Source organism: Seriola aureovittata, chromosome 3 (genome assembly GCF_021018895.1).
Source record: "Seriola aureovittata isolate HTS-2021-v1 ecotype China chromosome 3, ASM2101889v1, whole genome shotgun sequence".
NCBI classification, from domain to species: Eukaryota; Metazoa; Chordata; class Actinopteri; order Carangiformes; family Carangidae; genus Seriola; species Seriola aureovittata.
The window spans coordinates 7,686,661-7,758,065 of record NC_079366.1 but is presented as its reverse complement, the minus strand read 5'-3'; the positions used below and the strand labels follow the sequence as shown (position 1 = coordinate 7,758,065).

Below are 71,405 nucleotides of genomic sequence, written 5' to 3'. Positions count from 1 at the left end.
TATTTATGTGAATTTAACTTGAAAAGCTGGGGGTCTAATCTCCACACGAACTAATCTCCACAGGTGTTATTCCTGCTGACCCCGGCCAGTAGCAGGCGTCGCCGTTCCCTTGGTGCTGGTTCCTTTGAAGACTACAAGGATCTGGCTGTAGCCTCTGGAGGCCTGGCCATCCAGGTGTCCAAAAAAGAGCTGCCTCAGGCAACAGACGTCATCCTTGACACCTCTACTTCAGCTCTGGTAGGACGCTGCAGTTCACCTGGTTCATCCTGTACAATCTAAAGCATGTAGCAGGCCTTTAGTGGTTGGACCAGTTTGAAGAATCAAAATCATTCAGTTTTCTCCTCTTGCTCTCCGTACTGCTTTAGGTTACAGTTCTTCAGCGAGCAAGGAACCCTGGGAAGCAGGAGACTTTCCCCTTCGTACTGGATGAATCTCTTCAAAACATCACCATCTACATCACAGGAACATCCATTACTTTCACACTGACCAACCCTGCAGGTAGCTCGCCAGTTTCAATGCAATGTTTCCACCAGTTGTAAGTCATGTGTATGAGACTTGTTGGATGTCCATCTGTTTCGCTGAGAACATTGTTATGATAGACTTGGACTAAGTATTCATGGCGAATAATACATGGTAAACATTTTCAGGTGTGAGTCAGAGCAACACTGAGGCCAGTGGTAAACTGGGGACCGTTCAGACAGTGGGCAACCTGAGAAGAATTCGTCTCAACGCTGACAAGCAGACAGGAAGATGGCAGATCAACATTAACTCCAACCAACCATACACACTCAAAGTCACAGGTAAGATACTCTATATTTGTTAATTACACTTGCACTTCCTGTTCAGACACGCTGGTGAAATTTTGTCCTCTTGCCCACAGATTGATCTCCTGATCAAAGTGTTTCTTATCAGTAGCATATGTATTCCCTCTGCTTTCAGTCCATGCAGTTTGAAGACTGATGCTCCTTCTATCACAGTTGTTAGGTTCACTGAGTTCTTAGTGTGTATCTGTATTTACTGTAAGTGTGTACTTGTGTTTCCAGGCCAGAGTACCATTATGTTTATCTATAACTTTGTGGAAAGCTTCAAGGGACCTCACCCAGGTTTTGCAGTACTCAGTGGGCGTCCACAAGCAGGTAACATACGTAATAAATTAATTTCATTGTTTCACAACAGTAATATATTTGTACATTGCGGCATTTTTTCCAATCATAGAGCATGTTCTGATGGTTTCACAACCATAATATCAAATGTGTTGTCCATGAATTATCATGTGATAGCTATAAAATATACACATGTATTGGTCAGTATGTAGTTAATTGCTGACCATGTTATCTTAGGCTACAACATCGTCATCTAGTGGTGAAAAGTAATTAGTGCACCAAAGTGACAGCTGCCTATGACAACCTTTCGACCACACATTTCAGCCCATGAAAAGGATGTGAAAATCGAGGCTCCTTTCCACTACCCATGCTAAAAATTACTCTTGAAACAATGAACCAGTTTTACCAATAAAAATGAATTTTCCTCTCATTCTTCTCCCTACTTTCCTTCTCTCCTCTGGAAACCAGGCCAGCCAGCCACCTTGATGCTCTCAGTAATGGGAAGGAAAGGTCCGTCCTCAATGAGTGTTGGAAACATTGGCCTATTAACTGTTTCTGGTCCTGAGGCTGTGAGCAATGGTACGATGACTGACATGGGTAGCGGAGACTTCCTGGTGACTGTTGACATGGTCCCTGAGGGGGAATTTGTTGTCTTTCTGAAAGGAACAGACAAAGTGTCAAACTCTGAATTTCAGAGGCAGTCTACCACCCAGATGTCTGTCTCCAAAGTGAACATCCAGGTCAGTCTCTTCACGTCCTCCTCACAATCTGTCTACCCATTCATGCAGCCTCTGATTGATGATCAATAACAGAAACCACGGGGGTAGCAAAGGAATAGGCTTACTGTATCTAAAAACTTATATAAATATAAACTACAAGAATGACATTGTTGTTCTTCACCTGCCTTTTTCCCTTGATCTTCCATTTTCTTTCCAGGCTGCGGTGGACAGCAGTGTGGAGCCAGGAGAAACCTTCAAGCTCCCCTTCAGTGTAATGACCCAGGGCTCTGGTGGTCAGTTTGAAATCAGCGCCAGAAATGACAGAAACTTCTCCATGTCCTACTCAAGCAGGTGAACTAAAAAGACTTCCTTTTTTAAATGTCCTTATCAACACTGAAAGGATACGTAAACATTTTGGGAAAATGCTACTCCCCTTCTCACAGAAGGTAGGTTGTGGAAAAGATACTGCACCATTGACTTCAGACCAGGTTTTGGTTGGTCAATCACGCAATCGCTTTCCACTACCTCAAGATAACAATGCATCTGACCACACCTCATTTTAAGCCCAACATGCACATGGGCACTCACATTGGTGCAATTGCTATGCAATGTGGGTACTGGATGGGGAAATGACAACTGCGTTGGTCTGAAACTAGAAAAAACACTTGTGTGTTGCGGCAAAGTAAAATCTGGGTGGAGTTACATGTGCAACCCTACCCACGATTTGGAGTTAAAGTAAGGTAGGTCACATGTTATTACTCCACACAAACAGATTACTTAATTTTTCTGTCTTCTCTTGACAGCCTCACCTTGACAACTGGTAAATATACTAATGATACGTTGACCATTACGCCACCTGTCAGCACACCATCAGGCACTGATGTCACTCTGACTGTGCAAGCCAAGTTGTCCAGTGGTGTTGACTCCAATTACGTCGTGTTGAGATTGTCTGTTGTCACCAAGGTATTCAGACACATCCTGGATCACACATAGTTGGAAGGAGTGAAATAAATAAATACAAAAGCTTTTGGACATAGCCAAAGAACACATGCACAGAACACATAAATTCCTCACCTTCCTTTTTCTGTTCTCTTTTCAGATTACAGATTTTGTTCGGCCTTTGTGTGAAGTGGTTAGTGTGCAGGCTGATGATTGCCCTCAAGATGTTTCTCAGTGTGGACCTTTCAGGTGGGAGCTCTCGGCCAATCTCACTGATGGAAACGGCACTGGGATCGAGAGAATCTCCCTGCAACAGGGTAATGGATCCCTCTCATATACCTCTCTGAGTGCTCCTGTTGTCCAGGCGAACTACAACGCCTCCTGCTGCTCGCAGATTGTGGAGTTCATAGCTGTAGATAAAGTTGGCAATGTGGGAAAATGCTACCATTCAATTGTTCGTTCGGATGGCCCTCCTGCTTTAACTCTGTCATTGCCATTGTGGTTGTGCCTGCTGGTGTCTGCTTTTGTAATCAGGCCTTGAAGGGCTTAGTTTAGGTTGTGTCTTATGTCTGTATGCTGCATCAGGTATTGGACTGTTGATGATTTTAAATTACTCAAATCAATTTGCTACCATGATGGACTGAAACATTGGTGACAGTCATCTTAATCCCAGATATTCTGCTAGCGCAAAGTGTGAGCACTGATTAAACAATGGATGATGAATGTATACTTAAATTGTCTGAAACAAAATGTTTACAATAAATACTGTTGTACTTAATGTTTGCACATTTTTCAGTTTCAGTTTTAGCAACAGAAATCATGTTTTGGTTAAAGATACCCATATTTTGAGAAAAATTAATAATAGGTTTTAATGTGAAAGGATAAAGGAAACTAACAATAACTTGCATAGTGAGTAGCTTTGAAGATTCCTGTTCTTTGGCGTGAGATTTGAGAGATTGGCACATCTTGGCAAGCCTGTATGTTAACCAAAAATATTAAATTATAGTGCATTTGTCATGGGTCGCCATGACGGACATTTTATGTTTGAGCTTTTGTGTTATGCTTGCACTTTTAGTTTGGTAATTTCTTGTTTTATTTTTTTTAGTTACTTTCCTTGTTTCATCTTGATGTTTTGACTTCCTGTCTTTGTCCTGTTTCCAGTCCTTGTTGATTGTCTGCCCCACCCTAATGTGTTTCATCTGTGTTTAATCACCCTTGCGTCTCTTGTGTCTATTTAGCCTCTGTGCTCCCCTTTTTTGTTTCAGATTGTCTGTTCTAGACCCAGTGCTTCTGTTTAAACCCCATTGTGTTTCCTCATGCTTCTGCTACCTGTTCAAGTTCCTTGTGTTACCTTGTGCTTCTGGTTCCTGTTTGAAGTGCCCTGTGTTTCAGATTTCTGTTCATGTGCCCTGTGTTACCTGTTAGGTTGGTTCACCAGTTTTGAAAATTCTCCTGTTTATAAACATTTTTCACCAACTCCCTTGTGTTGGCTGCATTTGGGTCCAGCCTTACCTTAATACATGACACTATGAACTGACCAAAAAATGGATCCAGCAGCCTATGCCAGCTGTCATTTGTGCAGTTGCCTAATGGGGAGCCAAACTTCCAGACCCCTTTGTACGTTGGCTGACCCGCTGTCAGATTGAGATCTGGAGGACCATGAGGCGTCTCCTTTTTGGGGATCCCAGCTAGCTTTTCCTGGGAGTATCTAGGGGTCGGAACCCCTGGAAAGAAATGCACATCAGAGATGCTGGTTCCCCAAGAAGCCTCAGCCCCAGAACTCCAGCTTAAAGCCCCAGTCACAGCCCTAGCTGCCCAGCTATCCAGAGCCTTTGCTGTCCTGTGAGTATGAGCCTTCGCCAACCACCCCAACACATCAGCTGTTTCAGTGTCAGGGGTCCCAGTTGACTCCTCCCTTATTCCCGAGTTGGTGGTTCTGGGCAACATGTCACCTGTCCCTGGCTGACGCATCACCAGTTCCAGCATCGTGGGTCCCGGTTGATATTACAACTGCTCCTCATGTACCATCAGCAGCCCAGCTGACTCCTGATTCTGTCGGCGGTCTGGCCGACTCCTGATTCTCTGTCGACGATCCAGCTGACTCCTGATTCCCAGTCGGCTGCCTGGCCAACTCCTGCTCGTGTCCCATTGGCGGCCCGCCCGACTCCTGCTCGTGTCCCATCGGCAGCCCAGCTGAGTTCTGATTCTGGTTCCCCAGTCAGTGGTATAATATGTGACAGCATTTTTCGATTTAATTTCAAATGGTGTCATTTGCGCAGTTAAAGATAGTATGTTCTTGATTTGTCCGATAGGACAGAGCACTCACCTCACTCCGTGCCCAACACATGCACACACGCCAAAACAATCAAAACGTGAGGGGAAAACCATAAATTGTGAAGGACGTGCAAAATTACCACCACACACACAGTTAAAGGGGTGTGAAGCTGGGGGTGAGAAACTCCGGACACCGATCCCTCCACCGTCCAAGCGGCCACACTATCACCGGCCCTGCAGTACTCACGCAATGAAAAAAAGAACACAGCAACAAGTTAAAAACCATACAAAAACAACTGCTGCAATAAATATATTAAAAACCCTTGGGGGAAAATTAAGGGAGTTAAATGCCACAGAGGGCTAATATAACAGAGGGACTAAAGAACTAACAGAAATCATTTAATGCAACAAAAAGCGAAATAATGCCAAAAGAATACAAAAGAAACTGTATAACGAGTGAAACAAAACTAGTTGAATTAGTTAAACAAATGAAACAAAACAATATAACAAAACAAAACAGCAGTGGCAGTCTGTCTATAATAAAAGAGAACACAAGCCAATTAAATAACAATTCTGCCAAACCAATAATAAAAATGCATGAACAAAGAAAGGTGGCGTATTACTTCTACACAATTCACTCTACATGTGGTTCAACATGCGGGATACCCAGGAAGCAGGACCTACAGCAGGACAAACCATGCAGAGGGTAAGCCACACAATCAGAAAACAAATGTCGCAGAAGGAAGGAATTAAAAAAAAAAAAAAAAAAAAAAAAACGTACCACACAATATGTGTGCCAAACAGTATACCAGGGACCATGAGGAGGCAGCAGCAGAGAGAAAGCCGGTCTGCCGGTTTAAATACACTGATAAATGAGGAAGTGGGTGGAGCTAGCCTGCTGTCTAATCCTACGGTGACCTGGGAGGGACATTCGCTACCGGTCACACATGCTTTATTAAGTATTGGGTTTACAGCTCAGTTAAAAAAGTAAGAGTACAACTGTTAAAAAAGCAAGGGCCTTAAAACTGTTGGGGTATTGTTAGTTTATAAGGTATGAAGTTTACAAGGCTATCAGAAATTAAGAAAGTATTCATGTTAAATAATAACTTTAAATTAACTAATGTTCCTTGAGGGCACCACCCTGAAACAGGATAGCCAGTATTGGTACAGTCTCGAATGGTACTATTACTTTGCAACTCTGATTAATAAAGTTGAAGGATCAAAGTTCTACTGAGTAGAGGTCAGAAATATTAATACTTGTGCAACATTAAACACATCAACCAATATACTCAAGGAGATTTATTAAATAAAAACTGTGTGTGTGTAGAAAAAGGCAAGGTGGCTGAATTAAAGTGGTCCCAGTGACCACATGGCCTAACAAGGACTACAAAAAAGATGGCGGTAAATTACACAGTAAGTTGAGACCACATGTCATGCCATGCAAGGTTAAGAGAGGGTTAGCTGCATCCTGCATCCTTGTACTGGGATGTGCTTGTGTGAAACATACAAGTATCAAGTCAACAGTGTGGTTAACCAACAACCTAAGCAGACATTACAACAACAAAGCTCAATGGATACTTTAACAACGTCCTGTGCTTAGCTGTGCTGTGCAATGCTGTGCTCGGTTAGGTTTGACCCGAGTCAATGTTATCCAGTCCTTGGAATAAAAAAAGTCGTTTCCAGTGTGCTTGTAAAAATCAAGGGAGTTTGTGTTGATTCCTAAAGTGAAGTCCTCTCTTGCTGCGTGGCTTTTTAGACTGTAAATAAAGATGGACGTTGCCTCTGTATTGTCACCCATAGGTTTCTTGAGAGCGACTTTAAGCCTTACTAAAATGCAAACAAGTGAGTTATATAAAAATTCACCCCCATACAGTTGGCAAGAAGGAGAAAATTAGCATTAGAGAGCAAAACTGTTTTTTGTACGAGCTTTTGGCTTTAAACATGTTTATTTCTGCTGTAAAGTTGGGCATTTTAACATGGGAGTCTATGGGGATTGACTCGCTTTTGGAGTCAGGCTCAAGCGGCCATTCGAAGAAGTGCAGTTTTTGGTACTTCTTTGTTGGCTTCATTTTTCAGTCTTGCAGGTTGCTGCTTGTGTGGCTTCTGAGGAGATCGCTGGTTGCTCCTAATTATTGTCCTTACAGAGGTAGCTGTTCCACGCTAACTCTGCTGTGGCTTCTGTTGCTTGTAAAATCAGCTAACTTTGTGTCATAGCTGCTAGCACTGAATTGAACTTGTTCACTGCTGCTGTTAGGGAAGAGTGAAGTGGAGCATTCTGCTGTGAGCAAGCCTGCAGAGGACAAAAAGCCTTGTTACTCCTGGAGAGGTTGAAGAGCAGAGAGAAGAGAAGGAACAACGGGGCACTGTTGGGTTTCATTAGCCTGGTGACACCTTGAATCACGTGTCACACAGTGACCAACATTAACTGGTTGTGAGGTTCCTGGGGGGAGGTCATACCCAGGGGTGAATGTGGAGGATTAGGGGGAATGGAGTTCAAATGTTCAAATTTCTTTTGTTCTGTGTTCTGTTTAATTCTATTTCATAAAATACATAAGTAAACCCCCCAGTTGTGACTTTTTTTTAATTCTGGTGATTGTATTTTGGCTTCAAAAATCACAAAAGTGATTTTCATTTGTGAAAATTATCAAGGTGGACAAAACATGTGAGTATCGAAACCTTTTGTTTGTCACAGAGTTTATTTTCAGCAGTAATCCAAAAGCTAATGGAAAATTCCCATTGACTATTTGTCAAGGGAACCAGACTGATGTGAACTTTCAGCTTTGCCTACAAAAATACATCATCCCGCAGCACTATAAAGCTTGTGTCACACCGCGGTGAGGTCAAGTTGGGTTTTTGTCCTGTCTCCATGTTTTGTCTTGTCATTTCCTGTTTTATTTTGAAAAAGTAACTCTCCTCTCGTTTCAGGTCACTTGCCCTTCCTCACGTGTCACCGGTCTGATTGTCTTCCCTGATTCCCGATTGTGTCCACCTGTTCCCCATTTCCCTCATCTGTTCAAATAGTCTGCGTCTCCCTTTGTCTTGTGCCAGTGTGTTCGTCTTCGTTCATGTGCGTTCACCCCAGCCTTTTTCACAGTTTGGACCATAGTCATTGTCACAGATTTTGTCGGTTTCCTCCAAGAGAGAGATTTTTTGTTGTAAGTTTTATATCTTAGTTTAGTCTCCATAGTTAATGCTTGCATAGCCTTTTGTTTCCTCCGTGTGGAGTGATTATTATTTACTTACCTTTTCATATAATAGTGCCTCCAGTTTTCAAGAGAGTTTTTGTTGTTTCTATTTCAGCTTTTTGTTACTTATTTTTTTCCTCTGTAGTGAGAGTGATTTTCTGTTAACGTTTTATGTCGTCTTTTCCTCCCTTATTGGAGCGATTATTATTTTGGTAATTTGTTAAACCACGCTTCTTCTTTAAGAAGCGCGTCAGAGGTAATATTCATAGCCTGCGTTTATTTCTCTGGAGTGGAGTGGTTAAGAACCTGAATTTCCCAATAAAGACTCTGATACCCTGCATCTGCGTCCTGCGTCTAAGCCTGGTCGTGACAGCTTGTTACCAGTTTGGGTTTGGGTGTAGACCTGCCTCAAATATCTCTTTGTATTCGAGAGAATTATACCCAGCAAGAACCATGCTATTACGTTTACAGGGAGATTAAAAAAATACAAGTGTGATATGACGATGTAATATTGAAGGAGACGGAGACAGAGCTCAGCTCAGGCAGAGTGCAAGTTGGACTCCGGTCCAATATAACTCCTGATTATATCAGTTTTATTTATAAAGGTCTCCTGCCAAAGCTGCCTCAGTGTAGCCTATGACTTCTTCATATATATAACCACTGCTCTCCAGACCAGATCTCAGGGCTGTTGAGCTTTGGTTTATGCTTTCGGGTAAGGCGTTCCACTTTTATACACATCTTACATGGAATGAATTTTAAAACTTGTCTCATTCCACTTCCAAATTTTAACATTGCAAGTGATGTTAGTCATTGTCTATGATGACAGGTAACAGAACTTTAAATTGTTTTGGGCTTACTGGAGAACTAAGACCAACTAACTGTCTGTTACTCAGTGTTGGGAGGTAGGAAAGTATCAGAGCACTTTCTCATCAACTAGGAAGTTTTCCTCACTCCAGATCTTGTGGAACAAATCTTTTCCTATATTTAGTGACTGGCATGGATTATAAAAGTTAACCAAAGTTATACCAAAAGTACAAATTTCAATAACTTGGTATTTATATGGACAAGTTTCTTGAATACCAGGCTTCCTTACTGAATACTGCACACACCCCACCTTGTTTCTGTCACATCTCACTGAAGTATCTTCTGGTATTATAAAGTCTAAGTGTGGTTTTAGTAGGTTTCTTCAACATTAATTGCATCAGGTAAAACATCTAGTTCATCAACGTACTTTTGAAACTCTTGCACACTTGATGCTACATTAATTGTAGGTCTACTGCTGGAGGACTTGTCTCAGATTTGAACCATTTAAGTATGTCATCAGAATCCTCACTTGAACCAGTGACTCTTTCAGAGTTAGCCTTTTTCCTCCTTTTCTGATAGTGGACCTGTTGCCAGTCCATTACACTATAATCCCAATCATGTTATAAATTTTCTGCCATGATTTCTACATTCACAACAGTTGTTGCAATTCTTCCAGACCTTTAAAACTCGCCCTGTTGATCAGTGTTCCTCCACTCAGCAAACAAAATACTGAAAAAACTGTTCTTTTTCTTCATGTTTTATGGAAGTTTGCAAACAACGTCATGATGCATTATTACCATCAAATGATAAACTCAGTGTGGATCATGAGTTTAACTCCTAAGCCATAAATGAATTAAAACTATCATATCCTGTCAAAAAATTTGTTCTAAGAAAATCTAACGAAATTAAAGTATTTTTCCCCTGAACGTCTTTGCAGAATACTCCACAAATTTAAATTTGACTTTATTTCTCTGTGTCTCCGAATTAAATTTCTTCAGTCATGTTAATGTCTTTGACAAAAAAGCACCTTGTATTTATACTACATTTTTTGTTGCAGAATACATTCACACTCAAAACACCATTGAAACCTATTCTGAGGATAATTCTGATACATTTTTATACTGACTGGTATTGTATGAATATCAGTCCTGGTTTGGGTATCATCAGATAATCCATAATTCATTTGGAATTTAAAAACAAAAAAACAAAAAAACAAAAACAAATGCAAATCTGCTACTTGTGTCAAAACCAAACACAGAAAAAAAGTTTTTTTTATTCCAGAATCAAAAAGCGAAAAATCGATCAAAAACGTCCGTGTTTGATTGATTTTTCATTTTGTTATCATGTTATAAACAACTTTATAAGTGCGTGATTGGCTTTGGAAATGTGTATAGTAAGAACAAAATCGAATTTTACTTACAAAAGCATTATATAGCTTGAATTTTATGTGATTTTATTGCAGATTTTTATCAAAGCACATACAAACACATGCTAATATGACACAAACTCACCACCCACACTCTGTTGCCAAAATCCTAAATTCAACTGCTGGATCCATCAACAACTCCATAATTACTCTGAATTGATCTGAATTGTTGGTTGTTTTTTGGAAAACTAGGGAATACTGGAAAAGAAACCACTCGCAAGCCCCCACATCTCTGGAGTAGCGTACAGTGGTCGGAGTCATGGGGAAGCACGGCTGAAGTGGCTTGCACTAAGGAAGCTAAAGGGGCTTCGACCGAGGCTGATGTTGTGCCCACAGTTGGCGAGACAGAGAGGTGGGTGACTAATTGGTCCATTTGTTCACTGAGTTGAGAATCACTGGTGGTGAGGATTCTTAATGTGTAATTTCGCGAAGTGCTTGGTCATGTTGTCCATTTACTGCACCTTGAGAGTCAAAAGGTTTGGCGGAGGGGGTTGAAGTCCATGTTGGCTCGAATGTTCTGTTACTGCTTTGATAATTTAGACCCGAAAACAGACACTCTTAAGACTCTTAAGCCCTAGGGATGCTGGGGGATGCTGACCCCGTGCTTGTGTTTCCTCGTGCCTCTGCTTCTGTTCAAGTTCCCCTGGGTTACTTTGTGCTTTGGCTTCCTGTTCGCCTACATTTTGGATTTTTGAGTTTTCACCAATTTTGTAAGTTCTTTTGTTTATTATTATTCATCATTTGTTTATTATTCACTCTTGATGCGGCCGACTCAGCCTCAGTCAGTCTGCATTGTTATTGTAGATGTTAAACGCGTTACCGTGAACTGATCGCGACCTGATCATGAAAGCAGCATAGCAAAGATATAAATGCTTAAACTTATGTCAGTGTTGACATGCTGTACCTCGTTAGCTCACATAAATTATCCACAGTTTAACTGCTGGGTTCATTTTTCAGTAACTATGCCCACTAACGTTAAATTCATTCAGATTTAGCAGCATTGTAAACCAGCAGGAGGTGAAGTGGTGGAGACTCCCTACCCTGAGCTCTAAAAGAGTGTTTCAGACAGAACGTTAAACAGAGACAGTATAAAATGTACAGCAGAAGAAAACTAATGTCTTTTCATACACTAAAGCATGTAAATCAACTTACTTCATATACATAAGGCAGAGGTGGGAGTAAGTCACACATGTGCAAGTCACAAGCAAGTCCCAAGTTACTGTGGCCAGAATCAAGCAAGTCAAGTCGAATCCCTGCTGCAAGTCAAACAAAAAACTGTTGCAGCTGCTTAAACCTTATACATCTTACTGATATTTTAACTTGATATATGAACTTGCATTGTGCTCTCCTCTCTTTCCTCCAACAACCCAAATTTTAGTAATTCTTGGACTTAGCCCCTCCCCATAATAGCTGCCTTGTGTGTTTTGGTCTACAGTGTCCTAGTAGGTTGCCAGGTTTGTGGGCTTTGCACCAGAAATCATCCAATCGTGTTTCTAAAACAAAGAGTAAGTTCTCAATATGTAGAAAAATGCAAACAGGGGTGTAGCACAAAACTCTGGGCCCTATACAAAAGCGGTCTCTGTGGGCGCCCTTCCTCTCTTGATCCATGTATCTCAGGCATCTTTAAAATAATTTTTTACAAATAATTGGGGAAACAATTGTTCACATGGATCTGTAGTGGTTATTAGGCTAGTCACTAATGAACTGTTCATACCACATTTAATCAAGTAATAATAATCTGTGATATGTCACTATTTGAGCTCACCTTGTTTCACATCCTCAGTAACATTAGGAGATGATGACTTGCAATTAGCTGCGCTACTGTTTTGGGGAATCCGCCTGCTGGAGTGGACTAAACCATTTTGTACCTTTTGTAAGCCTCCACTATGTTTTTTTGTATACAAAGTTCAGTCACACAAACGTTTTATTCAGCCAATTTAAAGTTACTTACGACATTAATTACTTAGAAATAAAAAAATTGCAAACAAAAAAAAACAACTTTTTATTCCAGGCTTTTTCAGGGCCCTCCCCCCATTGTGGCCCTGGGTACTCAGTCCCACTTTTCCCCCCACTATGACAACCCTGAATGCAAATATATCATGAAAAAAATCTCAAGTCCATTCAAGTCAACCATCTCAAGTCAAAGTTAACTCTTAAGTCATGAAACGTTAATTTCCCACCTCAGCAGTTGCTTGGTCCAGATGTTCTCAACCTAGGGATTTGGCCCCTCCAAAAGGTCACAAGCTGAGTGGGTAATAAATAAGAAAACACAAAATTCTTGGATACTTTAACATCTTGTAGCCAAATATTTAGATGAAACCATCAGAGACATTGGAACTGATAACAATTCATAGACAACTGAAAGATGAGAAGGGGACCTACCCAACACACTTCTTTAGTTAAGGAGCCACAAGCCAAAAAGGGTGGAAAGGTTGTCAAAGTAGCAAATAACTGCAGCTGTGAAATAAATGTAGTGGAGTAAAAAGTGTGGAAATAATTAAGGTGTTCAACTGTTCACTACTCAAGTAAATGTACTGAGTTATTCTCTATCTCTTATACAGAATAGAACTTTTTTTGTTTATAACAAATAAATATTCTTCTTCTTTGGTGTGTGTGTATGCACAAGTGTATATTATTGTACATGATGGTCAATAGAAAATCATTGACATGCGATTCTACATTAATTCTATAGCTAACATCTGTCAGCTATAAGTACTGTAGCAGTGCATTAAACCCCTTTAAAGCTTACATTCTTCCCTTGTCTCTTATCTGTGCAAACTGTTTCTCACAGTTGACGCCGCTTCCTCTGGCTCTATCATTTTCAACATCTTATGTTGTCAATATTCTAAATATTTATATATATATATATTCTAAATTGCATATATTGTAGTTAATCCCCATATATTTTTGCTTAAAAAATGTTGGATTGTGAATGTTGTGGGCGGACTTTAGTGCCTGACCAGCTGTACATGTTTACATTCATAGACGTGAACTTAATGTAGGAATTCATATTAAAATGTCAGTTGGCTCTTTATCTCAAACTGTGTTCAACTCAGTTTTAGCTGCTCTGCTGTTTGGGTGGTTTTGACATCTAGATGCAGTTGCTAGTTTATTATTGGTATAGCATGATAGGAGCTGATAAGAGGCAATATCTCTATCAGAAGCCATTCTTTCTACATTACAAACCAAAGAGGGACTAACCCTGCCAGCACTTTTTGAAAGTATCTAATGTATGACTGTATGACTGGGTCCAATATCACCATGTTTGAATAAGAAAACTGAATTGTCATTTAAATATAATAGAAAAATCACACTTGTATGAGTATTAGTGAAGCATGGAAAATTTAGGCCTGCAACAACAAAATATTCATAACATGAGATAACAAGCACTGATGTTCAGAGATAGTTACAGATGTGATCACAACCACAGTCAGTCATCAGGATGCTTTAAACTGAATTAATTCACTCACCTAGATGTAAGGTTGCACTCAGCGAGGAGAAGGAAACATCCAACTCAGACAGGTATAGACTAGAGGCAGAGCAAAGTGTCAGTGAAAAACAGAGAAGAACAGCCAAAAAGAAAAAAAAGATGCAGACTGAAATAAGGAACGTGTGAAATGCCTTTATCTACCCTACATCTTTCTGCCAAGGCCGGACTTGTATGAACCAGTTCCCATGACACTTCACGTGTCTCTGCCACCATCTGCTGGTGAACACTACTCAATATGAAACAATTATACAAATACTCTTCTATTGAATCAACACAGTACATGGGTTTTCAGTTAAGCGACCTGATGTCTGTCATTTTAGCAGGGGTGGACAAAGTAAAAATAGCCTACATAAGTATTCAAAATTACATTTTGTTTACGTCAACACATTGTTGTATTGAACATATAGAATAAAAACTCATAGACAGCCAACTTCAAGCAGTTTATCTGGAAATAAACAAACATTTAATACCTTGACATGTTTTCTAAAGTTGGACAGGAAATTTCTGTAGGTAATGATGAATTTTGGTCGTGTTAAACATAGCATACATTTAAAAAAAAAAGGAATCTTTATTTAATTAAAAAAACTTTAAACATGGACTTGAAGCATCTTCTGCCTCATCTTTATCTAACGAAGCCATCGTTAGGCCACTGCCAAGTTCAAACTGAGCTGTTGAAACATGCAGCAGCAGCACAACAGGACTGACAGCGCAGGAGTTGACTGTGATTGTTTGTTCTCCTGTGATCAACACAGCGTATCGTCTATCACACTTTCAGAAAATCTGCTTCAAAGTAACAAGCGCTTCACTTTAGGCTGGCAGATTCTTGGTACATGGGTGTCAACCTAACATGACCCACCTATGCAGTTTATGATTGTGGTTAACGCTGCACTTATCAACAGATTTTGAGGAACAACTGAAAAAATGACTATGTTTATGTGAGAAATATGACTCGAGATGAACCGACAGAGATTTATCACCCAAGTCCACAGTTCACCTCAGTTATATGGAGCATTTTAGCAACTTTCAGCTCATTGTTTTGGTTGTTCAGCCCTAAACTTTACAATATGCTTCTCTCATCAACCTCATTCCCCGCAGAAGGCAGCTGAACACTATCTGCTCAGCACCAAACAACTGACAGATTAAGTTATAGTTACATAGTGGAGAATTTAAAAGCTAAAGAACGTTGGTAGAGACCTCAACTTAAAATGAATGCTAATGTTGGTCTGGGCACTATAGCAACTTTATATAGTGACAATGTATTTACAGTTTAATGCACTGCCCCCAAGTGTCAAAATGTGCACTGCACTTTCTTTCCTCCCCCTGGTGCTCTTTGGACCTGCAGATCTGGGAGGAGATGGGATGAGGTTCAGCTGGGGTTCTGGTTACTGTGCATGTGAAAGGATTTTTAAGGTCAGGTACCAGGCTGTCGTCGACTGCAATAAAACACTCTACCCATTTACCATTTCCACATTTTGTGTTTACTATCTGTAATGAGCTAGAATTAAGATACTGTGGCTTAAAGGGAAAGTAATTTATTTTTAAAGTACACACATAAGTTTGAATTATATGTATAAATGTTATATGTAAGTTATACGCCAATAAATACTTAAATGAAAGACTGGGGAAATGAAGATAAGGACAAAACAGTATTGAGACAATGTCAAACTCTGACCTCAGAACAGTTAAGACTATAATCCATCCCAGCTCCCTGGCATCTAATAGGGAAATATATCACATGTAAATTTAATATCCAGCATGTTTACATAGTTAACAAATAATTAAACAAAAATTATATATAAAGGAAGTGAATATATAATGTATTACTACATGATGCTGTTGGAGTCATTATTATAATATAATAATAATCTTTATTTATCGAGCACTTTTCAAAATCCAGTCCTCCACCTCTAACTTGAGAGGTGGGAAGAACACATCAAGATGACTTGACCCACCTTTGCTGGAACTGGTTTCTGTATTAAAAACCTTTTTAAAGTGTAGTCACCCCTTGTATAAACTAATATAACACAAATCTACAGTAGGTGTAGCATTGCACAGTGTGTTCCTTAAGGTGTGACTTCAGTTATGACGATATTTACGCCACACTGAAGGGGTTCAGGATAATGATATCTAGCTGTTTATGATTGACTTTTTACTGCGAATCTGATTACAGCTGAGTGTGACTGATAGTGAAATGAAGAGGAAGCATGCACACACACACACACACACAAACACGAACACACACACACACACACACACACACTCAGACCTTTTGCTCAAGTCTCCACCCATCAGTATATACAAAGAACTGGTACTGTATATATTCAGCTGTTGAGGGCTGCATGTTACACTTCTGTAAGTCCCTGAAGTCATCACAGTTGAGAAACATCAAGGTATGATTGTATTTCAGTCTTTGATTTTGTTAATTTAATTATTTAATTAAGGGCTTACATTGCCTACATATTATTATTTTAAGCATTTCTTCTAAAAAAAAAATGAAAATATTTAATATTTTTCTAGGCTTTTAGGAATTGATATAAAAAAGAAAGGGAATCAAACATAAAATGTCAATATATTGATACACTTATACATGTAAAAAATAGACATTTAATATATATGATATACAACAACAAATATTACAAATGAAGTTTTCCTTTGAACTGCAGTCAACACCTTATTTTAATGTTTGTTGCAGTTTTATTTGATGAAACTCAGCACTTTGTTACAAATGCTGCTTTGTAAGAGTTGGAAAACCATTGTCCAGATGGCTTTTAGTTCACTAGTTACATAATCAGGTTTATTGAGAAAACTGTGAAAAGGACAAAGCAAAAAGCTCAATAATACATTTGGTTGGGCGTGACACATTCTTCTGTTGTGTGCTAAATGTAAATGTGTCTTGACCTATGGACCCACTGTCAGGTTCTGTCTTGGCTTAGAAAAGAAAATGTGCCTTTCTGTGAATAGCAAGAGGATATTTGAAAGGATGCTACAGACAAACCTTCTCAAAATCAGCACAAGTGGGATGTAATGAATTAGTTATCTCTCACCTTTTCATTTCCATATTTTATATTGTGGCTGATCATAAAAAATGTTCATATTTCCCCTAAAACAAACTGTCACAGGATTTAAACTCTCTGTTTCTTGTCTGTTTACTTGTATACAACATTTGACAAGTCAGAACATGGGTCAATTGAACCAAATTCATTAACAGTCATTTTCCAAGTATTTGTCAGTTAACCAACCTGATAACTGATAATGAGTCCTTTTTTCCCCTGTAGATTAATCATGACTTCAGTGTTGGGAATAGCACTGCTGGGCTGGGCCCTGATGGCAGGACACACCGTGGCCTTTGTCCCTATTGGGGGTGGGGTGTCCACTCATGTCAGCATTACTGGAACAGCCCTATTGGATAAGGTGAAAGAGACATGTCGGGCAGTGGCTGAGGCAGCAGGTCATGAGTTCAATCCCACGGTAGGTTGGAAACTAATAAATATACAAGACAGCACAAACCTAGTCATACAACATACAGAAACATGCACACTTAGAAATACACACTCATTCACCCACATTTTAATTCATTGTGTGTTTGGATTCATCCTGAGTGTCAGATCAGACACATAAATACACATAAAGGTTCACTCCGTGGTTTGTACATGCCACATTTTGAAAGGAATACTTCTACATTTTGGAAATTTGCTTATTGCCTTTCTTGGCTTTGAAGTGTCACCCAGAGAGATGCCCCCTTTTTGAGACCTTCACTGTCCTAAATGAGACTCTTTTTCCAGGGTGGCAGAGCTCTCAGGGTCTCTTTCCATGCTGAGAGCATCAGGTCTTGATGATGCAGTGGGCCCAATCCCAAAGGTTGATAGTCTCTTTTAAGTGTCAGTTGTGCAGGAGCTAAACCTATATGGGGTTAACCTTCCCAATCTTGCCTGACCCTGAGGTTGGCACTTTCCTCTTCTACCCCCTTTCTAGATACACCAGGGAGTGGCCTCACTGATGGGGACAGCCTGATAGTTAGTCACCCTATCATAAATTAAGTCTAACAGTTCCTTGCATACAGTTCCTTTTCCTAAGGGAACCTCAAAGAAGAATCTATTTTAGACCATAATACGAGTTAACCTCAAACCATCATGTGGAAGAGGCTTACCCTGAAGAGGTGTGGAGGACCAAGCTGAGTTGGTGTGTGATGTCTTCTCTCAACAAAGTTTACGCCTTTATTTAAGGACAAAAAGCAGTCTCTGTGTGGTACAGAGTGACTGAACCCTAATCTAAAAAATGAAGAAAACAAAAAGGTACAGAGTCGTCAGGAAAGTGAAAAAGAACAACGCTTTAGATTTTCCTGCCTTATGGTAATTTGAGGAACTAATTCATCCTGTTGTTCACAAACATGTACTTACATGGACAAAAGTAATGGTTGCTGTTATAAGGAAGAAATATGGTGTGCACAGGCTACAGGCACTACTATAAGGAAAAGTACAATCTGCACAAATCACCGTGGTAAGAGTTTGCTACTGAGACTTATGGATAGTTCCTTCTTGCTCTTACAGGAGTCCCTGAGCAAAATACACTTCCTCTTTGAATTTCAATTTTAAGTTACAGAAGGCCTAATATTCAAAGTAAAACATGACAATGTAGAAAAATAAAACGTAAAACTATAAGTAATGTAGAATGTAAAATAGGCTAAGTAATAAGAAATTCATGTAATGAATAATGAGAAGTAATACTGACAAATATGAATGTGAAACATAAAAACTCAAAACATGAAAATGAGTACATATGGATCACAATGAGTATAACTTGCTAAATACGTATGACTTAAGTATACAAGTTCATGAATATATGAGTATATGTAACACATAAGGTAAAACTTGACTTACTACATGACTTGGATATATGATGATATTAAGAAGAAGAAAACAAAGTGAAAGTACATAGTTAAACCATCTTCACTCCTGAATCAGTAAAGCAGTGATAGGGATTCGTTGGGCTGGTGGAGAGAGCTGAAAGTTCTGTTCTTTTTGCTTTCTTCAACACCTTCAACCAGCAGCTTACTTAGCTTAGCTTAGCTTAACATGAGGATTTTGTTATCAGTGGATAGAGCCAGGATAGCTGGTGGTGTCTTCGTATTTAGCAGACGGACGTATAAGAGCAGTATCAATCTTCTCATCTAAGGAAAGCAGTGGAGGATCCTTTGTACAGCAGCAGTGAAAGGTTCCATAGGCTCATTTTTAAAAACATTTCCCAATTGGCTCCATTGTTAAGGTAAACAGTCTCTTCTGTCTCCAGGGTTCCTCTCCTGAGGAGTTGGTTCAGGCCTGTCTTGGACCCACAGCAAAAGGAGAAGTGTCAGGTGCCAAGTTTCACTCTGCTCTTCAAGAAATCTACAACCAGAATGGACTGGTAGACCGTGACTTTGTCAACAGGTGGGAGAAAGATTGAAACAAATCAGTCATTAAAAGGCAGTACAATAATGGGACAGAGTGTGTTGCAAAGATTCAAGGATTTATGATTTTTACCCATACACTTACCAAGTTACTACTTGTGAAAAATTGTTTCAGTGATCCACACCACTTCAACTCAGAGGCATTCCTGCAGGGACGTGGCCTAATCACAGAGGGAATGGTGGCCATTAAAGCTAACATTCGCAAGGACAACTTCCAAGCTGCCAGAGAAACACTGGGCAGAGTTCTTCATACACTACAGGTGAGACAGCAACTAGGCATAGAGAAGTTTAGATGAAAAATGAGAAAGAAAGCGGAATAACCATCAGGCACAGACTGGAAGACAGAATGATGAAGGCTAAAGGAAGCAGAATAAGTGAAAATAGAAACAAAACAGAAGATTTAAACATTCACTTTACTGTGTGTACAAATACTGAATATGAAATGTGTATATATAAAAGAGTGGATGTGTGTGTTTCCATGTGTTGTCAGGACTTCTACAGCCACAGTAACTGGGTGGAGCTGGGAAACACAGAGCCATACATCAACCTCATTCGCCCAGATCGGCCACTGGAAAACCTGGCAGGTGTGTGTATGAGCATTAGTGTATTTGTCATCTTCACTGGAGGACTATGTTTATATTTCTGTGGGTTGAGTATAATGTCATAAAGTAGATAATATCCATTCATTGTAGTTTGGTAAAACATCTGGGAATATGCATAGACCAAAGAGCAGAGTGCATTGTTTTGTCTTTATGCCATGGCCATGGAGACTGCTCCATTCTGATTGGCTGGTGGGTGTGTATTATTTTCAAACCACTGCTATGAGTTAATAACAATTAAACTAAATTACTGGCTGGAACTAGTACATTGTTACCTGATTTTCTATTCATTTTAGTCATAAAAATTATTTCAAGGTTAACATTACACATATTTCACTGTTGACAAGAGACTGTAGTATATGTGGAATAATTCACTCCAAATCATGTTATTGAAAAATAAAGCACAACCAACCACACAGGTTTTTGTGGATTATCTTAACATGTACTCACAAACAGCAGCTGTCAAGTTATGAAGTGAAGCAATGGTCTGGACACAAATGTATTGTTTATCCTGTCTCTTGTTCACACTTTGCCTGCGTAGATGTCAACACTGCCACCTGCAGGGACTGTGCCAGTGGAACATGCCCCAATTCCATTCTCCCCAACATCCTGAATGAGAAGAAGCTCACATCAGGCTACATGGGAATCTACTCTTCCACCAAGCCTAAAGGTATCAGTGATAGATATATCTCCAAACCACATTCAGATACATAACCCCATATTAATTCAGAATCATAAGGAAAACAAAGGGAAAGTGAGAAACCTGTAGTCACTGACAACAGTTACCATGACAGCATGTGCAGATGCAGCCTCAAAATCCATCACGTTGAATACAAACAGTTTTAACTGACCTCAAGGAGGACATTAACTTCCCCAGCATGTCAACATTTTTATGAGATTATTACAAAACCATAAGGTAAATGACATACTGCGATTTAAAGAAGGTTAGACAAATAAGATTTTATGTTGTTAGAATGCTGATATGTACATTTAGAATTAAGTAATTCATTTAGATCAATTCCACTCGTATGTGGGCTTTTAATATGTAGCAGTCACTTCTTAAAATCACTTCCTGAGATCATCATCGTATTTATGATATTTTGGAGCTGTTTCCCTGTTTCCAGCCTTTATGCTAATCCAAGGTAACTGACTGCTGTCTGTAGCTTCATATTTATTGTACAGTTTGTGTATTTTCCAAAACGTCAAACTAATCCTTTCACACCGTATAGATTATCTATAACGGTTAACCAATAAATAACATACATCACCTCTACTCAGACATCCAAGTTGCCCCAGTATTTAATGGGCTGTAATAAAGCATTAAAATTAACATGCACCACTCATTAACCAGGTGTTCAAAATCATGTTTGTCTGACCTAGAGTACAAGACAAACAAAATTAAATTGTACCAGGAAGTTCAATCTACCCATAAAAGCATTAGATATCATTTTGGACCAACAACCAGTTTGACCTGTCCCTTCTGTCCTGTGCCAGGTAAATGTAGCCATGGAGGTGCAGCTGACCTGACTAGCACAACAGTTCCTCGTGGTGGCATCAACAAAGATGAGCGTCGCTCTGACAACGTGGCCTTCCACAATGCTGCTGTGAATGCAGCCACCGCTGCAAGTCTCCAGCTACTGGAAGACATCCGGTTAGCTGCTGGGGACAATGACTTTCTGAGGTATGACGGTCAGATATGAAAAATATCTACTTGTGCATTAATGAAAGAAAGCATATTGAAAATTGTACTATAGGATAAAAATAAACATTCTGTCTTTCTTTCTCACAGAATGATGGGGATTGCCCGCTCATCGGTCGTGTGCTTTGTTATTGACACCACTGGCAGTATGTCTGATGACATTGATGAAGCCAGGGAGGTTGTTTACGAAATAATTGACAGCAAAAAAGGAACACAGGATGAGCCCTCTGAGTACATCCTGGTGCCCTTCAATGACCCCAGTATGAACCCTTCTACCCTTCTGATCATGTTTAGGAAACCATTAGTAGTATTAGACCCCTAACCATGCCATAGCATGTTATACATGTAATGCTTGATTCTAAAGTTGTAATACTAGTTATATTTTAGTAAATAATCTCTATTAAAATAGATAAATCTGCATACAGCCACGGGGTTTCTGTAGGATTAAAAGTGAAAAAAAGTTTTTGGTTTTTTATGTAGGTTTTGGACCGATGATCAGGACAACAGACCCCGATAAGATGAAAAAAGAAATCTCTAAACTCAAAGCACAGGGAGGGGGAGATATCCCTGAGCTGTGTCTGTCAGGACTTCAGGTACTAAAGCTAATATATTATCATATCATATTGTAACTAGCATGGTTGTTGATTGGATATTTTTATGGTTCCCTGAAAGACCATGGTAATGTGGGAACTGACCAGGTTTTGTTTCTCCAGCTGGCTCTCACTGGTGCCCCAGCCTCCTCCCACATCTTTGTTTTCACTGATGCCACAGCCAAAGACATCGCCCTCAAGGACACGATTGTTGCTCTCATCAGGAGCACCAAGTCAACGGTAAATACTGACCAACACCAATGATGACAAATGTTTACTCAGTCTATTTATGTGAATTTTAATTTTAAAAGCTGGGGGTGTAATCTCCACATGAACTAATCTCCACAGGTGTCATTCTTCATGACCACGGCCAGTAGGAGGCGTCGCCGTTCCCTTGGTGCTGGTTCCTTTGAAGACTACAAGGATCTGGCTGTAGCCTCTGGAGGCCAGGCAATCCAGGTGTCCAAGAGACAGCTGCCTCAGGCAACAGACGTCATCCTTGACACCTCTACTTCAGCTCTGGTAGGACGCTGCAGCTCACCTGGTTCATCCTGTACGATCTAAAGCATGTAGCAGGCCTTTAGTGGTTGGACAAGTTTGAAGAATCAAAATCATTCAGTTTTCTCCTCTTGCTCTCCGTACTGCTTTAGGTTACAGTTCTTCAGCGAGCAAGGAACCCTGGGAAGCAGGAGACTTTCCCCTTCATACTGGATGAATCTCTTCAAAACATCACCATCTACATCACAGGAACATCCATTACTTTCACACTGACCAACCCTGCAGGTAGCTCGCCAGTCTCAATGCAATGTTTCCACCAGTTGTAAGTCATGTGTATGAGACTTGTTGGATGTCCATCTGTTTCGCTGAGAACATTGTTATGATAGACTTGGACTAAGTATTCATGGCGAATAATACATGGTAAACATTTTCAGGTGTGAGTCAGAGCAACACTGAGGCCAGTGGTAAACTGGGGACCGTTCAGACAGTGGGCAACCTGAGAAGAATTCGTCTCAATGCTGAGAAGCAGACAGGAAGATGGCAGATCAACATTAAGTCCAACCAACCATACACACTCAAAGTCACAGGTAAGATACTCTATATTTGTAATTACACTTGCACTTCCTGTTCAGACACGCTGTTGAAATTGTTTCTTCTTGCCCACAGATTGATCTCCTGATCAAAGTGTTTCTTATCAGTAGCATATGTATTCCCTCTGCTTTCAGTCCATGCAGTTTGAAGACTGATGCTCCTTCTATCACAGTTGTTAGGTTCACTGAGTTCTTAGTGTGTATCTGTATTTACTGTAAGTGTGTACTTGTGTTTCCAGGCCAGAGTACCATTACGTTTATCTATAACTTTGTGGAAAGCTTCAAGGGACCTCACCCAGGTTTTGCAGTACTCAGTGGGCGTCCACAAGCAGGTAACATACGTAATAAATTCATTTCATTGTTTCACAACAGTAATATATTTGTACATTGCGGGTATTTTTTCCAATCATACAGCATGTTCTGATGGTTTCACACCCATAATATCAAATGTATTGTCTATGAATTAACATGTGATGGCTATAAAATATACACATGTATTAGTCAGTATGTAGTTAATTGCTGAGCATGTTATCTTAGGCTACAACATCGTCATCTAGTGGTGAAAAGTAATTAGTGCACCAAAGTGACAGCTGCCTATGACAACCTTTCGATCACACATTTCAGCCCATGAAAAGGATGTGAAAATCGAGGCTTCTTTTCGCCACCCATGCTAAAAATGATCTAGGGTTTACTCTTGAAACAATGAACCACTTTTACCCATAAAATTGAATTTTCCTCTCATTCTTCTCCCTACTTTCCTTCTTTCCTCTGGAAACCAGGCCAGCCAACCACCTTGATGCTCTCAGTAATGGGAAGGAAAGGTCCGTCATCAATGAGTGTTGGACACATTGGCCTAGTAACTGTGTCTGGTCCTGAGGCTGTGAGCAATGGTACAATGACTGACATGGGTGGCGGAGACATCCTGGTGACTGTTGACATGATCCCTGAGGGGGAGTTTGTGGTCATTCTGAAAGGAACAGACAAAGTGTCAAACTCTGAATTTCAGAGGCAGTCTACCACCCAGATGTCTGTCTCCAAAGTGAACATCCAGGTCAGTCTCTTCACGTCCTCCTCACAATCTGTCTACCCATTCATGCAGCCTCTGTTTGATGATCAATAACAGAAACCATGGGGGTAGCAAAGGAATTGGCCTACTGCACAGGTTTTCCACTATTTTCTACAGATCGTTTCACAGGACATTTTCAGTGATGATCTACCTCATGTGACAGACAGGAATCACACCATCCACCAATATGTTCCTATCTGTCGAAGTATGTTTCAAAATAAATGCAGTCTATACTTGGATATACTTATATATGAAATCATCTCTCACATGCTTAATTAATTAGGAAATTAGGAAATAAATATTTATGATGAAAGGCAAGAGCCTTGTCACATAAATAAATTTTATCATTACTATTATCCTTATTAATTCATAACCTCACTCACTTTTTTAATGAATACAATTAACCATTGATGCCTGAACACCAATAACTTAAAAGCCTGTCCTGAAAACCAATAACACAAATAGCAGCCTACAATATGCCAACTGACAAATCTAGATTCAACTTTAGATAAGTAAATGTGGCATTCAAATATGCAGACTGCCGCTAGGTCTCATCAGTTTATCACACTTAGCCCCTTTACTAGTAATATAAAGTGAAGTCTTCACCAAGGTCACACCCACTGTCACACCTGGTTTGTTTTACCTGAACAATGCAGCAATGGGTTTGAAGTGATGCAAACAATTGGGAGGAACACATTAAACTATAAACCTAATAAAAAATACCAGAGTTAGTAACCAATGGTGACATTTAAAGGATAAAGACCTTTTATTCTTCAGAGTTTCGGCTACTTAAGTTGTAAATCATCCAACCTGCAGCATGTGATGTGACTTCAGGTTGCATTCACAGCATAGCCAAACAAAACCGATAGCAGCCCATTCAAAATACTGTCATCCATAAACTAGGCTACCATTTGAACGTCAACATGATCCTGACCAGAACGTTGCCCAAAAACAGGAGAATGTTGAAATGTTTTCACTTTTTCTTTCATTTTCCATGTGTTTTCAATGACTGGAAAACTGGCCAACTACTTTCCAGGATTTCCAGATTTTCCAGGATCCGTGGGAACCTTGCTATATCTAGCCACTGATATAAACCCAGTTTATTTGAGAGTTACACATGAAAAAATATTAACACGTTTCAAAAATGCTTTTTTTAAGTATATAAATGACGTTGCTCTTTTTCACCAGTTTTTTTCCCGTGTTCTTTTCTTCCATTTTCTCTCCAGGCTGCGGTGGACAGCAGTGTGGAGCCAGGAGAAGCCTTCAAGCTCCCCTTCAGTGTAATGACCCAGGGCTCTGGTGGTCAGTATCACATCAGCGCCAGAAATGACAGAAATTTCCCCATGTCCCACTCAAGCAGGTGAGGAGAAGAAACAAAAAAGAACTCCTTTATTAAATGTCCTTATAATCACTGAAGTGATACGGCAACATTTTGGGAAAATGCTTCTCACAGAAGGTAGGTTGTGGAAAAGATACTGCACCATTGACTTCAGACCAGCTTTTGGTTGGTCAATCATGCAATCGCTTTCTACTACCTCAAGATAACAATGCATCTGACCACACCTCATTTTAAGCCCGACGTGCACATGGGCACTCACATGGGTTAACAATTGCTATGCAATGTGGGCACTGGATGGGGAAATGACAACTGCGTTGGTCTGAAACTAGAAAAAACACTTGTGTGTTGCGGCAAAGTAACATCTGGGTGGAGTAACATGTGCAACCCTACCCACGATTTGGAGTTAAAGTAAGGTAGGTCACATGTTATTACTCCACACAAACAGATTACTTAATTTTTCTGTCTTCTCTTGACAGCCTCACCTTGACAACTGGTAAATATACTAATGATACGTTGACCATTACGCCACCTGTCAGCACACCATCAGGCACTGATGTCACTCTGACTGTGGAAGCCAAGTCGTCCAGTGGTGTTGACTCCAATTATGTCGTGTTGAGATTGTCTGTTGTCACCAAGGTATTGAGACACATCCTGGATCATCTCAACACATAGTTGGAAAGAGTGAAATAAATAAATACAAAAGCTTTTGGACATAGCCAAAGAACACATGCATGTCAAGTTATTGAAGTATCCCACAGATCCAATTTTCTATTTGCTGTGACGCATGCATAAACTTCTCACCTTCCTTTTTCTGTTCTCTTTTCAGATAACAGATTTTGTTCAGCCTTTGTGTGAAGTGGTTAGTGTGCAGGCTGATGATTGCCCTCAAGATGTTTCTCAGTGTGGACCTTTCAAGTGGGAGCTCTCGGCCAACCTTACTGATGGAAACGGCACTGGGATCGAGAGAATCTCCCTGCAACAGGGTAATGGATCCCTCTCATACACCTCTCTGAGTGCTCCTGTTGTCCAGGCGAACTACAACGCCTCCTGCTGCTCACAAACTGTGGAGTTCATAGCTGTAGATAAAGTTGGCAATGTGGGAAAATGCTACCAATCAATTGTTCGTTCGGATGGCCCTCCTGCTTTAACTCTGTCATTGCCACTGTGGTTGTGCCTGCTGGTGTCTGCTTTTGTAATCAGGCCTTGAAGGGCTTAGTTTAGGTTGTGTCTTATGTCTGTATGTTGCATCAGGTATTGGACTGTTGATGATTTTAAATTACTCAAAACAATTTGCTACCATGATGGACCGAAACATTGGTGACAGTCATCTTAATCCCAGATATCCTGCTAGCGCAAAGTGTGAGCACTGATTAAACAATGGATGATGAATGTATACTTAAATTGCCTGAATTAGAATGTTTACAATGAAAAACATTCAGATGTATGTAATGTATGTTTGAACATAATGTGTCTATAATACATTTCAGTTTTAGCAACAGAGATCTTGTTTAGGACAAGGATGAATATATTTTAAGAAAATGTTTTATTCTGAAAGAATAAAAGAAATGAGCAATTTGAGTCTTCGTCTTCGGTGGCTTTACTGATATTCTGGGTATAACTGCCAACTGAAGAACACAGCGCAAGGCTATGGTTTATATACCCACAGTTACTCTTGGACCTTTTACTCATGAGAAAAATAAATCAGTGCATAATCTGAGAGTGAAGCAAGATTATTCTCCCTTTTTAATCACATTTATCAGGTAAAAATACACATGTAAAGTAAATGATCTATGGACACATTTCACATTTTCACGAAATAGAAATTTTACTCAATGCTCAAAGGCAACCACAGGGTCCACAGGGTGTGTTGTACATGCAACAGTTGGTCTGCTGTGGTGGGTTTTGTGGTCGCAAAAGCAATGATTGCAGGAATAATACTTACTACAGTGGCCCTAAAAGCTTAACGCACTACAACTTAAGAAAACACAAGTGCAATTAGAGAAAACACAAGGAAATTCAGAAAATATCTTTATCAACACTTTTTATGTCCCCTGGAAACAATTGCATTGTATATCTGTGCTACTTGCAGCGCATTTCTGTATTTGGTTGTAATGTGTGTATTTGCAGCGCATGTGTTGTCAAATTGATGGTTTTCTAAATTAGCATTAGCATTCTCTTTGCATGTTTTCTTAACGTGCAGTGTGTTGAGCTCTCAGGACTACTGTAACTTATTCACTCTGTAGTTTTTTTTCATTATAGAAATGATCTGTAATCACACTGCTTATTGAAGAAAGTTGACCAACATTTGCCAAACTCATAAAAAAAATCCAAAGGTTCCCTCGCAAAAAAGTGCACAGATGGGGGTTAGTTGGACAACTCTACATTTATTACCTTTTTTCTCAAATGACAGGACCAAGAAAATATACATCTTTTTAATCAAGGTCAAATCAACATGAATTCAGAATATTTAGTTTCTTAAATGTCCAACAATTGCTTGAATGTAATTAAGTTTAAGAAAATGGGAAAAAAAAACTTCAAAACATCTTTCAGAGAAAAAGAAAAAGAAAGAATTAAAGACAAGCATCAAACTGTCTTTTGTGCAATTTGACATTACAAAATAATGTTTAATTAATTCCAACTTCAGTCAGACTTTCAATTTGCTGCACTTCAACACAGCTGGCTGCTGAAGCTGTGCCCTAATGCTACTTACAAGCCAGTGACCGATCCTCTAAAGGAGACCAAACATATACATTTATATTACAAAGCCAGATTTGCAAGCAACACAAATGCAGACAAACTCATGTAAACATAATCAGATGTGAGTTTGTTCAAGGCGACATGATTGTGGCATGAATTGAGAAGAATGTGTATCGGCTCAAAGTGAAATCAACTGGAGTGATATGAACTATAACCCTCCACTTCATGATTATACAGAGGGTGAGGAGAGAGATGAGCCCGGAGGTCAAATTAGAGTCTGGTCTGAGGTACAAACATACACAGCTGGACAGACAATGACTGCACAGTCACATTCACTGGCGTTTCAAGGATTACACAGACTGCAAATACATTCCAATGGTCAAATTCTTGCGAGGTGACAATTTGTCTCATGTTCAGTGTGAATGCACGTTAATAATCCTTGCTTAACGTGGCAAATTATTGCACAAGCATTACAATTAACAATTATTGCCATCTTTAACAACAGAAGAGAACAGCAATGTAATGAAAGAGACAGCAATATAAATTATCTAAATTACAAAAACAATTTAAACTATTGACATTTTTACAGTTAAATAACTAATAATAATTACAATTCAATACCTCAATATTTTTTTTAACTATTTACTATAAGTTCCAAAATAATACTGTAACAGCTGTCAAATATTACAATCAAAATTATCAAAACTTTTGCAATTTTTTTTAAATAAAAACTTTAAATTTTTTAAAATATCACAAGAGATTTTAACATATCAGCTGACAATATTGTGATGAACCAATTAGAAAACATATCAGTGTGATGGCTCTTATATGCAGATGTTGGCACTAAAGCCCATGACCAATCTCATGTGACTCGATCTCACATGTCATGTGATATCACCTGTTCAATAAAAAAAAAAACCGAAGGATTAATAGTTTAAATAACCAAGAGAAAATAAAGCTGTTTTTCTCACACATATTCTTAGCATCAACCTTGATTTAAAAAATGATTATAATGAGACTTCTGACATCGTCGTCATTCATGTCTCCACTTTTCTCTTTACTCTGTCAGGAGCACAGTGACTTCCCAGTATTGTCTTGACTGTGAGGTTGCCAGGCAATCAGTGGAGACGTGACCCTCGTTTTTTTTTTTTTACCATTTAAATAGACAAATTCAAGTTAATGTAATAGCTTTCAGTTTTTATGCTAAGCTAATCGCCTCCTGGCTCCAGCTCCATACTTCACACACTGACATGACAGTGATATTGATCCTCTTATCTACTTTCTGGCAAGAAAGCAATTAAGTATTATCTAAAATGTTGAACTATTCCTTTAAGCATTTCTAAAATAATAATAAAAAAGACATTATCCCCTGATAGATAAAAAAAAAAAAAAAATGGGACTGCAACTCCATATTTGCATTTGTTTTAGAAATCCACTGTGTCAAAGAAAGGAAAATATTCTCACATTACAAGACTAAATATCTCTCATTATAAAAATCTATACAATTCTCAGTGGAACACAGTGGCATCTATGCTCCTCTCTCATTCAATTTTATGTACATTTTTTACATGCTTTTTCAGATGGCCTGACTGTGTGAAGTGCTTGGGGCAATGTGGGCAGGAATGTGGTTTCTCTCCTGTGTGGATATACTTATGCCTTTTCAGGTTATTTAAATCTAAAAATCCTTTTCCACAGAATGGACACCAGTGTCTCTTCTCCCCGTTATGCCACCTCAAATGCACATTCAGTTCCACTCTCCTTGTGAATTTTTTGTCACAGAGGTTGCAGTGGAATGGTTTCTCCCCTGTGTGGATCCGTATGTGGGCTTCCACATCTCGCTTTGTGAAGAATCCTTTGTTGCAGATCTGGCAGACAAAAGGTTTAATCCTACTGTGCACCATCTGTAGGTGTTTGGTGAGGCCAAAACGATACACAAAGCCCTTGCCGCACTGCTGGCAGGTATGGATCCTACCATTGCGGTGCACCCGGCCATGCCGTTTAAGACCCTTGGAGTCTGGGAAGCTCTTCCCACAGAGTGTGCATGAAAAAGGTCGACGTCCTGTATGAAGACTTACATGGCTCTCAAGGGCAGCACTGCTACTGAGGACACGGCCGCACTCCCCACACTGATTTTTTAGCAGACGCCCACCAATGACTGACAAGGGCTGTAGTGGTGATATAATAGGTGGTGCTTTGACAGGTATGGGGTGGAGAGAAATACTGGGGGGGTAAACTACCGTAAGATTCTGGGATTTTGGGGATCTCTTCTCTTTCTTTACTGGTAACAGCGATGACCTCTTTCCACCTGCTGATGGTGTTTTACTGGCTGGAATCCTGGGAGGAATCCACACAGCTTTAGTTGTATATTTTCTCACAGCCTCACAGCCAGCCTTGTTCTCTGCTAACTGGCTTGTTTTAGCTCGATTCTGCAGTTTGGACTGATTGGAATTTTTAATTTTAGCAATGGTTTTGGCTTTTGCTGCTTTAGCTAACTTCTTAGCATTCAAAACTCTTGCATTCCTTTTAGGAGCAGTACCATCTTGAATTAATCTGGGTTTTTTAGAAGGAGTAGATTCCCTAGTCTTTCTAGAACTGACACCGTCTTTAACCAGTTTAGGCCACCTAACACTTGGCGAACAGGTTTCACTCTTTGTTGTAGCTAAAGCAGTACCTGTGGTTCTCCTCCTAGGAGTGAAAGAACTGGATTCCCTTTTAATCTGTTTAGTGCTAGAACTGTCTTGAGTGAAAGTAGACCTTCTTTGGATGACAGAAATCAATTCAGACATTTTAGGGCTTGTACCATTTTCACTCAAACTTGATGTCCCAGGACTAACAGCAGAGGATTCAGTCTTTTTAAGACTAGCACCTTCTCTAGTCAAACCAGTCCTCTTAGGGCTCACAGAAGTGGATTTTGCATTTTTAGGGCTAGCACCATTTTTAGTATTTTTGGGGCTTGCATCATCTTTTGATGAACTAGACCTTCGAGGACTAACAGAAGTGGGTTTAGCATTTTTAGAGCCTACACCATCTCTCCCTGAACTAAACCTCCTTGGTGTGGATTCACTAGTAGTCTTTGACTTAGTTGGTTCGCTAACACTCCTCTTGGGTCTAAAAGCATCTTTACAGGGTCCAGTTCTCCTTGGACTACTGGGAATGGGGTCATTAGTAGCCTTATTGAGAGATGTAACATCTTCAACCACACCTGGCCTTTTAAGGCTATTGGGAATACATTCACTGGTTGTGTTTTTATCATTTGGACTATCATCCTCTAATCTAAGTTTCTTAGAGCTTACAGTGGTGGCTTCTGTTTCTGTGCAAAGTTCTGAATTTGTTTTAGTTCCTCTAGTTTGCAAGTGAGTTTTGAGGTGACTTCGGAGTCGGGCCACAAGGGAGTTTTTCTGTAAGTGATTATTGCCACTGGTGGAGGTTTCTGCACTAGAAGCTCTGGCATCCGTACAGTCTTTAGTGGAGGCCTACAAAAAAGGCAAAAAGAAAAATACATTTAGCAAAAAGCATATGACAGAGCAACCATAATATTTTTTGCAGGAGTTCCAGTAAAAAATTAATAATACTTATTCACATGATGATCATCAATGCTATTTACAAAATTAATGCTGCCAGTATGGTCTACAAATTTTAAAATCGCATATTCCTAAATCTCTCGGTCAGTTTACTACATAATGTTTCATATTTACAACTTACAAAAAAATAAAATTTTTTGATTAGAATTTTTTTCCTTAAATGCCAATGAACAGCTTTGCTGCTGGGGTATACATTCCTGTCACATTCCTGAGTATTCATTTTCTATTAATTGCTTCACTCATTTATCAAGCTAAAATAGTGAAAAGACACACACAAACAAACAAACAAACAAACAAACAAACAAACAAACAAACAAACACACACACACACACACACACAACACACACACACACACACACACACACACACACACACACACACACACACACACTCTATCAGCCCTGCTGACGCGGCTGGTAAAAATAATTAAATAATTATTTGCTGCAGCCCCATTCTTCATTATGCCCACTACAGGCTGGCTGAATGTGTGGTAACCAGTGCAAATATTATTTTATCACAGTGTTAATAATATTCCTAATCAGACTGGGGATGGCTACTATTACATTACCTTTTCTGGGGCTTGAACTACAGGTAACACTGCCAGCTGTGCCAGGAACTGGGTTTTAGTAATCCGTATATCAGATTCAGATGTGTCCTTGGATGTGACAGAGGTTAGCTGTAAGAGGGCAGCTGATTGACTGTCTTCTGTGGGGGGGTCATTAGGTAGTGCACAGTCTTGAACTGCATTACTTATTATTTCCTCCACAAAATTAGAAGCTGAAGGTTCAGTCATGCCGATGGCTGCTTCTGACTTCTCCAAGACTGGTGCTGTCACCTTGGGTGGTGTAGATGGGTGCACATACTTGCTGACGTATGACTCTCCCAAAATGGAGCATGTTTCAGAGCATGACAATGCCATTTCTTGAATATCATTTTGCTCTTCTGATATCTGAGAGGTGTTTACAGATACAGAAATTTTCTTTGAACTGGGACAAATGTCTGTGAACACCATTGGCATCTCTGATGGCTGTGTTGATAAGACTACAGATGATAGATTCTCTTGTGTGGTATTCTCATTCAGAAGAGACTGAGTTTCAGAGCAACTATTTGGAAGCACTCTTGAGACCAGCACCGATTCTTTGATTGAAACTGAAAATGGCAGTTTGGTTAATCTGACCATTGGTGAGAGCTTCTGTTCCAGTGGAGACACATAAGCTGGCACTAGCCCAGTTGGAACTGACATTTTTAAACTGGAACAAGTTTGTTTGGGAGATTCCATGTGGTCAGTTGTATTAACCCTATTTTGAGACGATATCAAAGCCACTTCATTTGAAGCGGTTTGTGCATCCACAGAAACTGTTAACTCCTGCGACGAAGACATTAACTGTGACGATGATACTGTCACAGAAGCAGCTGGTCCTGCTGATCCCTTCTCCCTTGTAAGAACAACTGTCTGTGACTGATGTGTCCTTGAGGCCACAGCTGGCACATATCTCGGAACTGTAATTGTAATTTTTGGTTGTGGTAGAATTCCTGACTTCTGGTCTGTTGAGGTGCTGGTCGATTGTGACAGGACAACAGGAAACAACTTTCTGGAGGTAACATTTTTTTTTTCTTGAGGGACAGGGGAAAAGGAAGGTTTTCCAAGGGGTAAGCTTGCAGCTGGAGAAGGTGGAAGTAAACTAGTATTTGGTGCAGCCACAACTGTTGACACAAAAGTAGGAAGCTTTGTTGCAGAAAGGCATGTAATTTTATGATGTATTAATGAGGGTACTGATCTTGGCACAATAATTATTTTATGAGGTGCGGCGTTACTCTGTTGACTTGGTGCTGCAGATGTTTTGAGTGGATGGGGAAGGAGCTGCTGTGACTGCGCATTTGTTTGAGTTGCAGCAGTTGATGATGACATTGGCAGTGAAACAGTATTGAAAGGAAGAGTGACCACATGTTGTTGAGGTATGACAGCCTTAATGTGGGTTCGAGCTTCATTGGTTGGAGTGGAATTTGTAACCCGAGGACTGGCACTAAGTGTATTTGTCAATTGTGCTGCAGTCTCCGTTATGTGTTGACTGCCTGCAGCTTCAAAAGTTTGAATAAGAAGCGGTGGTGTCTGTGGCTCAGCTGGGACCTCATCCACAGTTTGTAAGGTACACACACTGGGAGCTTGCTGGCTTTGGGGTGGTGCTGCCAGTCTCTTTGGAGAGGAGAGTGTATTTTCCTCCGTTGACTGATTCATGGCTTCAACTAGTAGAATTGCATCCTGCAGAGTTACAGAGGTACGGCGTGCTCTAAGCTGAACTAATGGCGCTTGTCGTGACTCCGCTGGTGTAGAGTTTAATGATTCAGTTGCAGATGAAACTTCAATGGATGGAGCTTCCGTTTCCATGGCAAGCTGTTGAGATACAGATGGTTTTCGTATTTCAGAGGAACATCCTTTAGACAAAGATGCTACTGAAACAGACAACGATCCAACATTACTCTCACCTACATCTCCTGAAGCAGTGTGCACTCTCTCCTGGACTGATGAAGTGACAATGGATGAAGTGTTTGTAGGCTTAACTGGAAATGCTTGTGGATACTCAGATGCAGTTATATTCATTGTATCGACTGTAGAAGAGACCTCAACCTCTTCTTCACTTAATGAAGGGGAATTTGCCACATCTTGCTCGGTTCTAATATCAGAAGATAGCGACTCAAGTATTTTTTTCACTGGCTCCTGTGGACATTTTCCTTTCTTTGGTGGCCGTCCTCTTCTGCGGCGTACTGGCTGGGAATTAGACTCAGCTTCTCCTATTCCATTTTTTAGTTCCTGACATGCTACTTCTTTGTTTTGTGGTGTCGACTCTGCTAACTGTTCAGCATATTGTTGAAGAGTAACATCGGTTTGTTCATTTGCTGATGTTTCTCCCTCTCTTTGACATTGTTGGGGGACCACTGATGGCTGCTGTTTTTCAAGTGCTTCAACCACTGATTGTTGCTGAGCAGTCATCACTGGTTGTTCTTCAGATGTTACAAGTCCTACCTCTGTCTTGTCTTCCCCGTCATCTTTTATTGCAGTGAATGAGATAACTAATGAATGCTCTGGTCCAGATAATTGGTTCTGGACCCCTTGTAAACCTCTATCCATTCGTAAACAGGGTAGTTCCAGGGTTGCTTGGGTCTCCTCATCTTTTCCCAGCATTTCTCCAGTTAAATATTCCTGGTTAATGAGAGGTCCTTCGTTTTCAGTTCCACAAGCAGTGGCCTGTGGTAAATCTGATGGAGATATCATGGAGAATATATGAGACAAAGTAAAAAGGTGAGAATTGTGTGTGTTAAAACCTAACTTAATTTTATAGGATTTATTATATTCTTCAAATTATCAAAGTTAAATTGGAAAACTAAAGAAAGTTTTAATTTCTTACCTTCATTAGAGACTACAGTGGGCTCAACTTCCTCCTGCTTCAAGATAGACTGCAAAGAAGAATCATCATAAGATTCCTGTATAGGAGTGAAACATATTTCAATGTCAAGATGACATAAACAAGAGCATAAGTTTGTCTACTACTAAAAATATACTCACGCACCTCCTGTTTGACAAGTATAAATGCCATTTGAGAATTTCCCTCCTCATGGGTCCCATAGTTGTCCTCGTGCAAACCATACTCCATCTCCTCATAACTGCATTGTTGCTGTTGGTTTTGCAGTGATGAATTTCTCAGTGGTTGACACTGTTCCACCAGCATGGTGCGAAAAGGAACTAGGTCTGTAAATTAGACAAACACAAAACATGATAACTAGTTATTTTTTAAACTGATGTCCTGAATCGCCCAAAAAAAGTCATAATTCAAGCTGCACACGATGATTCCCCTATACACATTTTGCAGCAGGCCATGCACTGCGAACATCATCGCAAAATGTTGTTTGCTCTGGCTCCTGGTAAATACATTGAACAGAAACCTGCTAATCTACAAAGAACTAGCTTGCATGAACTTCCCTGCCAGCTCATTACAGAGTTTAAGAATCTATAAAAACAAAGCGCGGTGAGATAGTATGAATAATGTACATAACTGCATATTATCATTGGAATCAAAAGATAAATAAATACGTGTCATCTGTACATAGGAACAGAGGTTGCCCTATTAATCCTAGGCAGTTTTTTGCTTGATTTTCCCTTCATAATTTCACATGTAAGTGTTGGTGCTTCTATGACTTTCTTCCGGAAGATGAAGGGTTTTCAACCCAGCAAATATTTGTTCATGGGTGGAAATTGGTGATTGGCAATGTTGCTGTGGCTTGTCCATAGACCTGACTGCCACTTAATTCTTTGCTCATGCTTTACTCATCTTATTGTATGTAAAGTCTAAATCCGAAAGAATTTACTCATGGGTTGATTGACAGCACGGGGACAGTGCTCGGGCCCTAATAATGATAATAATAAAAAGAAATAGTCAGCATTTTTACCAATAATAAATCTTCCAATTTACGCTTATAACTACATGTAAATATATCAAGCTGAAAGCACTGTTAAAACATGATGCAGAGGAGGTACTCGTGACAACGCACATAGACAAACAGTGCACATGGTTTCCTTAGTGATGCAAAATAAATTAAACATTTTTGACTTGTTGCTGCTTGACTGCAACATCACATTATCTGCCAAGAAGCGCACAATAATGGCAGAAAAAAGAATGGTATATTTCTACTGTTAACTTTGAAATTATCATTACTGAAGATAAAATGATTAAATGGTCATGACGTTCAACGCTGCTTATGATATAGAAAAAGAGGAACACTCGTTCACAAAATTCGAATCCCAGGTCACACTGATGAAGACCAGATTGAATGTGACTCCGATCTATGCAGACAACATGGCCTCTGCCCAGTTTAGTAGAAGTGATATCAGACAACCTCTGGGAGAAGACTAGTGACAAAACTGCCTCCGCCCCCTGCCCTATCATTTATGATATATGGTGCCACCAACAGCTCCACCGAAGAATGTGAGATTGTCTAGTCCTGTGTCATTGATAATAGATGACTTCCAATATCCTAATTGGCCATATTGAGGTTGAGCACACCCATGCAGAAGATAAGGGGTGTCTGTGTGTATGAGTCTGTTGCTCATGTCTGTTTCCATATAATGATAATGAAAAAATGTACTATAGGTTTATTATAAGAGCGTAATATTTAGAGGTAGGTAAACTTAAAAACAAATAGACAGAGAAATCCAAAGGAAAATTTCAGTGTTACAGCAGTGTTACAAAAATGATAAAAGATACACGTAGCTTAATAAACACATACACAATGATGTTTGAATTACCAAATATATACATGATGAAATATATTTAATATGATAAAAACAGAATTTGAAACTTATCGCAAGATATTGCTTTTAATTCTCTAATTAAATGTAAAATTTACATTGTGCATAGCAAATTGCTGCTATTGCTATTAATATGCAAATTAAATGTAAAGATGTCCAAATAATAAAATATGATAATAATGATAAAAAATACTCAATGATATGTGCCCCTGTGCATATATGCAGAAGGACCACCTAGCAGGTGCCTTGGCCAATGCAGACATAGCTGGCAGAGCAAGGCAGGTATCATCTCACTGTTTTCGGTTGGACAGTATTTCATTATTGAAATCACTTCAACTTTGGTGTTGTATGAGGGTTGAGAATGAGAACTACAATTATTTATTTGCAGATCAAAGCCACGATAGAGGACAGGACATTTGTGGCATTCTGCCACTTCCTGTCACTTCCAGCAGCCAGTTCAGCCTGCTGCTCCAGAAAAATTGTGTAACCCCACCTCAGGTAAGGCAGACAGAGAGAAAAGGGGGCTAGGGGGTGAAAATCTTTTTGCATCTTCCCCTTAACAATTTCAAACAGTTATGTCTTCCCAGGCTGTTAGAGGCATCGTCAGTCCCCTCGCTACCAGACAGACCCGAACCTGATGGTAAGATGTCTGAAGGAGGAACACCAACAGAAAGGAGGAGAAGCTGTGAGACAAGGCTTAAAATATCAGGTACATATTTGTACTGTGTACTTTATATAAAATCTGAAATTTAAATCTTAAGTTAATTTTTTATCATTTCTAAAGGTGAAGCTGCAAAGCTGGCAGAGGGTCAATCAGTCAGCCAGTGTGCCCCCAGACTACAAAGAGCCATTGAACTGGCCTGTGGGTCCACAGTGAAACACATCAAAAACAGATTTAGCAGCCTACTTGGCGAGTTGTGGTATTTTGCCATTATATCATAAGCACACTGACATATTTACAGCGCTGTTGACAGGCCTATGTATTTTCAACTTTTTCTATCTCTGTCATTTACTGAAGAGAACATAAAGGATGTACCAACAGTTAAGGCAGTGAGGTATTTCAACCATGACTCTTGGCCACATGACAAGCTAGAGGTCCTGGACCATGGTGTGGAGCAGGTGAAGTTTCTCCTAGAGCCGTTTTTCAATGTCCTGGGCAAGTAAGTTTTCATAATTCTGTTGACATTATGACTGAAATTATGTTGTTAAGGAATTTGTTTTCCTTCTCATTCTTCCATTTCATGTCAGGAACGAGTGCAACAGGTAAAAGAGGTGCTCCAAGAGATGAAAATGACAATAAACACATCATTCAAAGATAAAAGCTTTCTTGGACTGTGGGAATTCATGATGACAAAAGAGCCCTGCTGCTCAGACTTTGCGGTAGGCCCTATTATTTTTAGCACATAAACATGACATGATCATTGTCACTGATGATTTGGTCAATTGGTTTGACCAGTATACTTGTGGATACTTGAGGCTTCTCATCAGAAAACAGAAACAAGCCAGATGTTAGAGCAAGTCTGTGTACTGATACTGTAGCGGACCTCATCAGAATTACTGCTGAGTAGGGTTGGACTGGTGTAAAAATTTTCAAACATGTTTGATATTAAGGGTATAACACTGGACTGGACTAGTGTCGTGAATTTTCCCAGTCTTATGTTCCCAAGTGGAACATGTTCCCAAGTGAACATAAGACTGAAGGACTCCATGAATGAGAGTGTAGTGACTCCAGTCCAATTAGTGGCAGTTATGCACCTCTAATCTGGTTTGCCAACCACCAAAATCTGCTTCATGTTATGGCTCGTTACACACATTAATAAAAGATTCCCTCTTTTGTCAGTGCTCGAGGCAGAGAAATTCACAAATATCAAGTCTCCAGTCACCGTCAGTCTTTACGTTGATGCAAAACTAGGGTATACAAGTTAAGATAACTATTCATCAGCAGGCAATGTCTTTGATCTATACCATGCTATATCAAAACAAAAAAAAGGATGAAGAATATTACAAGAGAGTAATGTAGAGCCTATTTATGGAAACGCTGGATAGAAAAATTGCAACTTTTACTTTGTCCTTATCATCAGCCCAGGTCAACACACCAGTATTAACACTTGTTTTAATACTTGTGGGAAGTTTAGTTCCTTTCATGATTAAACTATTAACATTTTTTCTTTTGGGTGTGACCAACTGCCTCAGAAAAATGAGTCCAAATGTCATTAAAAATGCATACGTAAGATTTCCCCGTTATTCCCACATATTAAATTGCTTCTTTGGAAGAAGGAAGAATACCACTCATGACAAAATTATTTGTGTAACACATTGCAGGCAAGTCTTTGATACGTGATAAACTGTTTGATATATAAATGTCCCAAAATCAGTTTTACTTGAGAAAACCCTCACTTAATGCTATGGAGGATGAAATGTAACAATTTGTAACAATTTTTAAGTCTTAACACAAACAGCTAAATTGTATGACCCAGTTTAATTATTATATAACTATTTTTTTGACAAAGCATTCTTGAAAATAGTTCACACTCACTTCATTCAGACTTTCAATTTAACCAATTTCTACTATACATCCTCTATTCCATGTCATCTTCCTATTACAGACATAGATCTGAAATTACTGTAGTAAATATAAAGCATAATAACAAAGCAAGCCAAACTGGTAAAAAGGGTACAATGTATTTTCTTCAAGTGATCTTGTTTGGAAATAAAATTGTCAACGGTTTAGTCCTGTTAACAACCATTAGACCACAACCTGACCTCTTCCGCTAGCACAGTATGGTTTCCCTCCTATTTTGGATCCCACGCTTTAGATATGACAAGCCTAGGCTAAGATACTGTTATATCAATAGACAGGAGCTGCTTTATGAATTCCATATAACACAAATACATTCCCAAATATCGTCTAAAAACATAACATAGTAGCAACAGGCAATAACATTGCTATTTTGTACAATTATTTATACGAGGGATCACAACTCACCACATTGGACAGCTGTGTCACGTTTCTCGGAGCAGTGGTTTGGCCATGGAAAGGGCTCACTTTCTTTCGTGTAAACAGTCGTTTGGCTTTTCCCATTCTCAAACTGGCTGCATCTTGTTTTAAGGTCCTCGTTCTCCTTCTTGATTCTGGATATTTCTGCCTTCAGGTCGTCGACCATAGTTTCGAAAAGTTTGGTGGTCTCTTCGATAGCGCTCTTGAGCATACTCTCCATGACAGAGGCGTACTTGGTCTGAAAATCGTCCGCTGACATTTTTCATATGGTTTACCGTTCGTCCGAGTCACTGAGAGTCCAGGTTTGACAGTAGATTTAGTGTAGCGTTATTAAAACCATGGTATTAGGAGCTGGTTCAACATGGCTCCTTCCTATGTTCAGACGCGGTCTCTGCTTTGTGTGACGCACATCGACTGAAAAGGAGGAGGGGGTTGAGCAAAATATCCGGTAAACCACTTAAATCTTAATGTGTGTGTTTTAGAAATATGTTAAGTTGGTAAGAAAACAATAAAGTGGTACTAATGTCAGTGACTAATTACCATCAATACACCATGCACCATTCTCGACTGACAAGCTCATTCTTTAACAGACACCCATAAGGCTGAAAAGATTAAGATTGTCCCAACTCACGACCCGTATTTTAAATCTCGGAAGTGCTGTTGTTTACGGAATCAGGAGGAAATGCGATAGCTCAACGGAAACCAATTGTAACGTTATATTATAGCTAAACCATTGTCTTTCTTGTGTTTCAAACCCCATCTTGCACTACACATAAAATCTATGCATGTTGAATGTGTCAATTCTATGTTTCCGATAATTATTTATCAGATGGTGTTCGTAATCAAAACTAGTGCAGCAGGCTAGTTAGCTAACGCTGACGTTAGAAACGACTCTCCAGTTTGTTTAACATTAGGTTTGGTCTGATGGAAATAGCCACGCGGTAAATTTGGACCAACAAATGTACGTCTAAAGCCTGTTTAGCACTAAGAGCCGAGTTTAAGAAACTGGCACATCCAGTGAAGGGAAATTGACATTGGCTGTAGCCAACAAATCTCACCCCACGTCGAAAGTTCCCTTCTTTTTAGTTTACTAGAAATAAACTGTTCAGTGTTATCACACATTGTAATCATGGCTGTGAGTATAGTGACGTTTCAGTCCCAACTTTCTGGTGTAATGGAGACGGTCTTTAAGGCCGCCATGTATGAGATCACCCGGCTGGTGGAGGATAGCTTTTTGGAAGAGGTAACACGGTGCAGGGAGCAGGTCGAGTCCCTGAAGAGGCGACTGAAGTGGTCTGAGGGTCGGCGCAAGGAAAGAGAGGGAGACAGACGGGGGAGGTGCATTGATTGCGGGAGAGTAGCGGGGTCCGGTGAAGAGAAATCCAGAGCTACAGGTGAGTCTGTCTGGTGTTATTGATCCATATCCAGCAATCACTCATTATGTCTTAAGGGGTGACTAAGTGCACACTTGCTTTCTTATGAATGACTTTCGAATTCACTTGATAGTCTAATGTGGCTGAGCACCTTCTGCATGGGAGAAGGCTTTAATATATTGTAATTATAATATATCGTCATCAGGAGTTGGGGACAAAAACAACTACAAGGAGCATGAATACTTAACTTAAATTTGCTATGCTGCCAAAAAAATGACTCCAAATGTAAAAGTCAAGACAGAATTGTGAGATGTATATTTTTCTAGATGTAATTAGCCTTAAAGGATAGGTTCAGATTTTGTGTCTTAAAACTACTGTTAAAACGTAATGATAATGTTACTATGTTTATGCTGGATTGTAAATATGTAATTGATCAGTAACACATTGGCTATAAAATAAATGAAACGATTGTGTTCATAGGTATTCCAGCTAGCCAAAAGTAGCAAAACAAAAAACAAAAAAACAGTGCTGCTTTAAATATCTAAAGTGATATTCGACCAAAATCTCTCTGATGATTGGTATAAAACACCCCCCATACAGATGTTATAGCATTCACAAACCAGATGCAAGCAGTATATTAAATTAGTCATATTTTGGCATAAATGTGACAGTTTGGAACATATCATACGCCATTATTAGTCCTTCAAATGCAAAATACATCAGTCACATTTTCCAATTTAATAACATCCTCCTTTTCTGTCACAGAGAAAAGCCTGAAACAAGAGAGTTTGCTGCAGGAAGAAATAAATAGCTCCCATGGAACTGATGTGGAGACACCTGATCATGAAGTGGAAGAGGCGAAACCAGAGGCCCACAGTGCCATAATGGCAACACAGGTAGATGGCAATTTATCACATTAAATGAGCTTCATTGATTTAGGTTACAGTGTGCAGGATCAAAGGCCTTGGGGTTGCTGTCTTTTTAACATTATATATGTAAATTTCTTCTTTTAATGATCAAATGTTGATCAATTGCCAAGCTTATCGTTTCTCTTGAGGTGTGTAGAGTTCAACACCCTGTATTAATGCTGTCATTCTCCTTGTCTGCCAGTCTCCAGGTGTACAAGGTGAAAAGTTGGATAGGCTGCTCAAGGAGGAAGCCCTTCACATCACACCAGAAACCAATGAGTCCCAAGGGAGATGGGGAGTCAATTTAGATGGTCAGTCTAAAAAGCTGTTTTTCAAAGGAAATTTTAATTAGCTTATCACTGAAATTATTTTAATAGCTTTTTAATTTCAGTCACATGTAAGTGTTGTGGGTCTTACTCTGCATTATGTTTTATAGTGGACAGTTACCACACTTCATAGGATAGTCTTGCTACACTTTAAAGCAAGATACCACAAATGACACCAACACTACTTCTCTGCTATTGTACAGAAACACGGCAATAACCAGGGAAAAGTAAAGAACAAAAAAAGGCAAAATATCCACTCTAACATTACAAAAATTTGATTAAGTTCCTACTACATAAAAACAACCAAAATGACATTCTTTCAGAAAAATATTGTGATAATCAAAATAGCCATGTGAAAATACACACACTTGCATTTCAAGAGTCAAAGCATTCACACGGTCCCTCTTGTATAAATACTCTCTGTGTCTGTGTAATATTGCAAGCCAAGTCACAATATACTCCAATCAAACCAACACGGTCTTAATAGTACATTCTAGCATTACAAGTTACACGGCAGTCCTGCCACACATATGCCTTGAAAGATTTATTTTCTAATTAGCAGACTTATAAAATGAAATTGGAGACAATGTTTAGTTCCAAAATGTAAAATTATCAGTACTTTCACCTAATACTGGTTTAAAGTAACTTCATGTCAAACATTTAGCAAAAGCACAGAATGTGAATAGAGCCAATAAAATGCATGTCTTCGGAGAAGAAAGTCCAGAGTGAAAAGAAGAAGAAAGATTAGCAGAACTGCAACTTTTATGCACACTTTATAGGAAAGTTGACAAATTCTACATACCCATAACTCTTTTCTCTTCCTTTCATTGGTCAGAAACAGACACATCAGGTCTGCCGGGGACCAGTAAACGTGACCAGAAGATCCCAAAGTGCCATGTGAACTGGGAAACGGGTTTTGACCAGAGGCCGGAATCAGGCCATCATGGACACTCAGGTGACCCATCTGAACCACTTTTCCAGAACAGATATGGCATGGAAGACTTGAGCGGCTTTGACAAGACTGGCTATGGCGATGCCAGCATGATAGAAATGGATAACTTAGATGGGTTACAAGGATCACCATCCCACCTGGGTGAGGATCTGAGTTACATAGGCCACTATGAGGGGAACATGGAAGCACCTGAAGGATCTGAGCATCAAGCATACCAAGCAGATGCCAGAGGGAATAGAAGAGGTCTGGTCAGTCCTCCTGCAGGCTCACCCTCGAGGACTAACATTGATGTAAGTGGAGAGTTCAGCTGTTTATTGATTAATGAGGAAGGGTATTTACAGGACCCGAGTATCCTGTACCCTGGACATGTGTCTGGTGATTCAGGTGGCAGATTGAGCTTCAGGGGCCAGGGCACTCGAATTGACCCTTCTTTAGACAGCACAGAGGATATATATAGTGCCTCAGATACATACAGTGACACCTTAAACTTGGGAGAGAGGTTGCAGCATCAGGCACTAGGAAGAGGAGGGAGGAGACACACTTGTAACCAGTGCTCCATGTCCTTCCCTGATTCTGCCTCTCTCAAGGCTCACAAACAGACGCATAAAGGCACCGGACAAGGGCCACCATACTCCTGCACCCAGTGTGGAAAGACCTTCACTCAAGCCTGTAATCTCAAAGTCCACCAGAGGATTCACTCTGGGCAGGGGCTTCACCTCTGCAGCCATTGCGGAAAAGGTTTCCCTTCTTTCTCTGAGCTAAAGACACATAAATGTGGCCAAACAGGTGACAAACCGTACTGCTGCACTGTCTGTGGGAACAAGTTCAGCCGCCTCTGGAATCTGAAGTTGCACCGGAGAATTCACACACAGGAAAAACCTCATCGCTGCACCATGTGTGATAAGAGCTTCACACGAGCGGACATACTGAAGGTTCACCAGCGTACCCACACAGGGGAAAGACCATACTGCTGCGCTGTCTGCGGCCTCAGCTTCAAACGCCTGGATCACCTGAAATCACATCAGCGCAAACACATGACAGACCTATAAAACTAGGGAAGTTTGGGGAAAGATCATCAGATAATTTAAAATTCTTTGTGGTATTAGGAGGTTTAAAAATTAATGTTTTTGTTTGTAACTCAGGGTTGTTTTTCATCAACATTGCAACAACCCAGTCATATTTCTGGTCAGATCAGTTTTTTTCTTTTCCATGTCCTCTGGGTTTCATTCAAGAACTTTTTTGTTGGTATGAAAAATGTAGGACAAAAAAAACATCAAATATATATAAATATATTTTGTTACTGAAAAAATTACTCACCTTAAATAAATTTCCCAAAAAGGCTGAGTACGTCATACTTGTGATTACATTACAAATTCACAATTAAACTAAAAATGCATTACTGCTGGATTTTTTTCTCTCATTGTTTTGTCATTGTTTAGTTTACCATGTCTGTAAATGCTTTCTGTAAATAAAACAAATGAGGCCAAATTAATGAGTTTTAATTTCTAGCACATTGTTGTTCTAACTGTGTTTTAATTTTTTTAATGAACTTAGCAGAGAACACTTAATTGTTTCTCTTGGAATTAACTTTGTTAGAAATTTTTATTTTGGTCATTAAACCAATTAGACAGACAGAATTTTCTTTTGTCACTGTAAGATATAGAAAATGTCACCCACAGTGTCTACATGCCCATATAGTGCTGAGATGTGGTTTAATTTGAAGTGAGATTTAGAGACTAAAAGGAACATTTCTGTAGTTTGAAAATACTGTTATCAATAATCATTTGGAATAACAAACATAATTCAACAAACAACAGCCGTAAGTAACATATGTGAGTGTGTGTGTTGTTGATTCACAGCGAAAGGATCCTGGGTTTGAACCTCTGTATTACCAGCTGGGGTCTATCTGTGTTGAGTTTGAATGTTCCACCCACAGTTTTATGAAGTTTTTTTGTGGGTTGTTCTGGATTCCTACAAAATATGTAAAGCTGTGACTGTACACTGCTCCTAAATACAGTTAGCAAAGGTCAAAACCCCATTTGTGCAATTTGGCCAACTACACTGGATAGAAAAAATTATTTTCACAGGAAGTTAATTTCCTCATTTAGTTTTTGTATCGAACATTGGGTACTATCCCTAACAAACAACTCAACTGGTAATCTAAATGCATCTGATAAATTTCCCCAAGCGGGGTAATAAAGTATAGCCTAAGTTAACATACTTACATATATTGGTAACATAACATCAAGAAAAAAGGTGCCAGTTTTGATGTAGAAAGTATCACATACTTTTAGTATAAAAACCTCAGAGGAAATGATGAAGAATAATATTTCATTTCTATGTCATCATAGGCATGGATTAAAAATAAATATATAATAAATTTCATTGTAAGACATATTGGTCGTATGGGACCATAATGCGTTGCAAAATAGCTAAAATATTTCCCTGTGACGAAATGACCTACAATGTGCTTGGCGCAGCCTTTGGGTTTCACTTTATTGAAACGCGTTTTCTTATTCTCGCACTTCAGGTAAGGCCACCGTACTGCGTCGTGTATGACGTCACGAGCAAAAACAAGGACCACAAGCGATTGTTGCACAGCTAGCTAGCTCGGTTAAATGATAAGTACCACATGAATTTGCTTTGCTTAGCAGTCCTTACTTGTGGAGACCACACACCCACGCTGAAATAGATCGACGCGTTAGGTTCGACTAGTTGTGTACGACTTGTTGACGGTTTGATGCCGTTAACGGTAGATCGCATACGAATTCTACCGTTAAGCTCAAGCTAAGTAGTTACATTATATGGCTGGCTGACAGTTGGAGTTTACATGAAGGTAATTCATGTCAGTAAACATAAGGCGAGGTTCCATTAGGTCAACGTTTATAATTTTATGAATATCTGTTTCTTGCTCATTACATGAAATACCCACAACAACAACATGTATACTCTGATAGAGACTGCTCTGCAATAATGGCGTACAACCTAAACAACATGTGGTAGAATTTCCCAAGAAGAAAACTTTCTCTCTCTCTCTTTTATTGTCGTACTCAAACACGCGGAATTCCGTTGTGTAACAGTCATCAGACACGGGACACTTGCAGAGTCTGTCATGTCGGACCTGGATACTCTCATAGTCACCTTTCAGACCCAGCTCTCGGATGTGATGGAGACTGTGGTAAAGACAGCCATGTATGAGGTTACCAGGCTGGTGGAGGACGGCTTCTTGGAGGAGGTGAAGCGCAGGAGCCAGGAGGCGGAGTCTCTGAGGATGCAGCTGCTGTGGGCTGAAAAGAAATTAAGTGACCAAGGGGGGAAAGACGGAGGGAAGACTGGAAGGTGTGTTGACTGTACTAAGAAGGATGTGGACGACGCTGCCGAAGAAAGGTCTAAAGACCAGCACAACAGTAAGAACAAACACACACCAGATGAGTGTTGAAATAGCTCAGAGGATGTCTTATCTTATTACAGTACAGTGTTTTTTTTTTTTTATAGATGTGTTGAGGAGCTGTGGTGTGAAGAAAGAGAGCAGTCCTGTTGGAAGATGGACAAGAAGCCCCAGACAAGAAGTCTTATCAGAGTTACCACAGGAGGCAGACGATTCTACAGCCACCCACAGCCCTGAGAGGGAATCACAGGTGGGTCACATCATGTGACTATGTTAGAACAGGTGTATGAATGAATGCTTTCACATATTCAAGAATGTGATGCCATATTAAAAGATGCAAGATTACTTTTGTAGTAAAGGACATTGATGGTATCAGCTGTGAAAACTAATTGGACTGAAACTACTATATATCCTCAGTATTCTATGATATGCTCCATGCCCTGTTCAGGCCACAGAAGAAGAGGATGCGATGGAGGAGAAGGATGAGGTTAATAGGCTGCCTTGTTCATCCTCGCATTTGGGAGAGTGGAGCATTACTCTTGATGGTGAGTGTTGTGAAGCATGTATATATGTCTGTGTGTGTGTGTGTGTGTTTGTGTGTGTACTGAGTGGGACTTTTTACAGTATCCGTCTCTGTGCTCTAGTTTCTTGTTAGTTATCAGCCAACATAAATACACAGATCAGTGTTGTTCATTATGAATCGTTTAAACATTAATTGACGATATCAGTTAAAACTATCAGTTAAACAGTTAAAATATCCTGGTACATCAGAACTGTGGGGGTTAACAGACTGTGCCCCAGACTACCCTCACTGCTTGTCGACATGTTGCTATTTTTCAATAAAAAGCGGTAGACAAGCTGTCCGCTATGCTGAGGACTGAGATAGGTGTAGACCTGTTCATTTTATTTTGAGGTTTGAAAAATGCAACTGCAAGTTTCCATTTTATTAACCTGTTGGCTGTCTCTGATCATTTATCAGCTGAGAGTGGAGGAGGAGGAGGTTTTCGTTACAGTTCTCCTGGCACTTGAGGATTCAATGTGTGTTGTCGTTCTGTTAATCTGTGTATACATTAGAATGTTTGGGTACTATTTGCTATTTATTTTAATAAGTTATTTAATATTTTCCTACAAGGGAGAGGCTATTATGCTGGTTATACACAGAGTGCTCAGCGCCAGAGGATAAAATACGTGTTTTCATTTTTATTATTCTCTTTGTTCATTAGAAAGTCTGGTTGCTATTTGTTATTGAAACATTTACGTGGGTTAAATATTCTTCGTGTAGGCCTCTTGGTCAATTCTGCTTTACTGTGTTCACAGCAGCGCTGCCGGTGTGGTGATTTTAATGGGTTACAGACACTTTCTATTCTAAATTGTACATTTTAATCTTGTCATTTAATGGTCTGTCAACTGTTGGTCAGAAAAAGAAAATTCAAAATGAGCATCTCTAACACATATATGACATACAGTATCTGCAGTGAGCCAATGTCAGCTGAGAAATTGGCCAGGCCAAGTGGCCGGTCTAGCTCTATTACACATAGATTGTGCACATGGAGAATGTATCTTCCAGCGCTATATATTGAACAAAGTTTGAATATAGAAAAATCAATTGATATGTTGGAGGTGGGTTAGTAGTGTATTGGACCTCCATTGAATGTCAGTTTCTTACGATAGTGGCTACTTACCTGCAGTTTATCTATTTAGCTGTATATCTGTCTCTGCATCTGTGGTGAAGGGACATGAAGCATAATAAGTTCCACTTTTGATACAACTACTACCACTAATAATAATTATATTGGGACCTAGAAAAAGTGTAAAGGAAACTGTACTATATACCAATTTCATAAATATATCAGAACAAAAACATTAAAAGAAAACAAAAGAAAAAAAACAACAAGCAAAAATCCAATTCAAACCAAGATTAATGAGATTTAATTAGCTTTGAATTTAAAACGTCCTTCAGTTAGCCCTTCATTTTGCCTTAAGGTAACATAGAATTAATATACAATAATGAAAAGCACATTTTTTCACTTTGTATCTATTTACTACATAATATTTTCACTTTTCTCCCTGTAGCCAGTAAACCTTAGAATGCATTTGCCTCTGTGGCTTGTCGGTGGAAAGGTTAATATCTTCTCATGCAGTTAGTTTCTCAAATTTATGTATGTGTATTTACACCAATACACTAACACGTAGTTGTAATATACACAGTTAGCTCATCAATCCTCTTGCACAGGAAGCCTTATTTAGTTCAAAAACTACTTCAGTGCATGTTCAGATGTTTATTGGGCTGACCTTGACAGCAACCAACTTTCTTTTTTGGTAACAGTCTACCTTTTGAAAAAGGCTGTTGAAATCATCAGTATAACCCCCGTTTCCACTCATTCTCTAGGTGAAGCAGGTCGTGAATCACACAGCGCTGCTGAGTTGACGGAGACACAACCAAAACAGACTCACGAAAACGGTGAGGAATTACTGAGGAATATCATCAAGCAAGGCCCACTGATGTCTGCTGCATATGCCCTTCCCGAAGAACAGGAAGAAACACACATGTGTATAGATCCATGTCATGTCTCATCTTTGGAAATTGACACTGGTTGGGCTGGACTTTTGCAGAATCACAGACTTGGGACTGTGAAGGATCACGATCCGGCCAAAACTAGAGGTTCTCTTAAGTGTACAGAACATGAGCTGTCCGACTCTGTCGCAGCGGATGTTCACACTCAGGGCAGAGATCAGATTTCAACCTCAGGATCCCCTAAGACGAGACTGCAAAACAGCGAGGCGTTGGGTGTGACAATAAAGCAGGAGGTTATTGTTGATTCTGATGGGTGTGAGGAAATTGAGCATATGGAAAAGAAAGAAATGACAAAGTCTGGGATGACATCTTTCTCATGCTCAGTAAAACAGCACAGGCTGAGTTCAGAAGCACGCAAACAGAACCACATTTCCCATAAAGCCACAGTGCAGGAGATTATGAAGCTGCATTCCAAAGTGGGTACAGGTCTCAGATTGCAAGCCGCTATACAGCACCTCCATAGACCGATGAAAAAAAACCCTCACGCCCTCTCGAACAGCACCACAGCAGCACTGTCTATAGCTCATACTCAGGTTGTGAATTTAAATCCCCTCAGCAGAATTCCCTCCACATCCAAAGCCGCTCCACCTCCTCCGCTCTCAGTACAGCGAGTTCACCTGGGTGACAAACAAGCTGCAGCACTTAACCGAACTGGTGCCCCGTGGGTCAGCATCAGATCCCAACATCAGTCTGCAAACTCCCATCATGCCAACCCCGTTCCCCATTCCGACTCTCACGCTGGCCCCAGGCACCTCCTGCGTTGTGGCCAGTGCGGGAAGTGCTTTCCCCACCCCAGCAACCTGAAGGCTCACCTGCAGACTCACACAGGTGAGCGGCCTTTCTGCTGCTCCCTCTGTGGTCGCAGCTTCACTAAACTGAGCAACCTCAAAGCCCACCGCCGGGTCCACACCGGAGAGAGACCGTATTGCTGCTTGGCTTGTGGCAAACGCTTCACCCAGAAATGTAACCTGAAACGTCACCAGAGGATCCATCTGGACGTATGATGATGGACAGCCGGTGACAAAAAAGACACATTTGGTCTATTTATTTCTTTTAGATTAAGATACTACAGTGTTTGTTTTTGCAACGCCATACAAACGCTGTAATGCATTGCAAAAATGCTTCGTGTGTACTCGTCTCTTGAAGTGATTGTCCCACGTTCTTCTGTGCATTCCAGAAAGGTTCATCTAGTAACTTCTGAAGATGTTTTAATGTTATTAAAGGACAACAGGCATTGTGTTGTGAAATGTATCATGCGCAAAAAGATAGGTCAATTGTCCATTGGTCAATAAAATACTATTTATTCTGTGAACACTAATATTCTTTCATTTTATCAGTTACGTCATGCCTGTGAGCACAAAAGCACTTACTAATCATGCATCAAGCCCTGTGTTTTGGACGTATGTGAAAAAAATTAAAGAAGCTATTAAATAGATTCAGCATCATGAACGAAACTTCTCTTAAGTTGGTTAAGAATTGATCGCACATGTCTAAAATGCAGGCCAGAGGTGAGCACACACCGTCTGAGAGATATTCATTATTGGTCATGATGAATAATGGAAACATTATAATTCAGATTTAGTTTTAGTTTTTCTGTTTGTATGTGTTTATAACTTTTTGTTCTCTTTTGGTTGTCTTTTTGTTGTATAACTGACAATTTTTATATTATTTTATTCCTATTTATGTATTTATAAATATATGAGATTGTTTTTAATTACACATGATAATAGCTGTTGGAGGCACAGAGGATTAAAAAAACACCTGAAATAAACTTTAAAATGCTGTTTTATTCCTTTTTTTTTCAAATAGATTTTGTAATATAGGCAAATTATTCAATAAGCAAATCACATGAAAAGAAACGATTGTTGATTCCTGCCCTTAGCATTCATATGATTATTCTTGTGAACTCTTACACTTCACTGCAAGTAGGAGTCCATAGCTTGATCACTGTCTCTTGTTCTTCACACTCAGCAAGGAGCTGTTTTACTCTTAAACTGGCTCTTTGGAGTTCTCTTTATTATAATTCTCAAAAGTTACGGGTCATATGTCTAGCAATTTAGCAAAGGTTAGAAAACATAATTGTGATTTCAGTTTTTTTTTTTTTTTTTCATGTTTTTGCACAATTAATGGTCTTGTTATAACTTGAGCATGATTTGTTTCTTCAAAGACTATAAGATCCTGAAAATGTTGCCAATCACTTTGAACAATTGAAAGTACTTAGATTATGTATCATCAGTGAAGACTTAATTTGTCCTTTGATTAAAATAATATTAAAATACAGCTATTAAGAAAAAAAAAAAAAACCCTTTATCAAATTTTACAACAATATTGTAGTATCTTAACTGAGCAGTTGGTGTCAGCCTTCCACCTAACTTTGTGCAAAGATCCGGACCTCAGCAGAGATTTAAAGATGATTTGTCTTCTCGCCAGGCTGCTAATGTATTAATGGAATAGAGGAGTACTTGTAAAGACAACCACTCCATTAGAGTAACAGTTCCAATTTTACAGTGTCTGTAGACACTGTTTTAGTCGATCTGTGTGCCTGAACCTGTGTGTGTTACATAACTCACCTCCGGGATTAAGCCTGATGTGTTGTAGTTATAGTTAGAGTCAGAGCTCTTATTCTCAAGGTATTAAAGAAAAAGCTATCTCTTGCTCTCTCTCTCTCTCTGAATCTGAAGATGTTTAATTACTTAAAAAACTACCCACAAAGCACTTTTATTTCCCATTCCCTCTCTCTTTAGCCTTCTCATTTGGCCGCATTTTCTGTCCTACGTACAGACACTCTGTTGCCCTCCAGAGAACAGTAAATCACCCGGAGATGGCAATATTGTGTTGAACAAGACTGTGTTTCTGTGAGAAGGGTAGGTGTGCTTGGCTTTTCTTTTGGGCATATCTAAAAGCTGCTTCGCATTGAGCTGCAGTTAAATTGGATATGTTAAGAAAAAAAAAAAAAGACTACATACTGGAAAATGTTACACACAGAAACAGAGTTAATGGGTCTGGTCAGGGAACACAGATATTGTTACAGGCTCATAGAAATTGGCAACTCTTATTAAACTATCCCTAAGCAAGATACTGAACCTCTGCCTCCTTCCTTAGTGTCGTGCTGCACATTACATCAACTACGAGGCTGTAAGAAAATGACTGGGATGGGGAGGAGTGCAGAATGTAATATGTTGTTTTATAACAAAACAAGAGCTTATATGAATTTACAGTGTATATGGCAAACATGACAAAATGGCAAGAAGAAGAAGATGTTGAAGTGACAAAAAGGAAGTCAGGTGACCAGAATAGGTTGAGGTGGATGGATGGGTCTGTTTGTTTCCCAACTATGAGTCAAATATATATATATATATATATATATATACATATATATATATATATTAAATGACACAATATATATATATATATATATATATATATATATATATATATATATATTTATTTGTGATTTGTAAAGGTTTTGAAAGGCACTGACATCATTCTGCTGATAGGGGCATCAGATGAGAAAATGCTTCTGTCTGACATTCTGGAGGGCATCTTCAAACAGAGTATTTTGTCATTTAATTGGGAAGACTTATGGGAGATTCCACTCACTCTTTCTTTCAGCTGCTAAATAAACAGTCGTGACAGCCATCGAATGAGTGAGCCAGGGACAGGCAACAGCTCCGGGTTGAAGGCCTCGTGTGCTGCAGTATTTTTATCCCAGCCTGTATCCTCTGCATGTGGCAAAAACGCAGCCCCATGATGCACCTGAAAAAAAAACATCCCTCTGATATAACTATGCAATCTCATTGTGCTACATAAAAATCTCACAGATATAAGTTATGTAATAACCAAAAAAGTAAACGATTTTCTTGTGTTCTGTTCTCAAAAAAAGTACTACAATCTTTCCTTTACCATCCACTTTTCTTCCAACCCCTCCTCCCCAAATCATTTTTGTATAGTCCTTAATTTGTCCCCCCTCACAAAAAAACAACAAAACTCATATTCAATCAAAACCAACTCTTGTTCTGTTTTTGCTGTCAGATCTCTCACTGTATTTTATTCTATGTTCAAAATGGCAACGTGTGCAGCTCAGGATTGTTTCTTGTTTTTAGCCACTGCTGCCTTTCATAACAGAGACTGTTCACCTCTCCCCTGTGTTGGGAGAGACAAAGGAAAATGAGAAAACAAGAAGACAAGAAACAAAGCAGACAAACGGGTATCAAAGGATAATGCCGCTTTGAAAAGGAAGACAAAGAATTACAGTTTCTTCTCAGGTTTTTATCACAAATTCCTCATATGACATGGAATTGTCATTCTCTTTACCTCCTGTTCTTTTAAATTTCTGGGCAATCAGTGGCATTAGCACTGCCTGACTGGACTTGGAAAATAACGTCTCCTCCTTCTTGAATTGATTCTTTGAAAGAAACTTCTTCTTTTCTCTTCTGTGTCAAATCATTCCAATTTTACATTCAGTGCTTAACAGGCTACGGAGCGCACCGTGGAAGATTTATGCCAAGTGTTGCCAGGGTAGTCTGCCTTATTCATAACACCTTCATATTTCATAAATGCAGCTCAGGCAGAAGATTGAACTTTGATGTGTTCTTCACTCTAACTTTACTCCCATTTGTTGTATGTCCACTAAATCCATTAAGAGGGAGGGAGGGGGTTTAAGTCCTTGAGCTTAACTTTCTTTTTATTGTGTATGAGGGGATAAGTGTGGCTATGAAGGCCACACTACTTGTGTGCTTGTATTCAATAACATTTAGAGCGCAGTCTCAGAGAGCTCCTCACTCAGGCTTTCCGCTTTATGAAACTCTTCACAGGGACTCGAGTCTTAGAGGTGAAGCTGATGCTGCTGCTAGGTATGATGCTGTCTTTTAGATCGTAGATCGTTTGGTTGAAAAAAAACTCAGCACCCGTTTTTTTTTTTGTCTTTCAGAGCGCACACTTAAAGTGATGTCGACAATTTTCGGTTTGATGTTAAAATGGATTGAGATGTTGGCCAGTTGGTTTGACCGCAGTCTACTTTTGTGGAAAGTCTTACATGAATAGGATTACATTCACTTTGGCCTGCAAGTTGCGGATAAAGTTGAATTATTATATCGTAATATGTCAGTGCTGAAGAGCCCAAATTTGAATATATGGTGACTTTGGGCTTCTTGATGTTTTATTTTATTTAAAAACACTGTCTAGATCATTATATAACAATAATAAAATGATTATTATATTCCATATTATATAAGGTCTTATAAAATATAGCCTTATAGAGCCTATAGCCTATATGTGTGTGTATATATATATATATATATATATATATATATATATGTATATGTAGAGAGAGAGAGAGAGAGAGAGAGAGAGAGAGAGAGAGAGAGAGAGAGAGAGAGAGATGACCTTGTTTGCAAGGTGTCTTGACCAAGGAGCAAAAAAGGTCAGCTGCATGATTTTTAGCCTTATAGTTGCTCTCTGGGAACTCCTGTTGGTGAGGACTTGGTGTGCTGGACACAAATAAGCAGTATATATACTCTATACTCACAGAACAGGACTGACACCACCCACTTGACAGTGCGACTTATTTATGAAAAAAAACAAAAACAAATTTGTACCTCTCTTTGCACAAAGGTGTGTGTAGTGAGAAAAAAGAGTAAAAGAGAATCAAGCATACCAGTGGGGTTCTCACTGTCATTGTCAATGGACAGCCATGCACATCTTTCATCACGGTGTGTGTGTGTAATAATAGCTGTGCTGGACTCTTTCCCCTGCCAGTCTCACAGTTTGATGCTTGTTTGTCCTTCAAGTCTGGCAGAAGCTTCTGAAAACACATAACCTGTCTTGCTGTGTGTGTAAGTGCACCTACAGTGGACGGACAAAGTAACAGAAAAATCTACTTTTCACATGAGAAGAAAGCTTCAACCCTAAATATTCTTACTCTGCTCACACACTGACAATTGTTCCAGTAATTTTAAGAGCCTCAAATGTCTGATTTATAATACACTTCTCCAGCAAGAACCTTTTGGCATGGACCAGAGCAGCAAAGGTCAGGCTAGATCCTTGTTAACAAGGCCTTTGAAATGAATGAGAACGAATGAACGAGAGTCTGCAGTGTTTTCCTTAAGTAATAATGTAATTTCATTTTGTCCTTGAATATGTTATGAAATATTAAGTCAAAATTTCTATTTAAACAATTGTATCAATGTTAAGATATTATTGGGTACATGGCCAGTTTGTGTTATCGGGGCCCTGGGGCAAAAAATTTCACTGTCCAATCACCTCTCTGCATTATGTATATACCCTGTTTTCCTCACACTGCGGCTCATACATGGCAGCTGAAATAATTTGCCTAGACACACAGAAACAGCCAGAAACTAACCAGCACTCTGCTGGAATACTAACTTGCTCCATGTTTTCTTCTGTGAATTAGTTTGAGGCATCTTGATTAAGTGTAACTTTATTTTGAAATGTAGAAAGCAGAGTACAGTGCCCTACAGTTTTATCATCTTTCATCTCATTGTTTTAGCTCTCTGTCCCACAGATTAATTAATTTCTAAAATTTTAATTAATAAATTAAGATCAGTCTCACTACTCTTATCAATATAAACCTAGTTTCCAGCCGTAGAGCTCTTACAGCTCTGATGATCCCACAACCTGCCCAGCACCAAACAGCCCACAACTTAGCAACTAGCTGGTGACCATAGTGGCTTATATTTGTCAGGTGACCAGAGACATGACTTCAAATGAATCCATGTCTGTTGGATGTGCACATTTTATAAACAACTGTTTCCTAACACACCCACCCTCTTTATAAGTTGATAACAAAGTAATGAAAAGAGGCAACTGTTGCAGTTTTAAGTTCTTAAAACTAGAGTTTGACATTGAGAAAGACAGGGCCAGAAGATTTGCTAATAAATAATGAAAGATCCATTTTAGTTGATGTTGATATGATCAATTAAACAATGTTAGTACTTGGTTCTATTCTTACTTCAAATCTATGCATCTTTGTGCATTGGGCTTGGATACAAGTACTGTACAGTTTGACACCGCAAGAGAGGTTGTGGAACAATTCTGCCATATGAGGCTGTAATCTTCTGCTGACCATTGTTCCACCTTATTGATTGTTTTTCTCTATTTGCCTCCATTTGTCCAGCCACCCCACTTCCCTTGTTTCATATGTTTTCTCACTTTGACCCTCCCTCTCCCCTCTCATCTGCCCTTCCACATGTTTTTCCTGCACCCTCATCACACCATTGCTCTGGAAATCCCTAGTGTGAACAATCAGGGGTGTGGTGTTGATCAATGTGTTTATATTCACTGAGCTGCAACACACCAGCGCACCCTTTTCCTGTGGCGCAAGATTTTCACCATAGCATAGGATTACTCATGTTGAGTTGGTAGCAGCAGCACTACAAGGATCAAGAACACTGAAAAGTGCAATTTTAACTTGTTATTTCCCCTTGTTAGCTGTAGGCACATACCAACCCACACTCCCAAAACACAGTGGCTCCTGTCACCACTGTCATCAGGCAGCAGTTTTATTATTCTGTTTAACTACTTTATCTGTCGTCTTGTCAAGAAGCTGAGATGCCACTTCTGGGTCTGCATTTTACAGAACACTTAGTGATTTTTAAATATATTTACACTTATACAGTTGATTTATGACCTTTCCTTTCTCTCCTTTGCTTGTGGACTAATGTGTGTGTGTGTGTGTGTGTGTGTGTGTGTGTGTGTGTGTGTTCAGCACTGGCAACAATCTTTTTTTTTTTTCTTTACAGACCATTAATACAAGCCTCAAAACAGGTGAGATGTCAACCTATGATAAAGGTAGCCTACACTAAAGATTGCTATGTGTTATGTTATGTCTTTTTTGATTATAAAGCAGGTCTAGGAGTTTCAGCAGCAGGAAGGAGACTGGTCAGAACTGAGGGAAGGATGAATGCAGCCAAACACAGAGAGGTATTTGAAGAAAACCTGCTCCAGAGTGCATATGACCTGAGACTGCAGCAATTGTTCACATTTCAGCATGACAGTGACCTGAAGCGAAAAGCCAGGACGACGCTGGAGTGGCTTCGGGACAAGTCTCTGACTGTCCTTGAGTGGCCCAGCCGAAGTCCAGACTTAAACCTGGTAGAACATCTGTGGAGAGACCTGAAGATGACAGCTGACAGACGCTTCCCATTCAGTCTAACGGAGCTCGTGAGGATCTGCCAGGATGAATGGGATAAACAGGTTTGCAAAGCTTGTAGAGACTTACCCAAGAAGATGCTTCTACAAGGTGGAACACAGAGTTGTGAGTCTGAATACTTTTGTAAATGAGAGATTTTGGTTTTTGATTTTTGGTAAATTTGCAAAAATTTCTAAAAACATTGTTATATGTTACAGATTGTTGATTGATGGGCCAAAATTGAATTTTTACCCATTTAAAATGAAATCTACAACACCATAAAGTAGGTAAAAACTGAAGGGGTCTGAATACTTTCTGAAGCATCTGTTTTCACAGAATAAGTGAAAACTCAAATTTACGATTATAGAATGACAAATTATCAACAAGATGTCAGTGCTCAAACTGTGCTGTGCACAGGTGTTACCCTCACTTTTGAAAATCCTATTTTTGTACCTTTCATTTTTACTGTTTCTGGTTGTTAACTAAACTCTCTCTCTAAACATTGTGTTCTTACTTCCCAGTTGCCAAAATCCAGATGAGACAGGAGGGGAGTTAAGTAAAAAATAAATACAATTTATTTTTGTAATAAAATAAAAAATATTGATACATTCATCCTAGATGCCTTCATTTATTATTTTGTACTCAATATAATAAAGTATAATATAATAAAGTAACAGAGCAATAAGTAAATAAAGCAGTAAAGTAGCTGAGTCATTTTCAGACCTTTCACCCTGGGTTTGACTCTCAGGCTACGCACAGTCTGCCCCTTTATCTTACTGGCTCATACAGCCAGAGAGGAGGACTGAAGCCACTACTCAGGGACAAATAGTCATCTGATTCTCAGCATTTGTTTAGGATGATAAAATAATTTAGTCAGATATTTATTTACAATTAATATTCTCCTAAAACACTCAATAAGTCAGGATCAATGAAATCAGGAAAGCACAGTGGTCTCTGTGGTAAAGATGAAAACATTTTCAGGTCTCTAATAATAAACTGAAAGATTTTAAACAGACATGGCCCCCATCCACTGTTCATTTTTATTGGTATTTTAGCAAACCTGTCTTCCTGTCCGACTCGGGCTCATGCACACGTGGCGCCACAAATCAAAAACAGACTGGCATTAGAGGTTCAATCAGCCGAGAGATTGCTGCTGAATCCTCAAACTGCCATTTGTAAATGTCTTCAGTGCTCCTCGAGCGGCGCGCGAGAAATACACCCCGGCTCACGCTCCTGAACAATCATTGCTTTTGAAGAGAGTGGGGACGGAGGTCATTAAAAGTTTATACCACTGAAGCCAAACATGATAAGCGTGGCCTTTAACAGTTTTGGTGAGAGAAAGGCGAGGAGAACAAAGGAGGAAAGACAGGAGCGATCTTCAAAGACAGTCATTCCCGATCCCTGTAGTCGTTCATTAAAACCCACTCTAATTGTTATTGTGGAGTCACACTGATGCATTTGTGAGAGTATAGCATCAACTGTCAATGTGATTATGTTGGATTGTTTGGTGAGAAACTGAGGATTTTTGTCCATGAAAATACTGTCCATCACACCCCTGCTTCTCACAACCAAACCCGTCTGTTCCATTGGTCTCTATTTCTAGCAGCACTCAGTGCTTTGTTCTTCAAAAACCTATTATTCCTTGAGTCTCGGCTTTCACACGCTTGCTATGAAATGCTGTGATTAGGAGCATCACACTGGTACTGATACAGTGCATTTGGAAAATGGCTTCGTTCAGTAGGGGTCAGTATTGCTCCGTAGAAATGCTGGAGACCACCTGCTTTCTCTACTGTGTGTTGATTGAGCTGTGCGTGTGTGTGTGTGTGTGCGATCATCATTCGGAGCGCACCTTGTCAACATAAATTGACACCACACACACACACACAAAAAAAAAATAAAACGCACTCATTATCTCGATTTCAACAAATATCAAGCAGGCGACATATTTTTCTTTACTGTGACTGCTTCCTTTTGCTTTCCTCTTTTCCACCTTATTGGTCTTTTTCTGCTTTGTGAAGTGTTCTACCCTCTGGCTGCACGCACACACACACACACACACACACACACACACACACACACACACACACACACGGGATAGCAAAGCAAAGCGGGGGAGAAGAGGCAGAAGGAGTGGAGAAGGATGATAGCTATGGTTTGTGTTTTCCCCCTTTTTTCTCTTGGAAAAGTGAGCCACCCAGAGCAAAAGGACACACACACACACACACACACACAACACACACACACACACACACACACAGACACACATGTAGACACCTACACAAACTCTTGCTCGTGAGGGAATAGAGCAGATGGAGGGACAACAAGCAGCAAGAGTGGCTGAAGAAATGTCAAACACACACTTCCATGTGAGCTTTTGTCTATGTGAACTGAAAGTGGAGTCATTTTGATATGAATTTTTCACTCTCTCTGTGTGCATGCGTGTGTGTGTGTGTGTGTACAAGTGGCAATTTGTGAGACACAAGTACACTGAACTGTGTGTTATCAGTGTCAGCCAGGATGATTTAGACTGCTTTAGCTGTGTAATGTTCATCAGGTGAAAGTTTCTCTCTCTCTCTTTCCCTCTCACCAAAACCTATTAGATGGCTTGTTGTGGAAGCCAAGACAGAAAAAAATCCAAGGCTACATTTCCTCTCCCTGGCTAAGCCTGCTGCCACTGTCTGGACAAACTATTGACGGTCCCGAGCCAGCAGACAGAGGTCTGTCTCTCCATGTACTGAGAGAGTGCGATAGAGAGAGCAAGACAGGGGCTGGAGATGGAGAAAGAGAGACAGATTGGATTAGCCGCAGTTGAGTCACAGTTCTCAGCCATACATAGACGAGTGTCTGTGTACACGCACGCACATGCACACGCACACACGTACACATACACACACACACACACACACACACACACACACACACACACACACACACACACACACACACACACACACACACACACACACACACACACACACACACACTGGCCGGAGACAATTTTTCCTTGCTGAACACAAATGAAAAAGAGAAGAAGAGGACAAAAGTGAAATGGTGAGAAAACTGATTGAGCAGCCGTTGCTTTAATTGCATTCAGAACGCTTTTTCTGGAAGCTCTGTGAGTTCTGTGAGCGCTGGAATTAAAAGTATCTTGGGATGTCCTCTGACGATTCTGTCTTTTGAGTAGCTTAGCAGCATAATATTTAATAACCCCTGAGTAAACACTGGGAGGAATTGCTCAATAAATAATTGAAGGGGAATTTATAAATAATTTTCCCTCTTAATCTACTCCAGTGCACTGCCGCCAGGTCCCCGAAGTGATGCTCATCCCTCTGGACAGTCGGCGGTTCTTGTTTCCCGCCTCATGGGGGCGCTCTTGTCATATCAGAGAAACCTTCACCTCAGCACTAACAAATGGCAAAAGAAATATATAAATAAATAAATAGGTTATTCAGAAAAAAATAGTACATGTTTCTAAGAAACAGGCCCTAACCCTCTATTAAAATCCTGTTTTTGAGAAGACTACTTTTGTTACCGGTGCTGTCTCAGATTTCTGGGCGTTTTCAGGAAATGAGAGAGGTTTTGTGCTCCCCGAGCTCTGCAACCTGCTCCTGGGTCTATACAAAATGTCAGGAAGTATATTGAGGCAGGCCTGTTTCACTTTGGATTTAGGATTGAGGTGTCTATCATGTGTTCTAATCCAAAAATCACAATTAAGTAGCACTGCAGCCATTGTGCTATTCCTTCCTCCAGTCCCTCACTTCTCTTCTCACTTGATCTCTCTTTCCTTTTTTCCAATTTTCCTTCCTCCCTTCTTTCCCTCATTCCCTCCCTGCTTCAGCTGGTAGTAGCCTCCTATACAATTAACAACTGTTTGCTAATGAGAAGTGGGGGCTCATTATTCATTATATCATTAACATTTAATTGCTCTGTGCTAATCCTAATAACCATCTCACACAGTTTAATTGGCTGTCACTTTCTGATGCGACTACAACGTCAGTGTTGTTTGACATCAAGTCTCCCATGTGGTCAGTGTTAGGTCTGTGCTGGTGATGAAAGTTTTAAGGTTGAAATTGAGGCTTTAGAGATCATTAACTTGGAGAACCCTGGGTGTTAGTCGTATGGACGTCACACGGCTGATCACTGATACAGACGAAGTGGAGATGTAGAGTGTCTCATCATTTCAGCTGTCTCTGGATTCAACTTCAGATAGAGTGTTTCATGCTTCTCTATCTGTCCCATCATCTCTCTCTCATTTTCCATCTCTTTCCCTCTTTATCCATCTCACCACACGTCTGTTTGTGTCACTGCCTTCCTCCTCCTCCTCCCTCACCCTCACCTGTCCCACAGCGGCTCTATAAATTGTACGGGGTCCAAACAGTGGAGGATGCGGGAGATGCTGACACCCTGAGTGGCAGGGAGGAAGAGCGGAGGCAGGACAGATCCTCCCTCCATCACTCATCAGCGGAGAAAAGGAGGGAGACTTGGATGTGTAGGAAGGAAGGGAAAGAGAGAGAGAGAGAGAGAGAGAGAGAGAGAGAGAGGGGAAGAGAGAGGAAGAGAGACAAAGAGAGAGAGACACTGCATAGGGAGGGGTGAGAGGGGAAAAGAAAGGGAGTGAGCAGCCACCCAACACAGTCATCAACTCCCTTCCATCCATCATCTGTCTCAGCCCAAAGGCTGCCACTGCTTCATCAGCATCACCTCCTTGCACATTACGTGCGTGTGTGTGTGCACGTGCACATACACAGGGAGGTTTAGGAATATTTATTTGTAAAAGTGTGCGCAAGATTGATTGTTTAGATGCCTGTTGTGTGTATGTGTGCTTGACTTTTTGTATATATACTGTAATTCAATTTCAGTTCAACACAAATTATATGAGTAGTGCAAGACTGCAGTCCATCAACCCGTATTCTTCTCAGCAGACTATAGTTTTGCTCTGCTTTTAAAACCTGTCATTATGCAAATATAAAAGACCATTAAATAGAATATACAGAAATTGTACACAGGTTCACAAACATCAAGGTCTTCTCTGGGTTCTGAATATGAACAGAATTAAAACTCTTTTCTTTTAGTGATTGATTTTGGAGCTTTGATTACCACCACAGACACACACACACACACGCACACGTGCACGTGCACACGCACACACACACACACACACACACACACACACACACACACACACACACACACACAACACACACACACACACACAAACACACACAGTCGGGTCTCCATGACTTCAGACTTACTTTAACCTTAACCATAAGTACCACTTGCCCAGCCCTGACCCTGACCTTAGTCTACACTCTAACCTTAGCACATGTCCTCACTTTCAAATTATGAGGACTCACTTTTTGTCCTCACAAGGAAGACAGGTCCCCATAATGTGACAGTGTAAATAGATTTAGGTCCCCACAACATGAGTAAAGTCTGTACCACACACACTATGCATAGTGTATAGATAAGGGTTGAATCACCTCACAACTAACCAACCAACTTTCAACAAGTAGCCAACACCTCTGAGAGATCTACCCCTAAAATACCCATAATGCATGATTGTATTGTCTCACCCTAGTCCTGCTCCCTTTAATAAATGCACTGTTTGGAAGACATGAGATTTGACAGTCTCATAGTTTTAGCCGCACACTTCCACACTTGCATTGTGAGGTTTATTTTAATTAAAAGTGTGCTGTAATTAAGGTTAAGTATTTTTTTTCTCAACCATCATCACCATAATTAGGCTTTTCTAAACAACTAATTTTAAAGGTAGAATGACATTAGAATAAAGCTCTTGCAGTTTGGAAAGCAACACCTACCCAGGCACAATAAATGTTTTAAAAACAGCCTGACATTTTGTGCTCCACTCAACTTAACCTTTCTGTTTCTTTTTTATTGCATCCCCCCAGCTCTGCCACCTCTCTCCTTCCTCTCTCCCATTGCCTTTGGCACCGTATTGCTAATTGTGCTTTAAGAGCAAAATCTAATTGTGCAGAAAGAAATCTGTGCAGAAAGAATTATCCCATGCTTTTAGTACTTGTTTATTATTCAACCAAATGCCAAAACCGGTGGCTAATGCTTTCATTCACACCCTGACGTAGGTGGCAGTCATTTTAATAGTTGATAAATATGAGACTGCGCATGTTGGCTAGATGTGACCTCTGATCATTTTCAGTTGGCTTAATAAAGCCTCTCAGTTTTAACAGCGAGGAATCTTTATTTTCTCCCCAAGCATCATGGTTGATGTTTATTGCGAATGTCCTTTTGCAAGTCTTCTCTCTACTTCATTATTCGTCGTGCGCTCCAACCTCTCCTCCACCCTCCTCAGACTGCCAAACTACCCATAACACTCTCCCTGCTCCATCTTATCCGTCCTCCCTCCTCCTCTTCTGAAGAAAGGGCAAATGAATGATGCTCACTGTATCGACACAAAACTTTTGCCTCAGTCTCCTCCCCCCTTCCTCCCCCTTTGCTAATGAGCAATGCTAGCTCTATTGACCTACTTGTGGACTTAAAGGAAATCCAATCACAAATGCCTCAGGTCGCTTTCTTCCCACTTTGGGAGATTAAAAGATTCAATTCTCCCTGCCTATCCACACTCATCATCATCATTTCTCCTTCCTCTCCTTTCGTCTGTCTGCTCCGCCGTCTGCCCCTCCCCTGAACCCCCCCACCCGACTGCCGCTCTCTCTTTTCCCCCTCCTTACTCCCTAACTAAGTTTTTCAGGCTCTTTTACAAACTTGCTCTTTGTCTCTCCGATTCAGATGCAGAGTAAGAGCAGAGACGGGGAGTGCAGCCGTGGAGATAATTATCAGTGGGAGACAAGGGTGTTATTGGGACACAATGGAGCTGGCGGACAGAGTCTGATCTAGTCAGCTGCGGAAGGACAATGAATCACTGACCGCGGCACATCTGCAATGTGTACAAATATGCACAGAAACACACACATATGCACATAACATCACAAACGCTCATAAAGTCCCGATTGTGGCGTACATTCATACACGACGTCACAAAACACACACATTTCTCAATTTCATCAAGTTGGAAAAATTGTCTGCTGACCTTGATTAGCCCACTCCCTCCATGCACACACACACGCACACACACACACACACACACACACACACACACACACACACACACACACACAGACAGAGCGCAGACCTCATACTGTGTCTTAAATGGCAGCAGGGTGCTGAGCTACTGTTTGCTTTGCCTATTGATATGGTGTTGATATGGTGTTTGTTTGGCTTCATGCATACTGTGCAGTAATAGAACACAGTGACCCAGGCACCAAAGGAGGTTGGCTAACAAACAGACTGCACTGTGAAAACACAGGCGCTCTGTGGGGTACATGTGAGTTTCAGATGATATACTGTACATGCAGCTTACATGCTCGTGTAAGTGTGGGGTGTGTGTGTGTGTGTGTGTGTGTGTGTGTGTGTGTGTGTGCGTGTGCTTGTGTGTGCAGCCAAGATGAAAGCATTCCTGATGTCATCAAGTTGCCCATTAGATATTTCGGCTTGTTGAGTTACTTTTGAAACCAGTGAGATACACCCGCAGTTTAACCACTGTTAGTGTACACAGTATATAAAACAAATGGTAACCATTAGCAATGACAAATCTGCTTAATGCGGCATTATCAGTTAACTCTTACTGGTAAAACTGAGCTAAGAAACTTTACAAATATGACAACAGTTGGAACTGCCTTTGGTAATTAGACATTATATATATATATATTATATATATATATATATATATATATATATTATATATATATATATATATAATTGTGATAATTGTGCACCTCGAGGTTATAACGTACACAATAACAGGGACAGCAGAATAAACATTCATCCACTGCTTTTAAATCATGAGACCACATTCGCTTTCTTGCAGGGGCCCTTGTGGCAGGCTATATCAATATCACATCTGTTCAATTGTGTAGAGCCAATAGTCAGTTAGCTTAGCACAGCAAGAAATACTGACAAACAGCTAGCTTATCTGTGAGCAAGGTTTAAGAAATCTGCCTGCCAGCACCTCTAAAGCACACAGATCTTATATCAGATTTTACAATACGACCAAAACTTGTCGTTATTACACTTTTTGCACAGATCAAACAAACTAAATATAACATGATGACTGATTTTTACCTTTGGCCAGAGCCAGGCTAGCTGTTTCCCTCTGCTTAGTGTATTTAACAGGCTTCCTGTTTGAGAAAGTGAATAATCCCCAAAATGTTGAACTTTTCTTTTTATAGAGAAATTCCGGTATTTCCCTTTAAATAAAGCATCTCTGATGAAATCTACAGATTTGAGAAAACAATGTCGGTCTAGACAAGGAGCACATGCCTCCTACATCTTTCCTTAAAACTTTAATCTAACAGAAAACATCTCAGACTACCAAAAGAAAACACAGAAAGTATAGTCCCATGAAGTTGTTCTAACTATTATAGCAAACTATATAATAAGATGGATCCACTTCTGCACAGTATGTACTTTGTTACTTCACAAACTTGCAGGCACAAACTATCTATTTATGTTTACTGCTATTTCTTCAGCATGCACACAAGCTAAATTGAGCCGCAATCGACATCCCTTTTTCCAGATTCTGCATTTCCCAAATCTCTACAGCAGAGGTAATGAGTAGAACATCATCATGGCCGATTGTCATTACCAACAAAAATATCAGAATAAGATCCAGATTGAAAAATACCTTAATTTTCTTCTAATGCCTGAGTTAAATGTCTAATGGTTTAGCAGTGCTGATTCATGATGGTTTGTTTTTATTTAATTAACATATATAACCATAAGAAATAAACAAAGGAGAGACAAATGTTGCAAATAAGCTCAATGAGATGTGGCATTTGTCTATTCAGTGACTATTCTATGTGTATGTTCTGTATCTGTCTCCACAAAAATAAGCAAATAACAATATAACTAACAATTTATTAAAGGCTTTTAAATTCATTATGTAAGAAAATGGGAAAAAAAAAATCCATAATATTCTTTTATTTTTTGACACAGGCACTTTGAAAAGCAGCCTCTAACTTCCAAGTTTTTGGTGAGTCAGAGTTGGATGTGAATGAAAGAGAGAGAGAGAGACAGACAGACACGAGAAATGAAAGAAGAAGGTCAAAGCTATTCTGACTCTTTTATTTGATGCTGCTGTTTTGTTTTTCTCCTCCACATTTGTCTCTCTTCTCATGCAAGACAGCTGCAATAGTGAATGAACTTTTAAACACGAGACAAATCAAACTAACCCTTTAGCAAGATGAGTAAGACAACAATAATGGGAGGGGGAGATGGATAAACATGAAGAAAACTGAGGGAATTTGAAATAAAAAAGCTTCTGCAGATGAATGTGCAACAAACACACTGCTGATTGTTCTGAATAATGGAGCAACTACAAGTGATCCGCATAAAAAAAATCAATCAAAACCTAGTCAACAGTTAAGAAACTCTGAAATGGCAGAGAAGACACAAACATAAAAAGTTATTTTCACCTCACCTAACCCATCTCAATTTGCTCAGACTTGCACTGGACCCACTTATTTTTATAGCTGGACTCAAAAAGTGAATAGCATCAATTGCCCGTGTCAGAGCGAGAGCCTCACGTATCACCCTTTTGACAAGAATCCTTCCCTCGGCAAATTAGTGGCAGGAGACAGCAAAATAAATTAAATTTATGTGGAACATCCCACCATGTGTTTGCTCTCTGCCCCGCTCTCTGAGTGAAAGAAAAAAAAAAAAGAAAAAAGAGAGACCTGCTAAGACACTCCTACCATGCGCTCTCTTTTTAATCATGTTCCCTTTTTTTTCCCCCATTGCTGGACTAAAAGATTGTACATCTTAAGTGCAATTGTGCTCCCCAATCGAACTGCCTGTTCTCAAATGCTGTGCCCTTTTTAGTTTTATTTAACTTCCCCTAACTTGCTTATGTTTCCTGTTGTGTTACCTGATTGATCGCTGGACCTTTGTACCCCTCATCTAGGGTAAGTGCAAGAATATTCTTAGTTTGAGTATGTATGTGCATTTCTGTAATGTTATATAAAAGTAGATATAATTGTTTGATCACAGGTCGTGAGTTGTTCTATTTTTTTTTGTTTGTTTTTTTTTACTGGTAAATGAAATGATTATCAGCAAGTGCTTTAAATGTATTTTTGTTCTAATGGTCTGGTTGTTACAAGCTGTTCTTGGATGAGTGTGAAGGAGTTGATTAAAGGATATTGCGTCTAGAACATCATGGTCATCGATCGATGTGTGCTCCATGTCCTCTTCGGCAGGTACACCTTGCTTGTGCCTGTAATTTCTTTTTCCCTCAAGAATATCTTGAGTTCACTGGTCACACAGCTATTCATTTTTATGATTTTTTAACATGCTGTGAGCAAACCATTCCAAAATCATGTACATTTGGTTTAAGGTTGAAAACTGCACATAAGTAGACGGAAATTAGGTAATTGTCATGTTCCTGGAACCATGTCGAGATGATTTGTGCTTCATGATACATTATCCTGTAGGACATTTCTACTGTAGCCATGATGTGCCAATTTAGCTTCATTTTTATGTACTTATCTGGCAGTAAGAAAACCCAGAGGAATTTGCTAGTGCTCCAATTCATTCAACTGAAAGTCTGTGCTTTGTCATGGATCCTTTGTGAGTCTCAAAGTTCTGTCGGGTTGTACAGAGTATCCGGTTTGGTAGCTTCAGGACTGCATCTCAGCTCTTTGCTGATGATGTACTCCTGTAGGCGTCATCAAGCTGTGATCTTGTGTTCAACCAAAAATCGTGACACAGGACTCTGTTCACCTTTATCAAGCCATTAACTTGTCTTACCTTTACCAAAAGGCTTTTCTTTTGTAAACCTAACCACATGTCAGCCTCAGGATTCATGTTTTCAGTATTAAAATCTTGTGTTTTGTGTGTCTAACATCTACCCACAAATGATTGGCCTTATACAGCCATTTTAGTGGCGTTGATGATGGTAATGATGAAACCTCCTTATGAACAGGTGCCAGTTATTGGGCTGAACTAGATGACAGGTTTGTGCATTTAAGAGTTAGGTGAATTGGAATTGGAAGAAGAGTCTCAGAGAAAAGTGAGAAATAATTATTGTGAGGAAACAAAAGTGTTCTTGTGTAAGACCCAGTGAAGATGTGGATAGAATTCACCAAAAACTGTGTCTGGGCTCATTGGCAAGGAACTCAAGGAGAGGGTTGGCCCAAAACGATGAAATAAAATTATATAAAGACGACAAGGACGAGAATAAAACAAACAGTTGAAAAATGTTTTCTTGTCAGTGTCTAAGGCTGAGAAAAAGAGAGCAGCATCCCGCCTGCCATTTTACCCTCGGTGGTTTTTGCCTCATGAGAGAAGCCAACAGGTGGCATTTAGTGAGTTATGTAAAATGGTAATTCCCTTTCACTCCTAAACAAAATAAATGGACGGAGCGGATACAAAATTATACACTACACTATCTCTATACACTGTCTCCAGTAAACTCCATCTCTGTTAAATGCAACCACAGTTGGCTCAATAAATCGAGGTTAGGACTCAAAAGCAACAATCACAGGCACAGTGGATTAAGTAAAAACAGCATAGGTCAGCAACAGGTAAGCAGTCAGTATTTTATACCTGCAAGAACTATAAGGTAGCATTAACCCTTCAGTCAAAATTGTTCAAGGATTTATCTTGCAAGGTTTCATTTTTAACATTGCAAAAAACACAGTAGTTAAAATTTATAATTAAGCCTTTATTAAGCCCTCTATCTCCTCTTAAGATTCAGAACAATATTATGAAGAACTGCAAGACCTTGGATAGCTATAATCAGCTTCCCTTCCTGCCTGGTTGAGAATGTGTGCTGTAAGAGTTAAAACATTTGCATTCTTGCAGTGGAAAAATTCAGAGAAATGCAGGCGAGTGTGCTTGTCTTTTGATGGGCAGTGTCTCTGTCCATTAGCTGAGCTGAACATTTCTCCAGCTGCACTCGTATCAACTGCATCATGTCAGCAGAGGTTCTTATTTCAAATTACTACTTTCATAGAAAAAGAGTCGATATGATAAGTTGATAGTGCGTAGGTCCCACTCGGTCTCATGCATGCCTGTCTGTCCAAAGTATGCCGCTTGCCATTATTTTAATTGCCTCCCATGTGATGAAGTTTCACTGAACTGAATTGAACTGAAGATAAATTGACAGTTAAAGCATTTATTTATTTTTTTTTCAAATTTAGCATTGGGAAACTCAAAATCTTATTAGTGAGATTGCCAGTGTCCCATTTGAATCCTTGATTCCGTAATTGCAGCATAGCCCCCCAATGCTGATGCAAGGTTGCCTCAGAGGTTAAAGTCTTGGTTCTGTTGGCTGGACAGTCTTTCACTCTCAGTCTGACATAGCCTACTGAACTGATTGCAAAAATATTTACTAAAGAATATTATACAAAACAGGGGATGAGCCTCAAAGTGTTATGAATACTATGATTAAGTTGAATTGAATTGGCTACATTCCACCAGCCAAAAGGGGATTATAATTAATTTTTATGAGGAATAAGGGAAAATGGAAAGACGTTCCAGCCTCAGTGTTGCACAACCAGCCACACTAGCCTAAAGTGTTGGTCTGTGGTATGTTGGTTGGTCCATCATGTTGGTCCAGAACAAAAAATATCAACAACTATTGGATGGATTGTCATTTAATATTGTAGACATGTATGTCCCCCAGAGGATAAAGCCTACTCACTCTGGTGATCCTCTAGCATCATCTGCAGATGATGAGTTATCCAGTGAAGCATCACTGCATCTACAAGATGGATTGCCACAATTTTTCATTTTATGTTCCCCACAAGATGAATTGTAATAAATTCACCAGCAAATTTATCACCATGATCAAAATTAAAAAAAATTCACTTTGTCCAACACTTTGGTCCATGACTAAATACCAGTTAGTTAATGTTAGCATGTTAGCATAATAAACTTTGGAAACAGCACTATAGACTGCTGAAGTGAAACTGGAATATAATATAATATAATAACTAAATGTCAGGGAATTTCAAGGAAAATCAGTGCTGTAATAAATAATAAGTAAATAAAATAGCTTTTGAAAAATAAAGTGCTTAATTTTAGAGAAATAGTAGTGAAAAAAGAATATCTTGAGTTTCCCTTTTTCTTCTATTTTGTTAACTCCATTTTGCACTTTAAGTCTCATCCATTTTTCTAAAACAATCTCAACACATCTTAAAAATTGAACAGCTCCTTACCCAATTCCCGCACTTTCATCACTTATTTCTAACCCTGCTTTTGTCTTGTCTCTTAGTTTGTGTATCTCACTCACTGACGAGAGTCTGAATGATTGGCTGAGTAGCATCTTGAGACCAGTGGCGTAAAAGCTAGAAAAC

The 71,405-nt window shown here is 39.7% G+C and overlaps 5 protein-coding genes across 9 annotated transcripts in view; 4 read left to right on the top strand and 1 right to left on the bottom strand.

The window, feature by feature from the left end:
* The window catches only part of LOC130166569 (von Willebrand factor A domain-containing protein 7-like), a 24,151-nt gene extending 20,612 nt beyond the window's left edge, over nt 1-3,539 (top strand). Inside the window, exons 11-18 of the mRNA XM_056372255.1 lie at nt 64-237; nt 366-498; nt 648-800; nt 1,044-1,136; nt 1,572-1,843; nt 2,040-2,173; nt 2,626-2,785; nt 2,922-3,539. Of these exons, the coding sequence (XP_056228230.1) occupies nt 64-237; nt 366-498; nt 648-800; nt 1,044-1,136; nt 1,572-1,843; nt 2,040-2,173; nt 2,626-2,785; nt 2,922-3,302 (1,500 nt within the window). The 3' untranslated portion in view covers nt 3,303-3,539. The remainder of the gene's footprint in view (nt 1-63; nt 238-365; nt 499-647; nt 801-1,043; nt 1,137-1,571; nt 1,844-2,039; nt 2,174-2,625; nt 2,786-2,921) is intronic.
* Nucleotides 3,540-17,222: 13,683 nt separating this feature from the next.
* On the top strand, nt 17,223-27,342 carry LOC130166507 (von Willebrand factor A domain-containing protein 7-like). The gene is made up of 17 exons (XM_056372153.1): nt 17,223-17,408; nt 19,227-19,363; nt 19,499-19,643; nt 19,874-19,967; nt 20,524-20,652; nt 21,477-21,663; nt 21,772-21,941; nt 22,162-22,274; nt 22,395-22,511; nt 22,620-22,793; nt 22,922-23,054; nt 23,204-23,356; nt 23,599-23,691; nt 24,139-24,410; nt 25,652-25,785; nt 26,241-26,400; nt 26,591-27,342. Exons 1-17 carry the CDS (start codon nt 17,223-17,225, stop codon nt 26,969-26,971), a joined length of 2,778 nt encoding a protein of 925 aa, XP_056228128.1. The 3' UTR covers nt 26,972-27,342.
* A 141-nt stretch (nt 27,343-27,483) lies between these two features.
* LOC130166099 (serine-rich adhesin for platelets-like) lies at nt 27,484-40,744 on the bottom strand. Of its 5 annotated transcripts, none has more exons than XM_056371439.1 (6): nt 40,332-40,731; nt 35,610-35,788; nt 35,448-35,523; nt 34,532-35,298; nt 32,612-34,435; nt 27,484-31,934 (listed from the first exon to the last, which is right to left on the bottom strand). In XM_056371439.1, exons 1-6 carry the CDS (start codon nt 40,600-40,602, stop codon nt 30,003-30,005), a joined length of 5,049 nt encoding a protein of 1,682 aa, XP_056227414.1. In that variant the 5' UTR covers nt 40,603-40,731; the 3' UTR covers nt 27,484-30,002. The 5 variants fall into 5 exon arrangements, with proteins under 5 accessions (XP_056227414.1, XP_056227416.1, XP_056227412.1 ...); XM_056371441.1 differs by having other exon boundaries at nt 34,528-35,298; nt 40,332-40,719; XM_056371437.1 differs by having other exon boundaries at nt 32,612-35,298.
* Nucleotides 40,745-41,014: 270 nt separating this feature from the next.
* Nucleotides 41,015-45,430, top strand: si:ch73-109d9.2 (uncharacterized protein LOC565042 homolog). The gene is made up of 4 exons (XM_056371444.1): nt 41,015-41,737; nt 42,482-42,612; nt 42,827-42,935; nt 43,786-45,430. The coding sequence occupies exons 1-4, from the start codon at nt 41,473-41,475 to the stop codon at nt 44,949-44,951; spliced, it is 1,671 nt and encodes a 556-aa protein (XP_056227419.1). The 5' UTR covers nt 41,015-41,472; the 3' UTR covers nt 44,952-45,430.
* Nucleotides 45,431-46,461: 1,031 nt separating this feature from the next.
* On the top strand, nt 46,462-51,648 carry si:ch73-109d9.3 (zinc finger protein 813). Its single transcript, XM_056371443.1, has 4 exons — nt 46,462-47,309; nt 47,398-47,540; nt 47,739-47,835; nt 49,680-51,648. Exons 1-4 carry the CDS (start codon nt 47,015-47,017, stop codon nt 50,867-50,869), a joined length of 1,725 nt encoding a protein of 574 aa, XP_056227418.1. The 5' UTR covers nt 46,462-47,014; the 3' UTR covers nt 50,870-51,648.
* The last annotated feature ends 19,757 nt before the right edge of the window (nt 51,649-71,405 follow it).

Coding starts and splice junctions, on each gene's coding strand:
- LOC130166507 (XM_056372153.1), top strand. CDS start 17,223: ATGACTTCAGTGTTGGGAATAGCACTGCTGGGCTGGGCCCTGATGGCA. Junction 19,364..19,498: donor GACCGTGACTTTGTCAACAG/GTGGGAGAAAGA, acceptor AAATTGTTTCAG/TGATCCACACCACTTCAACT. Junction 23,357..23,598: donor ATACACACTCAAAGTCACAG/GTAAGATACTCT, acceptor TTGTGTTTCCAG/GCCAGAGTACCATTACGTTT.
- si:ch73-109d9.3 (XM_056371443.1), top strand. CDS start 47,015: ATGTCGGACCTGGATACTCTCATAGTCACCTTTCAGACCCAGCTCTCG. Junction 47,310..47,397: donor GTCTAAAGACCAGCACAACA/GTAAGAACAAAC, acceptor TTTTTTTTATAG/ATGTGTTGAGGAGCTGTGGT. Junction 47,541..47,738: donor GCCCTGAGAGGGAATCACAG/GTGGGTCACATC, acceptor TGCCCTGTTCAG/GCCACAGAAGAAGAGGATGC.
- si:ch73-109d9.2 (XM_056371444.1), top strand. CDS start 41,473: ATGGCTGTGAGTATAGTGACGTTTCAGTCCCAACTTTCTGGTGTAATG. Junction 41,738..42,481: donor AGAGAAATCCAGAGCTACAG/GTGAGTCTGTCT, acceptor TTTCTGTCACAG/AGAAAAGCCTGAAACAAGAG. Junction 42,613..42,826: donor GTGCCATAATGGCAACACAG/GTAGATGGCAAT, acceptor CTTGTCTGCCAG/TCTCCAGGTGTACAAGGTGA.
- LOC130166099 (XM_056371437.1), bottom strand. CDS start 40,602: ATGTCAGCGGACGATTTTCAGACCAAGTACGCCTCTGTCATGGAGAGT. Junction 35,789..40,331: donor TGACACAGCTGTCCAATGTG/GTGAGTTGTGAT, acceptor TCTAATTTACAG/ACCTAGTTCCTTTTCGCACC. Junction 35,524..35,609: donor TTATACTTGTCAAACAGGAG/GTGCGTGAGTAT, acceptor ACTCCTATACAG/GAATCTTATGATGATTCTTC.